Raw genomic sequence first — 72,089 nt, 5'->3', positions numbered from 1 at the left:
GGGTGTGATGGGAAGGGTGTGATGAGAAGGGTGTGGGGAGGGTGCGATGGGAAGGGTGTGGGGAGGGTGTGATGGGAAGGGTGTGGGGAGGGTGTGGGGAGGGTGCGATGGGAAGGGTGTGATGGGAAGGGTGTGGGGAGGGTGTGGGGAGGGTGCGATGGGAAGGGTGTGATGGGAAGGGTGTGGGGAGGGTGCGATGGGAAGGGTGTGGGGAGGGTGTGATGGGAAAGGTGTGGGGAGGGTGTGATGGGAAAGGTGTGGGGAGGGTGTGGGGAGGGTGCGATGGGAAGGGTGTGATGGGAAGGGTGTGGGGAGGGTGCGATGGGAAGGGTGTGGGGAGGGTGTGATGGGAAGGGTGTGGGGAGGGTGTGGGGAAGGTGCGATGGGAAGGGTGTGGGGAGGGTGTGATGGGAAGGGTGTGGGGAGGGTGTGGGGAGGGTGCGATGGGAAGGGTGTGATGAGAAGGGGGTGTGGGAAGGGTGTGGGGAGGGTGTGATGGGAAAGGTGTGGGGAGGGTGTGATGGGAAAGGTGTGGGGAGGGTGTGATGGGAAGGGTGTGATGAGAAGGGGGTGTGGGGAGGGTGTGGGGAGGGTGTGATGGGAAAGGGGTGTGGGGAGGGTGTGATAAGAAGGGGGTGTGGGGAGGGTGTGATGAGAAGGGGGTGTCTTGAGGGTGTGATGAGAAAGGGGTGTGGGGAGGGTGTGATAAGAAGGGGGTGTGGGGAGGGTGTGATGAGAAGGGGGTGTCTTGAGGGTGTGATGAGAAAGGGGTGTGGGGAGCGTGTGATGAGAAGGGGTGTGGGGAGGGTGTGATGAGAAGGGGGTGTCTTGAGGGTGTGATGAGAAAGGGGTGTGGGGAGCGTGTGATGAGAAGGGGTGTGGGGAGGGTGTGATGAGAAGGGGGTGTCTTGAGGGTGTGATGAGAAAGGGGTGTGGGGAGCGTGTGATGAGAAGGGGGTGTGGGGAGGGTGTGATGAGAAGGGGGTGTGGGGAGGGTGTGATGGGAAAGGGGTGTGGGGAGGGTGTGATGGGAAAGGGGTGTGGGGAGGGTGTGATAGGAAAGGGGTGTGGGGAGGGTGTGATAGAAAAGGGGTGTCTTGAGGGTGTGATGGGAAAGGGGTGTCTTGAGGGTGTGATGAGAAAGGGGTGTGGGGAGCTTGTGATGAGAAGGGGGTGTGGGGAGGGTGTGATGAGAAAGGGGTAATGGGAAGGGGGTGTGGGGAGGGTGCGATGGGAAGGGTGTGGGGAGGGTGTGATGGGAAAGGGTGTGGGGAGGGTGCGATGGGAAAGGTGTGGGGAGGGTGTGATCGGAAAGGGTGTGGGGAGGGTGCGATGGGAAGGGTGTGGGGAGGGTGTGGGGAGGGTGTGATGGGAAAGGTGTGATGAGAAGGAGGTGTGGGGAGGGTGTGATGAGAAGGGGGTGTGGGGAGGGTACGATGGGAAAGGGGGTGTGGGGAGGGTGTGATGGGAAAGGTGTGATGAGAAGGGGGTGTGGGGAGGGTGTGGGGAGGGTGTGATGGGAAAGGGTGTGGGGAGGGTGCGATGGGAAGGGTGTGGGGAGGGTGTGATGGGAAAGGTGTGGGGAGGGTGCGATGGGAAGGGTGTCGGGAGGGTGTGAGGAGGGTGTGATGGGAAGGGTGTGGGGAGGGTGTGATGGGAAGGGTGTGGGGAGGGTGTGATGGGAAGGGTGTGGGGAGGGTGTGATCGGAAAGGGTGTGGGGAGGGTGTGATGGGAAGGGTGTGGGGAGGGTGTGATGGGAAGGGTATGATGAGAAGGGGTGTGGGGAGGGTGTGATGGGAAAGGTGTGATGAGAAGGGGGTGTGGGGAGGGTGTGGGGAGGGTGTGATGGGAAAGGGTGTGGGGAGGGTGTGATGGGAAGGGTGTGATGGGAAGGGTGTGGGGAGGGTGTGATCGGAAAGGGTGTGGGGAGGGTGTGATCGGAAAGGGTGTGGGGAGGGTGCGATGGGAAGGGTGTGGGGAGGGTGTGATGGGAAAGGTGTGGGGAGGGTGTGATCGGAAAGGGTGTGGGGAGGGTGCGATGGGAAGGGTGTGGGGAGGGTGTGATGGGAAGGGTGTGATGAGAAGGGGGTGTGGGGAGGGTGTGGGGAGGGTGTGATGGGAAAGGGTGTGGGGAGGGTGCGATGGGAAGGGTTTGGGGAGGGTGCGATGGGAAGGGTGTGGGGAGGGTGTGATGGGAAAGGTGTGGGGAGGGTGTGATCGGAAAGGGTGTGGGGAGGGTGCGATGGGAAGGGTGTGGGGAGGGTGTGATGGGAAGGGTGTGATGAGAAGGGGGTGTGGGGAGGGTGTGGGGAGGGTGTGATGGGAAAGGTGTGATGAGAAGGGGGTGTGGGGAGGGTGTGATGGGAAAGGGTGTGGGGAGGGTGCGATGGGAAGGGTGTGGCGAGGGTGTGATGGGAAGGGTGTGGGGAGGGTGTGATCGGAAAGGGTGTGGGGAGGGTGTGATGGGAAGGGTGTGGGGAGGGTGTGATGGGAAGGGTGTGGGGAGGGTGTGATGGGAAGGGTGTGGGGAGGGTGTGGGGAGGGTGTGATGGGAAGGGTGTGGGGAGGGTGTGATGGGAAGGTTGTGATGGGAAGGGTGTGGGGAGGGTGTGGGGAGGGTGTAATGGGAAGGGTGTGGGGAGGGCGTGATGAGAAGGGGGTGTGGGGAGGGTGCGATGGGAAAGGGGGTGTGGGGAGGGTGTGATGAGAAGGGTGTGATGGGAAGGGTGTGATGAGAAGGGGGTGTGGGGAGGGTGTGATGGGAATGGGGCGTTTGGAGGGTGTGATGGGAATGGGGTGTGGGGAGGGTGTGATGAGAAGGGGGTGTGGGGAGGGTGTGATGGGAATGGGGCGTGTGGAGGGTGTGATGGGAATGGGGTGTGGGGAGGGTGTTTGTTTTTTAACTTGGTAATGCTAAAAGAAACTTACAAAACTATTTTGCTCTATATAATTTTTACAATAGCAAATAATAACTTAAAGTTGTATTTATAAATAAGCTGTCAACCTAAGGTGCAGGAATTTGAAATGGATGTAAAGTTAAGCAACGAATTATCTCCCATTTGAAAAATCCAAACACTAAAATTTTTTTCCAGGGAAATAACTTTCTCAAGAATAGTTAAATAACCAAGTGCAACTAAGACATGCTTAAAATTCCCAATAAAACGATCTAAATTTCATTCCTTAGCAATTATATAAAAAAATTTATATTAGCTATGTAACTTTTTGAAAACAATATAATGTACTTATTGAATACTTAACTGTGGGTTTTGTTTGAAAGTTTAAAAACGGTAGCTTTATTACAAAATACTTCCATTCAATTACTATGACATTCTTTGAAATTCGTTGGAAGTGTCGCTGTCGTCTCGTTGTTTATGAATTTTTAAAGTTTTGGATCCCTTAAATTCATATAATCAAACACGGGTAACTGTTTTAGACGTTGCTAGGATTATTGATTAATTTAAACTTAAATAAACCGGAAGTGATCTCCCCTAAACATTCTCGAATATTCTTATATAACTTGGAATGTAGACATGATTTTTAATTACTTAAACTTTTAAAAATAGAATAGAATCTCATAGAAAAAAGAATTGCGCACCAAGCGAACGCCAAAACAAAATGTGCATAATAGTATTAGTATTAGTACTTTATAAATTTACATGCGTTTTTGAGAAATCGGAAATAGCGTAAATTAGTACTTCCGTTCAACGGAAATTACTCAAAATTTGACAGAAGGTAGAGAAATTAGATCTTTTACTTACATGTGAAATTTCATTTATCTATCTGAAATAGTACTCAAATTATAGGCTTTTGAAAAATTCAAAGTAGGAAAAGTACCACTTCCGGTTATCGGAAATCGCTCAAAAGTTGATACGGATCTACGATTTTGATAAAATACTTATATATGAAATAACAAAGTTTACGGTTAGTTATAAATTCCATTCTATTTAATTTTTTATATTAATACTTAAAGAGTGGTAATATAGATTCGTAAAAAACTAAAGTTTAATTAAATAACCGTTTGAAATGTTCGAAATTTAAATAACGAACTTATTTAATCGTTTTCTACATTAATTGTGTGACACCAAATTAAAAAGGCAGTGATTGGTAAAAAGCGCCCCGACCTTTCCAAATTAGGGATGTGGGGTTGCATTTTCACCATCGCGAATAAATATAGGCCTATATAGACCTAATTTTGGGGTGGGAGTGCAAAATTGAAAGTTCGTCCTGGGTTCTACCAATAGATCGCTAGGCCTACTCCTTTATAAAAGTTATTAGTTATTAGGTACTTTTTGATAATAGCAATTAAACCTTTTGCGCCCCTTTAGGGATGGCGCCCTAGGCGACCGCCTAGTTCGCCATTTAGGTAGCGCCGGCCCTGCACACACACACACACACACACACATACATACATATATATATATATATATATATATATATATATATATATATATATATATATATATATATATATATATATATATATATATATATATATATATATATATATATACTTTGTTTCCTTGGGGGGGAGGGTAACACCACGAAGTGCCGCACCAGGTGACACCCTACCTAGCGACGCCACTGGGGGAGGGTTTGATGGGAAGGGGGTGTGGGGAGTAACTTATTGTTTATCCATTTGGATTTTTTAATTATAGTTTTTGTTTAAATTAGACAGACGTCACCAGTGCCTCAACGATATTAAAATCGGCCACAACCAATTAATTTGTATGGAGGTTAGCGTTGATACCCAGTACTAAACGCACGTTCTTGTTAGAGAAAGGGGGGGGAGGGGGTAGATATGACATGTGTAAAGGAATTTAATTGCAGGTGATTCAAATAAATGCAATATGTACAAGATATGAACACATACTCCGAGGAGATTTTTTCTTCAAGCAGAAGCGTAGTTGTGGTTGTTTGAGAGGGGAGCAGTAGTCTACAGGAGCGGCACTTTTTTTATATAGAGGGGTGGGGATTGGGGGAGGGGGAATGGTGTGGGAAAAAAATATTTCTTTTTGGACATCAACATTGGGTTAGAGTTTTAGAGTCTAAGTAAAAGTTATAATTCAATTGTAACTGGAAAAAATACCATAATTTTGTTTAAAATTGATTTGAATGTTGTTTAGAACTAAGTTTTTTTTTCTGTAATAGAAACATATTGCAATGTATTCTAGATTAATTTTTTGGTATGGTCTTAGGTATATGTACAAAAGAGCTAAAACAAATCGTGCCTTGTGTATTTAACTATCGCCAAAAGGTTAATATTCTCATCCGTTTCGTTAATTCCTAAAATGTTAACATTAACAGCACCTGAGTATACTAAAACAACTCCCCATTAGTCGGGCCAACATTATTAGATTACCATCTGAAGCATCTGCTTTATACATTTTTTACTCTTCGTATCTGTACAATTATTACCGGGCGGGCAGAGGCGTAGCGACCCTTCCCGGCGCCCGGGGACAAACTTTTCGATTTGCACCTCTCCTCCCTCAAACTTTCGATTTGCACCCCCCCCCCCTCAAACTTTCGATTTGCACCCCCCACAACCTTTCATTTTATTTTTCCAACCCATTTTGGCGCCCCCTAGGGTCGGCGCCCGGGGACATATGTCGTCCCCCCTCGCTACGCTACTGCGGGCGGGAAAGATGTATACATTTTCTCAGTTTGTCGGGTAAAGTATGCTGTAAAATTTAATTACCATTTTCATGTCATATTTTAATACAGCAACAATTAACCCTGGCTAATTAATTCACGAGCGTGAAAGGTAAATTCACTAATGATTTAGTGACGCGGGATGAAGGAAGACATGGAAGAGTGCATTATACCAGAGGGGTGGCAGGTTGGTGGACATGGCGTCGAGAATTTTGTTAGGTGTTGAAGGGTTGGATAGGGAGGATGTTTTGCCATAACAATATCAAGACTGATGGCTAAAATGTGGGTTTTATAAGCCAGTAACCCCGGCACGTTCTCTAGCTTAACTAATAATTCAAACCTGAATTCTTCACTACATTTTATACGCTGTACCATATGTGCTGTTTTAGTCGATGACATAATCATACTGTTTAATAACTGCCCTGACCTACGATTAAGGGGTGATATACAAAAGGCAAATTTCCTACACTAATAACAATCTAGCATAGACAATGACCTACAATAGAACATTATTTTTTTTTAATAGAAAACTTTCACATTGATTTGGACGAAGGAATACATTAGATAAAACGTAGTTGTTCATGTTGGTTAAACATTGTCATTTAATCGCTGGTTTTATCAGAACGAAAAAAAAAAAATCTTTTATAAGCGCTTTGCTTTGAATGAAAAAATTTACTTATAAATTATTCTTTTTAAATTAATTTATATTTCTATAATTCAATTATAAGCGTTAATGGAATATTATGTTTTAACCTCAACTAGCAATGGGAAAGTGTAATAACTTCTCTTAACACATGCGATTACGTCCCTTAATTCACGTGATTACTTCCCTTCTCATGACGATAATAATTTTTTATGTTACAAATGTTCCATTCGATTTACCAAAAAAAAAAGTACAATCCTCTCGTGATGTAAGGATAAAGTGGTAGTAACAAGCAGTAAAGGAACACGGAGAATTGTGTATGGGACAATAGGCTTAAAAGTCTATGTAATCATACTAAATCTTTATAAAATCTTTGTAAAAATATGGCAAGTGATAAAATTATAGCTACATTTTTAAAAATTAAAGCTTTTTAGTAACCATCGATTACACGCATTTTCATATTTTGTATTGAATATAAGTACTTGAAAAGCCGTTTAGAATTTATTTATCAATTCAAATACTTAAAAAAAAAGAAAACCCTCAAGCCCAAATTGAACTGAACTGGACTGGCCAGGAAAAGTTAAACAACGAAAGCCACAATAAATGTTTTACATAATAAAATACACAATAGCCGTCAATGGGGTATAACCTTAAAGTTTATTTACATTAAATAACATAACACCCCCTATCACCACAACACACTGACTCTACTAATACAAATTACAAGTTAAATTACTGGTAATTATTTGTTTGAATATTTCTAGCCTTAATAAAACAGGAAGTCATTTTGTACTTATTTTACAAAATTTATAAAATATTCAACTTTGGTTGAAAAATATGCTTTCTGGCAACAACCATTTGGAATAATTTAGAACCAGCTTTTCAAGCCTATTGAGGCTGAAAGAAGATTTGATGAAATTTTTAACAGAATTTAACATGTAGGGCTTATAATTTTGACTGGTATTATGAGAGATAGGAGGAGGGGGAGGGCATCCATATGTACTACAAAAGACTCAATATACTGATAATAGTTATAAAGACGATACATAAAATGTATCCTGATCCTGATGCTACTTTTGATAAAACTGGTGATAATAATTTTAATGATCATAAAGATAAAGATAACGATAAATATGATTTTGTTAAACATGATGATGACAAGGTGGTGTTTTTTTTAACCAAAAAAAAAAAAACGTTTAAATGATAAAAGCTGTTTCACGTTTTAAAAAACCTACGAAACATCTGAACAAAACAACTTAACCACGCATTACAAATCAGGCCTCCCGTTCGCCACAATAGACGTTTAAATAGTCACCGAAAGAAACAACCGCTGTCAAGTGTTTCAGCAGGCCAGACCTACAGAGCTGCGTAAAAAGGTTGTGGTAAGTAGATATGAGCCTAAATAACAAAACAAAAAAAAAATAGAACGAAGGGGCTCTGGGCTGTAGATGTGAACCGCTTGAGCGATCATACAAAACGTGATGATGTATGTTAACTTCACATCCAACACATAGGTAGGGGGGGGGGGGGGGGGGGGTAGGGGGGGGGGCGTCATGCAAGAGCTAAGGAATGTTGGTGTAGCTGTATGCAGTGAACCCACTCTTTATCTGTCATAGCCATAAGCAAGTGGTAAAAATAGTTTTAAATAATAATAACAAGATGACGTTGTGGGTATTTTAGTAAAATATCGATGCATACTTACATGTCCATACGCGTGTTTACATACATATATATATATATATATATACATATATATATATATATATATATATATATATATATATATATATATATATATATATATATATATATATATATATATATACATACATATATACATATATGCATATATACATATATACATATATACATATATACATATATACATATATACATATATACATATATACATATGTACATATATACATATATACATATATACATATGTACATATGTACATATATACATATATACATATATACATATATACATATATACATATATACATATATACATATATACATATATACATATATACATATATACATATATACATATATACATATATACATATATACATATATACATATATACATATATACATATATACATATATACATATATACATATATACATATATACATATATACATATATACATATATACATATATACATATATACATATATACATATATACATATATACATATATACATATATACATATATACATATATACATATATACATATATACATATATACATATATACATATATACATATATACATATATACATATATACATATATACATATATACATATATACATATATACATATATACATATATACATATATACATATATACATATATACATATATACATATATACATATATACATATATACATATATACATATATACATATATACATATATACATATATACATATATACATATATACATATATACATATATACATATATACATATATACATATATACATATATACATATATACATATATACATATATACATATATACATATATACATATATACATATATACATATATACATATATACATATATACATATATACATATATACATATATACATATATACATATATACATATATACATATATACATATATACATTTATACATATATACATATATACATATATACATATATACATATATTCATATATACATATATACATATATACATATATACATATATACATATATACATATATACATATATACATATATACATATATACATATATACATATATACATATATACATATATACACGTTACATATATACACTAAACACACCACGTATTATGGACGTGAAGTGTTTTGCATATTAGTGCCATCCTCTGTTGACTCGCGAGAAGGTTCTGTTGGAGCAGGGAAAACAGAAAATTGTTCCGAACCAGCATTTATAAAAAAAAAGTCAATCAAACGAATCGTTTCGTCCCATCGATTGATCGAAGATCGATACCCCATGAAGAATTAATCCCCAATCAGCTTATTTTCGTCGCAAGTACTCCAGCCCTTTGACGACCCCCCCCCCCCCACATATCCCCCACCCCTACCTCTGCCCCTAACCATTGCCAGAGTATAGGCCAGCGACTACACCCAACACGTTAATCTGTGTTTGGTTAGTGGTGTGTGTCGCTTACATAACCGAAGTATTTTGCACGGCTAGTGCACCCGCCCCCTTCTAGTGGTTAATGGTGTAGAGATGTAGTATTTTAGTTAGTGATATCTCACTTCCTCTCATACTTTCTGCATATATATATATATATATATATATATATATATATATATATATATATATATATATATATATATATATATACATATATATATATATATATATATATATATATATATATATATATATATATATATATATATATATATATATGTATATATATATATATGGATATAATGTTCATATATATATATATATATATATATATATATATATATATATATATATATATATATATATATATATATATATATATATATATATATATATATATATATATATGTATGTATTGGCCTATATTTTATATAATCTATAAATATTATAGACTTATATAAAAAATAAATGTATTTGATATGCATATATATATATATATATATATATATATATATATATATATATATATATATATATATATATATATATATATATTTCTTATGCTTGCGCTAGAATCCTCTAATATGTCCGTGGTTTCGACGACCCCCTGTGGCATGTTCTAATGGGGACATGAATGAGATTAAATACCCCTGTAGTTGACAACTGATAAGGGAGGGAGGAGCTGAAGTTGACTTAATGGGGATTTGACGGGAGGGTTAGTCCTAGGAGATAGGACACGGCTGTCTTTTGAGTATGACATCGTTTTTGGAAAACATTCGACGGAGATAGAATGGAGAAGTATTTTGCAGATTTTTTTTGTAAAAGTTACATATATTTTTTTTTCACAAACCGATGTAGCCTATATTTCGAAACGTGCATAAAACAATTCAAACTAATGAGTATTTTTATATTTACATTTCCTTATTGATACAGGCGGGAAATAAAATCAACAAAATATTGTCAGCGAAAAATGTAAAAATCGAAACCCGGCCTGAACCATCATGCACATGTCACACAATCTCTTGTTGACATTTTCGACTGTGTAATGCAGTTCAAAATAAGCTTTTTATTTTATTTTTCTTCCCCGTTTGCCGCCTTCCTACGGTCAGTGCCCGGGGCGGCCACCCCACCAGCTCTACCCTAGTTACGCCTCTATACTACATTGTTAAGGGCGATAATAAAATTTGAAATAGCTTACATAGACTCGGCCAATAATTATGTTGATGATAAGTTGGTTGAGTGTAAAGTAGTGAGAACGATATAGATGGTGATACATAAACTATGATAACAGACGACAAATACCTGACAGAAAAAAATAAAGAGCGATATAACAAGGTGAAGATTAGTTCTTTAAGTGTTAACTATCAATTACACCCCATTAACTATCATTAATTAATTAACGCTCTGGTATCCATTTATTCTAAGTTAACCCAATTTCAAGGCCATTTTAAGGTAACCAAACAATTTTGAATTATATTTTCTTACTCGTATTCATATATGCATAATAATGGTGTAAAAATATTAACATCATAAGTTTATAAATAAAGAATTTCACTTTTCGGGTGATGCCTATCCTTAAAGGACATCATGTTCATGCTAATGGCCTTTAGGTAGCAAGGTCGGAATCGGAATCCTGACAGGAGGTCGTCCCTGACCGAACTGACCCTCATGTCCAAACCAGGTGGTGAGGTGAATTGGGGTGAGTAGTAAAAACCCGTCGGAAACTCACGAGTCAAGCGGCTGGTAACATGGGGGGATATCGTATATATAGAGAGAGAGAAGGTTAGGATAGGTTTGCCTATCGCCCCTCCTGGTACATAGGCCGTTGACAGGAGCTTTCCGGGCATCTCTGTCCTGGGCTAGTCTCTCCAACTATCGAGAGAGAGAAGCCATAATATAATTTATTGTGCTGAGACCCAACGACCACATTACCCTATGTAGGGTTTCAAGTCTAGCTAGTTGTGTTTTTTTTATCTTGATAGATAACTATCAGTAGAGATTACCGTAAGCCTGCTTAATCTTATTCCCGTTTGGATTATAGAAGTCACTTGTGACGTCCAATACTATCTGACAACAACAGCAGCGATTCTTAAGTTGTGAGACACATAAACCTATGTAAAATATTGTGGGGACAGACCTACTATGTAAGAGGTTGGGGGACAGACACACAACACTATGTAAGAGTTTGTGAAACACATACCAATATGTAAGAGGTTGGGACATACACCCCTATGTAAGAGGTTGTGGGACATACACCCCTATGTAAGAGGTTGTGGCACACACACACACCCCTATGTAAGAGGTTGTGGGGGAAGGACACACCCCTATATAAGAGGTTGTGAGACACACACCATTGTGTAAGAGATTGTGAGACACACACCCCTATGTAAGAGGTTGTGGGACATACACCCCTATGTAAGAGGTTGTGGCACACACACACACCCCTATGTAAGAGGTTGTGGGGGAAGGACACACCCCTATATAAGAGGTTGTGAGACACACACCATTGTGTAAGAGATTGTGAGACACACACCCCTATGTAAGAGGTTGTGGGACACACACCCCTATGTAAGAGGTTGTGGCACACACACACACCCCTATGTAAGAGGTTGTGGCACACACACACCCCTATGTAAGAGGTTGTGGGGGAAGGACACACCCCTATGTAAGAGGTTGTGAGACACACACCATTGTGTAAGAGATTGTGAGACACACACCCCTATGTAAGAGTTTTTGGGGGACACAACCCTATGTTAGAGGTTGTGGCACACACACACCCCTATGTAAGAGGTTGTGGGACACATACCCTTATGAAAGAGGTTGTGTGACACCCACCCCTGTGTAAGAGGCAAATGTACCAGGGGGGGGGGGGATGGGTAAAATTACAAGAGAGAAAAGACGACGATACAAAGATGACCAATACGAGAGTAGCCCACATTACCCACAATATTTAGTGATGGTGCTCATCATTTGTCTAGCTAACAAAAAATGACAGAGTTGATATTGATCGAACTTTAGCCTATTGATTAGGTGTGGTCTAACTTATCGATAACTTGTCTGGTTGGTTCTGTGGTATTCGTCTATCCCGTGTAGCTTAGGTTCTAGCCTAGTTTGTGTTATATTATGTGTATCATACATATGTATATCATAACATAATATTTGAATCTTAGTGTAAAAAGAGAGAGATATTCGCACGGACCTAACGGTCAATGTGGCAGGTGAAGTAGAATTCACATGTATCCGTGAGCTCGGCACATGAAGGGATAGTGTGGCCAGCATGAGTCAGATACACATAAAAGCTGGATGAGTTCTACAGACTCGAACGCGGGATCCGAACCCACGACTTCTGGGTTAGGTTAGAAGTCCGCGCTCTATCAAAGAAAACGCCGGTCCGTACATCTTAGTGTGTTGGAAAGTATCGCCTCTGTGTCTCGGTAATTTGAAAAATCAATAAGTTTTAAATTCTAAAACATGAATGGTTTTTTCATCTATTATTCAATGAGGTAAGAAAAATTATTAGAATGCTGTGTAGAATGCTATTGTTGATCTCATAAGGAAACAAAAGACGAACTTTCAGCTTGACTAGAGAAGACAGAATGTGTGTTGGTTGGTTGGTCGGGTGTGGCTACAGGACATTACCCCCTAGACATTTCCCCCCTTATTTACCCCCCCCCCCACCCCGAGCAATTACCCCTGTCAATTACCCCTCCCCCGGGGAATTACCCCCCCCCCCTTCAAGTTAGAATCCTAACTCTAACTCAAACTATATACCTATAAATTATATTCCCTTAATCTTAACCTTAAGAAAAAGACCAAAACCTAAGCATTCCATCAGCCTAAAACTTAACACAAAACCAAAACCAACTCTATACATTGGCTTAATCTTAACCTTGACCATAACACTAACCCTAATCCTAGCCTTGACCCTAACTCTAACCCTAGCTGTGGGGGGGGGGGGGGGTAATTACTCCGGGGGGGGGGGGGGGGGTTAGTTGACGGGGAGAGGGGTAATGCCCTGTTTCCGTCGGGAATCAGTCGAGTATCTGGTTGGTGGGTCGGCGTGGTCAGGTGGTAACGCTTAAGACTGCGTAACCGAAAAGTGCCGAGTTCGAACTCCCGGACAGATGAGACTCGAAAGCTGTGGGATAGCATCCAAATCTTGTAGATAAAACGGTTGGCTTGGTGTTTGTCCTCGGTTGGACAAAAGCGATGGAATCTTATCCAGAAAGAAAAGGGGGCTGAAAAGGAGACAACGGCTTATATGGCCCATAAAAATTTGACACGCAATAATTTATTGTGTTGGACTGGAAATCCCTTCCAACATTACCTAAAAGAATGATGAAGAAGAAGAAATAGTAGTGGTTCAACAAACGAGCTTAAACAACCGGTGACGTAAATGCTTATAGTGGTTTTGGGTTTTTGTTACCAATGATGTTACGTTTTGTTACTGGCTTGTTCAGCGAGCGAACTTAGACTAAGATTAAAGTCAATCAATTTTATAGTAGCTCTACTGGTATATGGTTGACTTCCTTAAGCTGACAGTACGGTTGATTTGGATTATCGTCATTTGGTGGTCAGATATAAGTGTAGTGGTCATTCATTAGAATCAGGAGCTATGGTCATATAGGCAGGGTCAAACAGGTGTCAGATTTGGACGAGTCACTCAGGTGTGTCGGGGGGGGGGTAGTGCCAGACAGTCCGTTAGTTGAACGCATTCAATGATGTGTTAAAACTATTGTAGCAGTACACGTCGGGTAGTGAAGTGTATTGGCAACACTAAAGTGCCATGTTCGCAATCATGGGCGGATGAGGCTCTCAAGTACGCGTATATATATATATATATATATATATATATATATATATATATATATATATATATGTTGTGTGTGTGCGTGCGTGTTTGTTTATGTGTGTGTGTGTTTAGTTATTCCTTACATTTAAAACATGATACGTTTTCTCTTCGCGTCAGATACCAAACACTCTGGTAACTTTATTGTTACGACACACTGTATGCAAAACGTTATTTATGTGTAAAGCAACACTGTGATGGATAAATTTAGCTTAAGTGACTTCCCCTGCTGGGCTTGTTGACAACGTCATGTCAAGCTATTTTTAGCGAGAGTTATGGGCCCTTTAGGCAAGTGTCTGACACAAGAATACGAGAGTTATGGGTCTTGGTTGACCGCTCCATGATTTCGTACTTACATTGGATTAGTCTAAGACACAATTCCATGACAGATACGCATGGGTGATGATTACTAGAAGGTCAGGGTGAACTCAGTGGATTATTGAAAAACTGTGACGGGAAATCAATTGAGACAAGTGGGTGTCAACAATAGCGTCGTGTGTTGTCAGTGAGTTCATTGACACGAGTGGGCTATTGTTTTGTGTGCTGTTGTCTTTTGTGCTGTTGTCTTGTGTCCGTGAGTTCAATGACACGATTGTGCTATTTTTTTTTATTTTTTTTTTTTGTGCTGAGGTTTCAAGCACCGTGTGTTGCATCTTTCATGGGGGGGGGGGGGGGGGGGGGATGGAAGAGGGAGTGATAATGGGGGTGTGGTGGTGATGGGAGCAGGGGAGTATTAAACGTATGTGTGCATGCTCGACGGATTGACCCAGTTGTGTAAATCAGAAAGACATAATTGTGTACACCAGAAAACCCGATTATGTACATCAGAAAAAAAAAACAGAAAGACATCCGAAAGACTCACTCCCGTCGCACCAATCGGAACGACTGGATTGTTTACATCGGCAAGAATAAACTGTATACAACAGATAGACTTGCAATGTGTACAAACGACAGATTCCACGTGTATACAACAACGAATTGACAGACAAGCCATTTACCATTGCACCAGAGGCGTAGCGACCTATTCCGGAGCCCGGGGCGAACTATCAGTTGTTGTTTTTACTCCCCAACCCCCGTTTATAAATAAAAAGCGCCCCCACTCAACAGTTTTTATTTTAGTGTCACACAATAGATGCAGAAAACGGTTATATAAGTAAGTAAAGCCAAGTGCAGTCTATTGTTTTTAAAACTTGGACTGTAATGCTGCCAGAATGAGCTTTTCCTTTTTTTTCTACCTCGTTTGGCGCCCCCCCCCCCCTACGATCGACGCCCGAGCCGCCCTCCCTTAGCTACGCCTCTGCATTGTTCATCATTTGTTTCAGACACATACAACTTGGCCATTAAGTGAATTATTGTGCAAATGATAGATGAAAGATTTTATAGAATTTAGTTTTAATTTTTAAACACACAATACTTCAAATAAAATTCAGATGTTTGGGTTGTTTTTATGTACGTCTCTACTCACTAAGATAAAAGTACCATAACCCCTCCCTATTTTCTATCCCACGATACCAGGACAGATAAGTTATAAATAGGGTAAGGCTGTAGCCGAATTCTTCACTGACAGCAAGAGTGAGGTAAAGATTTACAAGCGAAACTTGAGCTTGGGTAAAGGTTATAAAGTTTAAATATCCCGACAAGTGGTAGGTCAATCATCTAGCCCCGTCATCAAGTTTATCATCACTTGTTGCTGGCAGTGTAATCAGTGGTTCTAAAACTTGTCAGAGGTGTGATCAGTGGTTCTAAAACTTGACAGAGATGTGATCAGTGGTTCTAAAACTTGACAGAGATGTGATCAGTGGTTCTAAAACTTGACAGAGGTGTGATCAGTGGTTCTAAAACTTGACAGAGGAGTGATCAGTGGTTGTAAAACTTGTCAGAGGTGTGATCAGTGGTTCTAAAACTTGACAGAGGTGTGATCAATGGATCTATAACTTGACAGAGGTGTGATCAGTGGTTCTAAAACTTGTCAGAGGTGTGATCAGTGGTTCTAAAACTTGACAGAGGTGTGATCAGTGGTTCTAAAACTTGACAGAGGTGTGATCAGTGGTTCTAAAACTTGACAGAGGTGTGATCAGTGGTTCTAAAACTTGTCAGAGGTGTAGAGGTGTGATCAATGGTTCTAAAACTTGTCAGAGGTGTGATCAGTGGTTCTAAAACTTCTCAGAGGTGTGATCAGTGGTTCTATAACTTGACAGAGGTGTGATCAGTGGTTCTAAAACTTGACAGAGGTGTGATCAGTGGTTCTAAAACTTGACAGAGGTGTGATCAGTGGTTCTAAAACTTGTCAGAGGTGTAGAGGTGTGATCAATGGTTCTAAAACTTGTCAGAGGTGTGATCAGTGGTTCTAAAACTTCTCAGAGGTGTGATCAGTGGTTCTAAAACTTGTCAGAGGTGTAGAGGTGTGATCAGTGGTTCTAAACCTTGACAGAGGTGTGATCAGTGGTTCTAAAACTTGTCAGAGGTGTAGAGGTGTGATCAGTGGTTCTAAAACTTGACAGAGGTGTGATCAGTGGTTCTAAAACTTGACAGAGGTGTGATCAGTGGTTCTAAAACTTCTCAGAGGTGTGATCAGTGGTTCTAAAACTTGTCAGAGGTGTAGAGGTGTGATCAGTGGTTCTAAAACTTGACAGAGGTGTGATCAGTGGTTCTAAAACTTGTCAGAGGTGTAGAGGTGTGATCAGTGGTTCTAAAACTTGACAGAGGTGTGATCAGTGGTTCTAAAACTTGACAGAGGTGTGATCAGTGGTTCTAAAACTTGACAGAGGTGTGATCAGTGGTTCTAAAACTTCTCAGAGGTGTGATCAGTGGTTCTAAAACTTGACAGAGGTGTGATCAGTGGTTCTAAAACTTCTCAGAGATGTGATCAGTGGTTCTAAAACTTCTCAAAGGTGTGATCAATGGTTCTAAAACTTGTCAGAGGTGTAGAGGTGTGATCAGTGGTTCTAAAACTTGACAGAGGTGTGATCAGTGGTTCTAAAACTTGACAGAGGTGTGATCAGTGTTTCTAAAACTTCTCAGAGGTGTGATCAGTGGTTCTAAAACTTGTCAGAGGTGTGATCGGTGGTTCTAAAACTTGTCAGAGGTGCGATCAGTGGTTCTAAAACTTGTCAGAGGTGTGATCAGTGGTTCTAAAACTTGTCAGAGGTGTGATCAGTGGTTCTAAAACTTGACAGAGGTGTGATCAGTGGTTCTAAAACACTTAATTTTGGGGAATTTTGTGGCAGTAAAACTAGTGTTTTGAACGGACACAAATTTTGAAAATTCATAATAAATTATTTTGAAGATAAGCACTTAAATTTTTTAGCTGAGTGCCCCAAAATATGGAAGAAGATTGTGAATTCATTATTTATTGGGCTAAAAATATAATATTTTATGGATGGTGGAAAACCTACGAAGGGGTTATTTTTTCAAGATGGCCGCCGTTGTCATAGTTACCAAGATTTTTCCACGAATTTTTTTAGTGGAAATGCATATGCGGATGTATCTTAATAAAGCTGTAAAGAAATAACTGTTTTCTAAAGAGTATTAAAAAGGTTTTTTTACCAGAGCCTTCCCCCGTAAAGAATGGCTGAATGGCTTTTCCTTACAAGACGGATGATTAATAACAATAAATTACGGATACCACGTCATTTAAGGGAAAATATGGTGTTCATTAGAACTTGAAATTTAAAAATAAATGATGTGTCCGGTTAGCCAGTAGTGTCAATGTAGTGATTCAAAAACGAACCAATCAGAAATCTTTGGTAAAACATAATTTTAAAATAAATAAAAGACAACGTGTCAGGCCTATCTAACATTGCTCTATAGATTACCACACCTACCTCGCGTAGCACAATTTCGCAGATGATAAACATTCCCAAATCCACTTGATATCATATATTATGAACGTGATCCCTAATGACTGAGAATTTTAGCCTAACACTATGATTACCCCTTTCGCCACCCCCCCCCCCCCCCACACCTGCACCTACCACACACACACACACACACACACACCAACAACAAAAAGCGAAAGTAAAGCCATGCCAATCTCTTTTAAGTATTGCTATAACATTACACACAAGTGTAATTAAAACGATGAATTTGTTAGAGTATTAAAATGTGGAATTCAAGCTTATAAAATAAAAAACATTAAAAAAAACTTTTAATCGCAGCTTAAGAAATTTACAACCCATCCCCGACCCTACCCCTTATCTCCCCCCTCCCTCCCCCCGGCCATAAGAAGTGAGATCGTAAAGCCCGTGTATTTACCTGAGTGTGCCAACCATCGCGGTATTGAAATCAAATATTCAAACATCCAGACCATCTCCCGTCTTGTCGAGAAGCGTATGTGCTCTGCTGGTTTAACCAACCATCCGTGAAGGCCCCCCCCCCTCCCCTCAACAACCCCCCACTCCCCTCTCCTCTAACGACACAGACCCCATACAAAAGACACCATTTTTTTTATAATTCACCCCTAAAGCTGAATGTCGGCCTTCTTTACTTAAGCCTTATATATGTCAACGAAATGTTAAACAGTTTTATACAACTAGAATAGAAAGATGGAGATTTTAGCAAGGGTTTGTTTGAAATAAGTATGCATATATATATATATATATATATATATATATATATATATATATATATATATATATATATATATATATATATATATATATATATATATATATATATATAAACGAGTAGACCAATAATACATTAATTGTTTTGTGTTTGCTCCCTGTTTACGTTAATTTATAATTAAGAAGTTAATTTCAATATTTCGCCTCAAATCTGAGCCCAAATTATGCTGTCCCATCTACGTGACCGTCCATACAGAGTTGTTGAACTTGACATGCATTAGTTACGGTTCCTGGAAACTTTGTACGTCGTTCTTTAGTAAAGACATCCATACTGGGTCAGTCATTGATGTAGATCTGGCTAGCTATGTTGATTGGAGGCTAGCTTAGAGGATATTTTTAAACATTTGCGAGTTACGTTAGGGGTCTATAAACTTTAACATTGCCTATGTTATGATATGTGTTTTGTGGTATTAAAGGTGAAGACCTCACTAAGAGGCTCTAGAGTCTGCATCTCACACAGGCTACATAAGTCTTTTTGAGTCTTTATATTATGTAGTGATACTGCTTTTATGCTATGATATCATGTTGCTATGGTCATGAAAAAAACAAACACATAGAGGTGTCAAGCTTGTGAAGAGTTCCATATTAAGCCAGGGTGAAGTTACACCTCCCGACCTTGTCAGCCGAAACAAAGGTCATCTTCCATCACTCCTCAGAGCTGTAGCTACGATAGGTCATGCGCCTGCTGGTGTGGTGGAATCACACCACATTCGGCATGCGGAGGTCACATAGGTCAATATGACAGTTAGGTCGTCTAGAAGAGTGGTTCCAGAGTTATAACAATGTCACTCGTGTATGTGTGTGTGTGTGTTTGTGTGTGTGGGGGGGGGGGTTGTCAGTTTTTGTCACTGTGTATCGGTGACGTCATCCCTATAGTCGATTCTTGTAGCACGCGTGATAGGCATTAAATTTCTCTCACAAAAGTTCCGACTCCATACTGTCTATGTGTGTATGGTAAAGGACTATGTCCATGTACGCGTGTAATGAGTTCGCGAAGCTCACAGGAGGGTTTTCGATCCTATAATCAACATGCACGTGACTGACACGAAGACCTAAACCCAACTACTCATCTGACGGTAGTTTAAACATAAATTGTCCTACCCCCCCTACCCCACCCCGGCAAATCCAGCAGACGACAACATTACGGCAGTGGACTGGTCTTCCAAATAGCCATATGACCTCAGTGTTAATTTGTTAATTTTATGTACAGTAAATGTCTTAAATGGCATATACCTTACATACACAGATGTCATGTCTTAATTGCCGCATACCCTCAGTGTTGAGTGCTCAAATGTGTACATAAAGTAAATGTCATATCTTAAATGACATATACCTTAAATGCACAGTGTCTTAATGATATGTACCTTAAATGCCATATTCCCTAAATACCCATGTTCGTAGATAGCATGCGCCTTAAATGCCATTTTCCCTAAATGTCACGTGCCCTAAATGCCATGTGACTTTAAAACAGCCCAGGACGTAAGTGAGTTGTCATAGACGTCCATTAAAATACTGGCGAGGGTGTCACGTTTATTTCTACAACTCAACTGGCACCATCGACCACAGAGATCCACTCAGATGGCACAACTGATCACTCATCATCCACTCATCATTCACCCATCATCCACTCATCATTCACTCATCATCTACTCATCATTCACCCATCATTCACCCATCATTCACCCATCATTCACCCATCATCCACTCATCATTCACTCATCATTCCCTCATCATTCACCCACCATTCACCCATCATTCACCCATCATTCACTCATCATTCACCCATCATTCACCCATCATTCACCCATCATTCACTTATCATTCACTCATCATCTACTCATCATTCACTCTTCATTCAACTATCATTCACCCATCATCCACTCATCATTCACCCATCATTCACTCATCATTTACTCATCATTCACTCATCATCAACTCATCATTCACTCATCATTCACTCATCATTCACCCATCATTCACCCATCATTCACCCACCATTCACTCATCATTCACTCATCATTCACTCATCATCTACTCATCATTCACTCATCATTCACCCATCATTCACCCATCATTCACCCATCATCCACTCATCATTCACTCATCATTCACCCATCATTCACTCATCATCAACTCATCATTCACTCATCATTCACCCATCATTCACCCATCATTCACCCATCATTCACTCATCATTCACTCATCATCAACTCACCATTCACTCATCATTCACCCATCATTCACTCATCATTCACTCATCATTCACTTATCATTCACTCATCATTCGCTCATCATTCACCCTTCATTCACTCATCATTCACCCATCATTCACCCATCATTCACTCATCATTCACTCATCATTCACTCATCAAACAGGAAACACTTGCTAGTGAGCATCACATTCTATCAGAGTAAACCTCTTATATTAAAAACCCGATTTCAACACATCTCAACCCACATTCAATAAATAGTTACCATAACGTAATAATGAATTACCAATTATAAATTTGCTTCAAGTTTAACTAAAATTAAAATCTAGTTGTTAATTTGTATTAGCTAAGATATAAAAAAAAATGTCAAGTCTCCATATTACAACCAGCTTCGCTAACATATAACCCAATCACTGATGTATTAGCTAAATATTTGACTTGATGTATAAGAAATAACTATACATGGTAGGTCCTATTAATCAAAGAACCTTTACATCAACTAGTTATACTAAACTTATAGTCTAAACAACTTTTACTTCATTTAGTTCTACTAAACTTATAGCCTCATAAACCACTTTTACTTTAACTAGTTATACTAAACTTACAGCCTAATTAGCCACTTATACATCAACTGGTTAACCTTAAAGGAGACACTACGTACCGCTTCTACAATATATAAGTGTATAAGATACTTTTAACATGCTACCTACCAAACCATGTTTACATTAACCGGTTAAACTTAGCCTACTACCTACTAAACTACTTTTAACAAAAACCGGTTAAATTAATCTTAAAACCTCTACACATCAAACACTTTTAAATTAACCAGTTTAAAAAAAAAACGCAACCTACTAACCACCAAAGCGTTACACTTAACCAGTTACACTAAACATACTTTAACATAGCCCACAACCCACCAAACCACTTTTTACATCAAGTCCACATACAGAATTTACTACTGAACTTATGTGGATTCAAGATTCTAGATCCTGTTACAGCTCCTAATTAATTAATTACACGCACGTTACCCTTTAAACTGTTAAGATTCAACATTAAAACTGTAAAAATACTTAAATCACCTACTCACCAAACGATTTAACCAATCCATGTTGAAATATTCGATCCCTCTCGAATCGTATCAATAAATCGATCACTCCTCGTCAGTCCCACGCTATTTTCAGCTGTCGTCTGAACCGGTTGTTTTAAGCGAGGGGACACGACTCCCAACTATTCGTCAACAAGGTGTGATAGAGATCACAGGTCACGTGACTGGCCAGTCGTCCCCCTTTGGTCACTTGTGTCAACACGGAATTTATCCACCTTGATTGAACTCCTGACGCGACACTGGGAGAGAACTGCGCCAAGTTACAAAGAGTTACCTCGCCCCGCGTGCGAGATAAAATTACCTCCCCTTTTAAAAATCAACTGCAGCGAAAAAAAAAGAAAAAAAAAATATTTTCTATTTTTTGTCATCAAGGAATATTACGCTTCAACCCAATAGCTCCCCAAACCAGTTGTACCAATACTAGCCCTCTTTTCCAGCCCATTCATAACCCAATTATGTTTCCCCCCTTCAATAAATGGACCGTTCGACTCATACTTCATGCGATAGTTAGAGTTTGGCGTCTGCTGCGCTTGTAAAACGGGAATGGGGAGGGGAGATATTTCTTCAATCAGCATTGTAGATAATTCGCGTGTGAACAGTCACGGCACTCCTTTATTTCTGGAATGGGGGGGGGGGGGGGATTTATTGAGAAATTTTCGTAGATTTAATTGAATTTGTTGCATTATACGTCGCAGCTAAAATGTAAAGAAATTAAGTATAATAAACGAGCGAACTCGGGTTTCATTCAAGATTCCATTCATTTGTACAGTGGATATGTGTACACCTTTATATATGACTCAGTTATATGACATTCTTGTAAAATACCATATGTATGTTGAACACACATGGTTTTATATATATATATATATATATATATATATATATATATATATATATATATATATATATATATATATATATATATATATATATATATATATATATATATATATGTGTGTGATCGATTGATCTATATAATGCGGCGTGTGCTGTTGGCCTTATTTTCTATGAGCCCAGCTCATATGCCAATATTTACATCCTAGATATTTTGTTGGGCAGCTACCACTTGTATTTGTTATTGAGTGCCACATCTCCACCATCGCATAACTTCCTTGTCATAGTTTTTTGTGGTTCCTGTTAAGCTGAAGTACAGGGTGAAGGAGTGGGGGGGGGGGCCAGGGCCTATTGCGTAACAAGTGACGTATTTTTTTTCCACCAAGCACAAGATACCATCACCACATACCTACTTCACCCAGCCAGAGGTTTAGTGACATTACCCCCCCCCCTCCCTCCCCCAAACATTTTTTTTCTCTCTTTCATCAAGGGACCGTGTCTGTTTTCAAATTTTTTAATATTCCAGTTTGGCCAGGCGAGACCGTCTTCACTACTAACCGAGTGTTGAAATAGGTCTTCTTGATTCAACATAATTTACATTGCATTCATTATACACCCCTCGACCAGGGGCGGATTAAGCTTGGGCGGGGCCCCGAGCTGAAACTTTTTGGGGGCCCCTGATATATATATGTGTATATATATATATATATATATATATATATATATATATATATATATATATATATATATATATATATATATATATATATATATATATATATATATATTATAACCTGATAACGATATACAAAACAATATAACATCTAGCTGTATTTATAACGACTATAAATGAACATCGTTAGTATTATCTGTGGACAGTTTAAAGTTATCACCGGGTGGGGGACACCAACTAAACGTTTCAAAAATTGCTTTAGAAAAAGGTTTTCTTGAGAATTGTAATAAATGACCCGTCAATTTTGGGGTGGGGGGTTGAATCCAAATTTAATAATTTACTACAAATACTATGATTTTTCCACTTGAATTAATACCTGAGATTTATGCTCATAAATGCTTTTTCTATGTGGATTAATAATATAATGATTTCACAAATTGACGACTTTCGACAAAAAGTTTGGGGGGTGACACCAAAGACACAGCCCATTTAAATGAATTAGGGTGACACCACAATGGACATTTTCAAATATGCATATAATTTAATTAAGCAATTATTATTCAATAGCTTATGTGTGTCTGTGCATGTAAGTGTAAGCGTGTGGAAGAAGATGGCTGACACCAGTAGAACAATAGTTGTACATCTGATTGTGCTTAAGTAGTTGATTTGTTTTCTATGATGTGTGATATGTTTAATGACATAATTGCCCATTGAGTTGGGTTAAAATAACACAAGCACTGCCTTATACGTTTTTTTTATTGTTTATGCAGTTTTATTTTTGTTGTAAACAATAAAGATTTTGATTGTGATGTCCTCCCCCACACCCTTTCCATACACCGTCAACACACATCCACAATTGTCAAAAGTGCTAGTTCCATAAATTGATGATTTGTTGAATTCTCAAGATAAATCTATCTTAGTCGCCAAAAGTCTTCATAGAAATTACAAGCTAGTTAATTAGGCCAAACGGTTTGTGGCTTATTGTGATTTTTTTAAAATTACGAGTTTGCAATAGGTGGTAGAACACACAACTACTACCCCAAAAGTCCCGAGCTCTGATCCCAAGCTCAAAACCGAGAACATCCAACTCAGATGGGTACCTATCTCATATTTTTAAACTAAAGGCGGCTAGGAGTAGATCTAGAACCTATTCAGAATGTCTCCTCCTTTGCAGAGAAAAACTAAATATTATGTGAACTCTATTTTATATTTCCTATGATCACCAGGCCCGAATGGGCAGCTAAGAAATGCATCTAGGAAGTTTTAATCTAAAATAACTAGATCTAGATACCCTATACCTAAAAAACGACTATCCGAAACCTCACCTCCAATAACAAAAATGTAAGGCATCTTTCATACCGTTCTTAATAGCGTAGCGGGTAAGCAAAGACGGTCAGGCATTTTTTTTAATTGATTGCTAGGTTTTGTCCATATTGTTGCTTGTCTGGATGCTTGCGAGATGAGCTAATTCAAAATGTAGACCCTATCTGATGGAATAAATGTCAATTGCTGTGCATTTTTCAAGAGGCGTCTATCATAAACTCATTTGTCAGAATTCGCTTGATGTAGGCCTAAGTGTTTTTTAACTTTAAAATCAACCAATTTTATTGTCATAAGTGAACGCTGTCCACAATATGTCTGGGGAGGAGGTGATGACAGATGGTATCAATACTAACGTGTTTGATGTTTGAAAAAAAAAATGAAATAAGCTTGTGATTCAAATATTAAAATATTGGTTTCCATAGTAAAATAAAACCCAACAATTTTTTTGGGGGCCCCTAAAAATCGGGGGCCCCTGGCTGCAGCCCCCTCAGCACCCCCCTTAATCCGCCACTGCCCTCGACCCCCAACCACTTGTAACCAACCCACCGTGTTATGTAAAGTCAGTAGAAAAGAATAAAAGCACACCAAGAAAGCTGACAGTGCGCACTAGTGTGCACCCTTCAAATTGTTTGATAAGATTTCAGTGAATAGAAGACGTCAGTGTACGTCTGTTTTAATTGAGTTGATATTAAAAAAACGTGGATTTGGGTTAGGGGCGTGGGTTTATCTAATTGACATGTATAATAAAGACGGTATAGATTGAGTGTTTGAAGAGGGAAGGAAGGGGGTGGGGAGAAGTACAAACTAAACTAAATTAATGAAGGTAAATGCAAGGACGTGTATGCTACTTATATAAACTAAACAGGAAAATTTACTAATTTAATGTTGAGTCATAAATTTAACAAAACATAATATTACGTCATTTGTATGTAACCTTTTGACTGTGACGTAGTACACGCGTCAACTCGTCAAGGCTAGTAGGTGACACAATCCATCAAATTACTTCATAGTTCAAAAAAAATTGTTGCGAAACAGCTACATTCTTTTATTTCTTTAAATGCTATGTCCGTAATTTTAAACCACATTTTTTTTCTTCTTATCCAGCTTTTATTGGCTCAGGGGAAAAAGCTAACAAACCGGTTTTCGACCTACGATACTTGTGTCTATCTGAAGGTATTTTTTGATGATCGTGTTGTGTCGTCTGCGGCCTACTACTTAGGCGCGATCTTGTCGGTGAGGTTTGCGGGCAGGATCATAGACAAAACTTGGCTTTTGGGTGAGATGTCAAAGGTCGAGGTTATGTCAGGATTGTGTTGTAGGGGAGGTATGTGGTGTGTAGGTATAGTGTATGTAAGTGGCAGGTGTGTGTATGGTGCAGACACATGGCCGTGTCAAACGTGTATAATGTAGACAGTAGTGGTATGGTGTAGATGTGTATGGTGTCAGGGCCTATAATGCATGGGTGATATGTATGGTGCACGAAGGCGTGAAAGGGTTTATACACTGGGAACACAGGCATCTCTCAAGCTTGACTTGAAAACGCTCTACATATCAATTTTTTTTTAAAATAAAGAGGGGTGAATTACTACAATCTCGACCAGAGTTTCTTCCAGGCATCTCTTCGAAAAAATGTTACCGCCCCCCCCCCCCCCCCTGAACGAAATGAAATTTATATAGAAAGTATACTTTTAACAGTGTCCACCCCGCCCCCTCCCTGAAGAAAGTCTACCGCCCCACCCCCCCCCCCCCCCCCCCCCCGAAAAAAGTCTGGAAGAAACACTGACTGGGAAAGATGACCGCGCTGGTGCATGCAGTGAGTGAAGATGGTTCTTGGTGTTAGCCAAACTCACTTGATAATGGTCTAAAGGCAATATACCAGTAGTGTTAATAACTCACCTTTATGGCTTTAAGACAATATACCTGTAGTGTTAATTAATCAACCAGTTGCACTAATCCCTTTATAAAACATCAAAAACGAATTGTTATATAAACAAGTATTTTTTTATATTAATCATTTTTATTACAAAAAAATGTTCATCAAAAAGTTTATATTTAGACCAAAAAAAAAAAAGAATTAGGGGATAAGTAAATATGGCCGTCAGCAAGTGTATAAAATAAAATGTTAGATCTACAGTCACAAGATACAAAAGATATTGCAAGTTTTGTTAAATTAATTCCATCACAAACTGAGCACATTTGTTTTACACTTGGTCAACATGTTGCTGGGACATCTATAGCATGTAGCACCTCATGTAACAACAACATACAGATGACCACTGGTCAAGCTCACACTAGAACCACACAGATTACCACTGGCCAATCTCACACTACAATCATAAGCAGATGACCACTGGCCAACCTCACACTAGAACCACACAGATGACCAATGGTCAAGCTCACACTACAACCATCTACAAGTGTCTACTGGTCAACCACACACTACAACCATACAGATGACCACTTTGTTAACCATACACTATAACCATACAGATGACCACTGGTCAACCTCACACTACAACCATAAACATATGACCACTGATCAACCACAAATTGCAACTATCTACAGGTGTCTACAGGTCATCCATACACTACAACCATACAGATGACCACTGGTCAACCTCACACTAGAACCATACAGGTGACCACTGGTCAACCTCACACTTCAACAATCTACAGGTGTCCACTGGTTAACCATACACTATAACCATAAATAGATGACCACAGGTCAACCTCACACTACAAACATAAACAGATGACCACTGGTCAACCTCACACCAAGAATCCTACAGATAACCAGTGTTTAACCTCACACCATAACCATAAACAGATGACCACTGGTCAACCATACCTACAGAGATGACCACTGATAAAACATCACAAACATACAAATAACTTCAAGATTTGTGTACGTGGGCCCAGTAAGATTACAAAACAACAATTACCAAAAAAAAATTTCTTTCTACAAGATAGTAATGAATAATTTTTTAGAGAAATTCGAACCCAGTAAAAAATAAATGCTCCTGTAACTGATAGTTTCTTCCTCAGATAAAATAAATCAGTGTTTGATCCACCCCTCAGCATCAGGTTTACAAACAAAAAAATGGTCAGTATGTTACAATGTCAGTATGTTACAATTAAAACAATGACAAGTATCCTAAACTTACAACAGTAGAAAAATAAATGAAAAAGCAAGCAAAAAACTGAAAGTATATCAGCATAGCTGTAGTTAAATATAGTACCCTGCACCTCTATCTTGACTAGGCAAAAACAGAAAATATACCTTGAGAAAAATGACCAGTTTCTTCAAGAGAGTAAACATTTAACCACTCCACCTTCATGATTCAATTACGCAATAATGTATTTAATAATGTTCCCACAAAACAATTCTATATTTTCTAAATATTTGTATGCACAATACATGTTTTCTTGCAAATGATTAATCTTCATCACACAACAATTAACACCCACACAGCTGATAATGTCTGGCAGTACAGAGAGAAAGACAATAAGTTAAGGCAGGGAGGGTGGGACGAGGCAAGAGAGAAATCGTTTTACGTTTGTTAAATCAGCGTTGAGTCTGATACAGAAATGTAAATGTTTTCTTGTCATGATTAAGTAAATAATTTTTAAAATTTTATTGTTTGTCACAGTAAAGTAACAAATTGTGAATATTTTTTTGTCATAGTAAAGTAAAGAATTGTTTATGTTTTCTTGCCATAGAAGTAAAGGAGTGTGAATCTTTTATTTTCAGAGTAAAATAAAGAATTTTATTTTATTGTTTGTCACAGTAATGAAATGTGAATATTTTCTTATCATGGTAAAGTAAAGAATTGTGAATGCTTTCTTGTTTGTCTTACATATAACGGTTAATTGCATTAATTCATTAATGGAGTGCTCTGAATTACAACAGACTACTATCCTAAGTTTTTTTAATTAGATTTGTGTCCTATCTGTTTGACATGTGTCTGTGTCCTATCTGTTTGGAATGTGTCCATGTCCTATCTGTTTGGAATGTGTCCATGTCCTATCTGTTTCCCATGTGTCCATGTCCTACTGTTTATCAGACTTGTGTCCTGTCCTGTGTCTTGATCTCCAGCCTAGAGCCTTACTATCTGATACATCAGAGCTGTCTTTATGCAGATGAGAGAAAATACCCGAACTGCATCTGTTTTTGATTGGCTTAGGTGGCGGGTAAATAGGGCCATTTGGATCCTAATAAAAAAATATTTTTAACTTTTTAAGCAAAAACTACATCCAGTGTTTTAATTTTAAAAAGCAAAATTTTGTTAGTTTAAAAAATCTGCCATAACTTCTGATCATTTAATCTGGCAGATTTCCTAAATAAACATAACACACACAAAAACTATTTTATTTCAAATTTTTTTTAAAAAAGGGAGATAATAACAAGAAAAAAAGGTTGCCGTTAGAAAAGATTACACTACAATTTTTTTTAAGAAAAAAATAACATTGTATAAAGACTTTTGACTAATAATTTTGTAAATTAAAAAATTATTAACTAAATGTGGTTTCGTCAATTTGTAACATGTTCATCTAATTAATATAGTTTGATAAAAAAAAAACAATATTTTCAAACATTGACAAAACATAAATAAACAAAAAACCCTGGCTGACTTACATCTGTCTAAACAAAAAATTTTGGAGTAAAAACTAAGGGTACATACCAAAGGAAAATACAGTACAGTCCCTTGAGATTTCCTCTGGAAAAAAAATGGGTGAGAAACTACTTCAGGAATCAAATAACACTGCAAGGACTCACTCCCTATAGCACAGTACTGCACTGGACAAAGTTTCATACACTTGTCTGAGTGCAATAGTTCAAGGGTCAAAGGGTCAGATAAGTTAATAAAACTTATGGTTGGCACATACATCTGTATAGGGCTAAAGGTTTAAAGATTGTTCCAGATAAAATAAAATACAACTAAGCTGTCTGTATCAGTAAAAAGGTCAAATGGTTAAAACCTTTTAATAAGATAATAATAAATATATTTAGTGTATGCCATTAGTATAAAACAAAGGGATTTTTTTTAGAATAAACCTTAAGAGCGAAAAAGGAAATTGACCTGTTTTGTAGAGCTGCCCATGTTTTCACTTTCGTTTGATTTCAGGGGAGTTTTTCTTTTTAACGTTTTCATTTCGAGCTCTTCAGTTTTTGTTTTTACATGCTTGGGCTGGTTCAATGGACCAGCAGCAGACAGCTGGGAGGAAAAAATGGGAATTTAGTTAGGGCACGGACAAATTTTAAAGAAAATTATTTAAAATATTCAACATTTTATTTTCAATTTTTAAAATATGTGTAATAAAATAAATATATACTAAAGGTAAAGAGTATTAATTGATTCATTTTGCTTCATTCGAAACAAGCATTAAAACTTTTAAAATAAATACTTTATGAAAGATTTTAAACTGTCAAAGTGAAAAAAAATAATTCTTTATAACAAACATTGCAATTTTAAAATTGATGAATTAAAATAATAAATGAATAGGTGAGTAGTCTGAAAAAGTTTTTCTAGATACTGTTTCAGAAATTTTTCACAAATTCATTACAAAAACCTATCTTGCAGATGTAAAAAGAATGAAAGTAGCATTCCATAATTTAAAAATAAAATAAAAAATAAAAGTATAACAAAAGGAGTTAGTAATAAGTCTACCTGACAATCATTTTCCATATTAAATTTCATGTGGCTTAGTCTGTCCCATTGGTATCCTGGGCTGTCTGGCTCACTAGCACAAGACAGAGCATTAGGCAGCACACCAGCTGCAAAGACATGAGATAATCAGACAATATTGGCTGTTGGGTAAGCACAAGATACGTGTACATGCACAGTACTAAAATTTATTTTATAATTTAGCAGGATCACAAAGTCTCAACTAAAAACTGTGGTTATGTATAGAATTTTGTTTTCAGATCAAAGAGGACTAATATTTAGCACAATCAGGACTAATATTCGACTCAATGAAGATTAGAAAAAAAACAAAAAATAATAATAATTCAATACTTGTAAGGAGAAAATGTATCAAACGTACGCAATAGTTCTTTAACAGAGAAGATAGATTGTAGAGAAGTTCTGGATCCTTGGCTAGCACTTCCTTTTGTCAGAGTTGTCTGTGCTTGTGGGACTTGAGTTTTACATGTGGAATTTACTCTGGTTATCCTGAATGAAAGAGACAATACTTTTAAAAAATTACTACTTTGATACTTTTCAACAGTGTAGTTTTGTGTTGATGCAAATTATTCCAATTATAAACTTTGGGTTGTTGATTGCATAAAATTCCTAACCAATATCTACATGATTGTGTATACCACTGGACTACTCACTGAGTAAATGTAGTTGACTTATCTCTGGGTATTGCTCCCCTTGGGCTGGGTGTGCTACTGTCATAACCTGAAAAAAATATTTCATTATTGTATCTATTTTAAGAAAACTGTTATTTTAAAGTTAACTCATACAAAAAAAGGTATTACCTGGAGATTAAATTTAGCTTAATTTTTACATCAAGATGATAAGCATAAAAGCAAATGGACAAAAGTGAAGAAAATGTAAATCTTTAAGACGTACTACCAAGAAAAGATGAAAGAAATAGATAAAACGTGCATTTCAGTAAATAAACAGTCAGACTGAGTCTACTGTCTTAACTGAAGACAGTCTATGTGTCTTACCTTAAGACATTCAACATGTCTTACCTTAAGACAGTCTACATGTCTTACCTAAAGACAGCCTACATGTCTTACCTGAAGACAGCCTGGGTTTGAGAGCCTGACTAGTTTGGGTTGCACAAGAATCTTGGCTGCTGACTGAGACATCTCTGGCTGTTGAAAACAAAATATTCAATCTTTGAAACCAAATTTGTTATTTTGTAAACACTAGTCATTATACCCTACCATCATGGGGTTCTTGACTAATCACTGACACTTTCAAAACAATATTAGCAATTAATTTAACCTCACTAATTACATTTCTAATAAATCTTATCCCATGTCACATTACTGGACTTACCTAAAAACAAATCTTATCCCATGTTATAGAAGTGTTACACTCTGATTACTTCACTTACCTAAAGTTGTTGATTTCTTCTGTCTCACAGTATCACAATAGCATTCATGACTAGCCGTCTCTTTCTGTTTTTGCACCAGTTCTCTAAGGGCTGTTTTGAGTCTTGTCACTTCTGATGCTTTTGTTTGAACAAGGAGATCACTTAAGACGTGTTACAAGATCCAACAACAAACTATATGATAAGACTCGTTAAGTAATTATTTAAAGGTGATCTTGAGTGACATAGTTGTCACAGCAGTCCAAATACATAGAGAAATATTTTAAAACTATTTTAAATGACAGCAGGCATTTGAACACTTACCATTACTCCTGCTCTCTTTCTCCAGTGCTTCGTACTTGACGCTGATGTCCTTGTGTTTAGCAATATAGGTGTCCATTCGCTTTTTCATCTTCAGGTTTGTGTCTCTCTCAATCTTTAATGCCTCAGCTAAACTGGAGTTTGTCATTTTCAGTGTTTCGCTGCTATGTTCTTGTTTTGCTAACTGCTCCTTAAGATGTTCTACTTCAGACTTTATTTTTTCCAGCTGTTGAAAGTAAATTGACAATAATTTATGTACTTGCAAATAATGCATAAAATTATAAAACTTATTTTCTAAATTAATAAGATTTAAAAAAATTTTTACCTTTTCCAATAGTTGCTCTTTTTCCTGCCTAGTCTCATCAAGTTGACAGCGTAATTCTCCCACCTGTATATCAAGTACTACGTCCATTGTCTCCCCTTCACCTGTTCATATAAATAGCAGAGTTTTATTTAAGTTAATATAGGTTGCAAAATGCATTAAAATTAAAGTAAACAGTAGAAAGTGGTAAGTTACTTTATGTTAGCTTTAAAAATGCAGTGTCCTTTTTATAGTTTAAAATGAAGGTAATTCATACATAAATTGTGGAACCTTTTTCTCCAAGCCTATTGTTATAATACATTAAAAAATCTAATTGTTATAATGAATAACAAGCGACTAATTAAATGATGGCAAAAACTACATCTATACTGTACATAAATATTGCATACTTTCATGTTTTAACTTTACAGCCTATCTTCAAGTTCTACTATATCTAATAACTTGTAGTATTCTGTACCGTCATATTTTAAATCTAGAATTGGTCTAAGTTCTTTATTATATTTGCTCTTAACACCCTACCAAGTTTTCCCAACTCAACTTAAAATATTCTGTACCTTCATGTTTTAACTGTAGCTCCTCTAGAGTTTGTCTCAGTTCTTCATTTTTCCCTCTCGCCACCTCCAAGTTAACTAGCAAACACTTCTTTTCTTCATCCCACTTAGACCTGGCATCAGACAGTTTATTGAAGGCTTCAATTTCCTGAGCTTTTAATCTCTCATGCAGTGTATCTGTTGTGGTTAGTTTTTTCATTTCACCAATTTCATTTTCAAGACCGGCAATCTATAAAACAAAATAAGGCTATGTACATAGAAGTAATATACTTGATTTACACATAAAATTTTATAAAAATGATATTAATATAAACAAAATATTATAGCAGTTTTAAATACCAATTAAGCTTTCCAATACTAAAATCTTACTCTTAGCCTTACTTTAAGCTTCAGGCTAGAAATTTCTTCTGTACTTTTTACATAATCTGTTTCAAGTTGCTCACATAGTTCTTTGTATCTCAGTATGGACAACTCCTGTTCTTTTAATCTGAGTTAAAAGATCATTATTTACATTTCAGTAAAGTACATAACATTATCAATCTAACAACATATTAAATTGTGAATACTGATAGATCCATGGCTATCAAGGATACACTTAGTTGTAGATATATTTAATACATTTAATTGACAATGTGTTATTTAAAAGTAATTTAAATAATGTGTTTTATAATGACAGAACCAGCTAAATAATTCTTTTATCAAAGCCCATAATGATAACTTACAAATCACATTTCATTTCTTTTCCTGTTTCTTTCTTATCTTGAACATCGGAAGCAGAGTTTAACATCATCTTTAATTCAGCCAGGTTCTCACGTAGGTGGCTGATTTCTACATCTAAAAATGTTAAAGGGACATTTGAACACATAGTGCAATATTTCACAGTGAAAACTAAATGCTTTAAATGATTTACCTTAAACAAAACAATCTTTTACAGATACTATTATCATCAAAACATAACTCACCTTTAGATTGCAGCTCCTGTAATTTATCCTGAAGTGCAAATTGTGTTTCTTCCTTTAATAAAATCTCCGCATTCAATTTCTCTCTCAGTTTTCTTAAATCCAAATCCTTTTTCTTCAAAAGAGCCTGGAATAAAAAATCAGAAACAAAAGTAGATACAGCATTGCATTGCTTCAACTATATCTAGTTCATTTACTAAATATATCCTTCCATTCATCAGGCAAAAAAAAAATTGTTACTTATTAAAAAATACTGCATTTGAGATCTTACATTAGTAATAACTTAAATGCAACCTATATAAAACTAATATACTATTTATACTCAAGCACAAAAATATTTTAATAATTTAATAATTTAACATACTAACCTTTTGAATAAACTGTGGGGATTTTGTAAAGTTAATGAGGGATGAAGGGGTTGAAGGAGACTTGATATCAAGTGCTTTAAAAGGACTTGAAAGATCATTAAATTGCCTATGGAATCCAGATATTCTTTGTTTGTTTGGTGTATTATCTCTGTCACATAGATAAGCTGGTGAGAATGATTTCTCATCATTTTCGTAAACTTCATTGCAATATACATTATTGTCAGGAACTGAAATGAAAAAAAAAAAAATTACGCTCTGAATGCCTAAAAGCTCACGTCACTGATCTCTCTTGTTTTTTGCAATTAAACATTTTATTACCTTAAACATGACATGGTTACAAATTTATCTCAAGAATAAATTTTTTAAAAATGTTAACACTGAATAATATTCCTTCATTTAAGCAATCTAAAAAAGATGATGAACATCCCTACCATGAGATGCTTTCAACACCTCTTCTATTTTATCTGTCAACATAACTTCAGTAGAATCAGGTGTCAGGACACTCTGTATCAGGGCAAGCACATCTTCCTGTTGCTCATTAGGAAGCTTCAGAGCAGATTCCATTAACAGCTTGCCATTCAAACTTAGCACGCCAATTCCAAGCAAAACTACCCCTATCTTAAAAAAATGTAATTCATTATTTGATTGCAAAACTTATAAAATTATTTTAAACTGAAATTAATGTTACTAACTGAAGTAAAATAAAACCAGCAAGTTGTAAATCAAAGCTAATGTATGAGCAAAATATTTAAGTCTTACTTTGGCCAGTTCTATCTTCCTCTGATCTTCTGTAACCTCAGTCTCACCAAGCAGTGACGCAAAGTTCAAGTACTTGGTGATGTCAACATTCTCACCATAAAATTCTTATCAATCAAATTTAAGTGAAAGAGAGCATTATTTAATGAATATACTACTGATGTACACATGTTTGCAATCAAAACTTCTAAATATTTCTTATGGTAGCAGAAACTAATTATTTTGATAATTTTGCAGTGAAATTAGTTGGGCATATTATTTACAATAATAATATTGTAGAAAAATCTTTTTATAAAAATAAATGTTGGAAATTAAAGACCTTGCAAATAGTTCTTTACATATTGAAGTCTGTCATCATATGAATCAACATGAGCTAAATCAGCCTTAGGTTCCCTATAATAAAAAAAAAGTTTAGATAAACAATAGGCCTAGTAGGCTTAAGTTAAACTAATGAAAAGAAGCACTTAGAAAAAAACTGACATAAAGGTGAGAATAGTTAGGCCTATAGTCTAGTTATACTTGCAAATAATTTTTTTTACAAACTTACAACATTTTTAGAACATGCATGTAAAAAAAGCCATCACTCAAATCAAGGATCGAGTTGACATCCTTTTCCCATACTGAGCTTATCTGGTTACAAAAAAAAAAGAAAATAATATTTAAAAGATTAACATGTGTCATGTAGGGCAATAAATTTGAATAATAATAGATTTTTTGATAGACGTGTATACTTAGTATACACTATAGTCTATAGTACTATACTGAGTACCACAGAAACAGCTTTACAATCTATATGATTCTATTGAATCGAACATAAACTTAAGGCCGATTCTAGCCGGAAAAAGATATGCATGAGCAATGGAGAGAAACTATGATGTTTTCAATATTACTGCGCATGCATGTGTTTACAAACCCAGAACCCTAGCCCTATCCCTAACCCTAGCCGGGAGCCGGACATAGCCATAACCGCATAGTGCATAACCCTATCAGCCCTATCTCAGCTATTAGGCCCCTAATTATTATAATTAAGGTCACTGCGCATGCACAGAACTATCTTTGCCGACCAAGTGGAGACGCTGGGGCGAAAAATCTTTTTTCGAGTAGCCTAGTCTCTTCATAAACTTAAACATTCATTTTCAAACTTCATCTTCTGACGCAATCCCTGCCCTCTGATTGATTTGATTTTTTTGAAAATGAAAACTTGAAATTTGAATACACAACAGTGACAACAAGTCAACAACACAATAATTCACAATATCATTATCACAGACAATCAAATTTAATATCATGTTTTGTACTCACAAATTTTAAAACTGCCAATTCCTTTCTAAAATCCATTATTTATCACAGTAGGAAAAAACTGAAAAAAAAAATCAGTAGGCCTAAGTCCCCTAAGTTAAATACTGGATCTAGATTCTAGATCTAGATCTAGATTCTAGACCTAAATTAATGTTTACGAATAAAATTGAAGTTTACCACCATTGTTTATTAAAAATATTAACTTTTAAAAAGTGCTACTTATCCCTAACAGAACAAATCACACGACTTAAAAATATTCAGAAGATGAAAAATAATATTCTAGATCTATCTAGATCTAAATTAGATTCTAATTCTAATCTAATTAGTTCAATAATTAGTCTAGCAGGGTAATTTTTGTCTTACATTTAGATCTAGATTCTAGATCTAGATTTAGATCAAGATATGTAATTTTTTAAAATTTGATCTAGATCTAAGTACCGCCATCACAACTAAACTTTGGCAAATATTAAATTCTTGTGGTAAAAAATTATGTCACGCTCCTGAGGGAAGAGGCTTTGTAATTTTGTGATGATGAGTGATGCGGAAAGGCGGGGGGGGGGGGAGGGGTCATATAATGTTTTTTTTTGTCAATAATTTAGAAAGAAATCAAAGTTTATAAAAAAAATTAAACTGCACATTAGGGGGGGGGGGGGGATTGCAGGCTGAAGTGTGATGTCATTTTAGAGGTGGGAGGGGTGTCTGGCTTTTTGTGTCGATGACGTGAAAGGGGGGGGGGGGGAAAGCTGGTTGACGTAATTTATGGAAGACCCCTAAAAGCTATTGTTCAATAATTGAAGATATGTGGTATTCATTGTCTGTACACGTGAGACTTTAGCTATTGCTATTTAGTCGTCTCAGAAATAACAGAAATTTGAGCTTAGACACACCCATCCTCTTGAACCCTTGATGGTCATACCGATAGATGTACGAAAGAAACAATGAGACCGATCTCTTTAAATAGTGTAGGTCCACATCGGGTGGTTGTGGTGTGTGTGTGGGGGGGGGGGGGCGGGGTGGGTTTGTCCGAACGTGTAAACAAGGGAAAGGTGGTCTAAAATTCATTTTTTTAAAGTTTTCATAAATGGATGAAAACTTAGCTTAATAAATTTAAATAAAATAATACCAGTCAAATTTTGCCAATATAAATAAAATGTCAATTTTATTCCTTTTCGGTTAATATTTTATCTATTTATAAAACCATAGTAATATTACATAATACTTTCTGATAGGACTAAAGGCATATAATATTGAAGCCATACAAAATAAGAATAAGTGTTGATTTAGTAGACAATTGATAAAATCATTATTAAATAAACCGGTAGTGATCTCCCCTAAACTTTCTCGAATATTCTTATATAAAACAACAGGGGATGGTAACTGGGGATATAGTTATGATCTTTAATCCATTTTAAATACTGAAACTTTTAAAAATAGAATAGAATCTCAGTAAAAAACAATTGCGAACCAAGCGAACGCCTAATAAAGGTGTGTATAATAGTGCGCAATAGTATTAGTACTTTATAAATTTACATTAGTTTTTTGAGAAATCGGAAGTAGCGTAAAGTACTACTTCCGGTCAACGGAAATTACTCAAAATTTAACAGAAGGTAGAGAATTAGATCTTTTACTTACATGTGAAATTTCATTTATCTATCTGAAATAGTACTCAAGTTATAGGCTTTTGAAAAATTCAAAGTAGAAAAAGTACCACTTCCGGTTATCCGAAATCGCTCAAAAGTTGATACGGATCTACGATTTTGATATAATACTTGTATATGAAATTTCATCAACCTAGCTGTAACGGTACTCAAGTTATCGTGTTTACACACGGACACACACACACACACACACACACACACACGGACACACAGACATACGGACAAGATTGCAAAATTATGTTTTTCCGTATCAGTGAGATGTAAAACGTCGAGATTTGTAAAAATCTCGATTTTTTTTTTTTGCACGATTACAAGACTTTCTCTATACTTCGTATATACGAGAAAGTAAAAAGGGATATTATTTCTCTGTCATTTTACGTTGTGGCAGACATTTAGAGTTTACAATATCGTCATAGTTACAGCGTCATGGCGTCTACTTCTCGGATGAGGTTGGTGAGTTTTTTATTATTGCTTATTAAATGAAATTAAGTAAGCTTGATCGTTATATTTATAAGACTACAACACGGTTCACTTCAGTTGATATTAAAACCTACATTTGTAGTTTAAAAGTCCTTGTAGCCCTAATTTCAGGATTATTTTTTATTTATTTAGGCCTATTTGGCATTACTATTTAGTATTTACTATTTAGTTTAGTATTTAGCCAAATTTTAACAATTTTATTTTTATTTTTAGCATCATTCTATTTATTTTTCTAGACACAAAATGAAAAATTGAAATATAAACTAAGTTAAGTAGATCTAGTTCTAAATCTAGTAATAAGTAGGCTAGATAAATAATAAAATAGTAATATGCTATAATATAGGCTAGGCAGCAGGCCTAATATTAATAATACATAGTAACTTTATAAGTAACTATATAGTATTACTATTACATAGGCCTATCTAGACTTTTAATATAATTGAATTGATTTAACTTAGTTAAATCAATAATATAAAATATTATAAAAAGCAAGTTAAATTTTAACCATCACTATGCTATTGAGTATTAACTCTGGTATTGAGTCCACTGCTTGTAGATCTACTACACTTTTAAAATTACAAATTACATCTCTGTTGAAAATAAAAATTATTGGCATCGCCTTTCAGATGTATTTATAGTTAATAAATAATATTTATAAATAGGCCTATAGTTCATTTTAAATCTTTTACATTTATGAAGCATAGATAGATTAATATGAAAAACATTTGTTTCGATGTCATTTGTTACTTCAAACTTAGTGTATATTTTATCTGATCACTGGCTGGTCAAGGCTGAATCCTTTTTCTTTCAGAATCCTATTCAAATGCCTGTCTTTCTTTGTTCTTTAGACCTTTTCATCATCATCATTATTCCTTAACTTTTATTGTGGTCGTTGGGGCACCACAGTTGATCTTATAATTCCCCAACCATCCTCTTCTGCTGTGATCAGTTCTGAGATTAGCTGCCCCATCTAATCTTTGATGTCATCCTTCCAGTGTCATCTTTGCCATCCCCATTTTTCTCCCTCCTGGCATATAGTGCCTTGCAATATTGTTTTGGATAGGCAGTTTGATATTGATATTGTGATATGCCCAGACCAACTCAGGATTTTTACTATGCTAAGAAGACTCTCAAAGGGACCAATAGTATTAGTGATTCTTTGGACCATTTTAGCTATTCATTTTCTTTTTCCAGCATATTAGATCATTCTAGTGATTTTAGCGTACATGATTTTTATCTTTTGATCCATACACTAAGTTCCATTCGAAAGCACTTATAAGCTTATACATTAATGCTCAGAATCTTATGGCTGAGATTTCTATTTGAAAAAATGGCAACCACATAGCAAATTTCACAAGTGTCTGTTGATGATGTCAGTTGTTTCTCTGTGAATTCTTGAACTTTAAAAAAAGTATTTCAAAATAAGTTGTTCTTTTATTTCAGTGTAGCTGTACAAGATGCAAATGCACAGAAGAAACCAAAGTTAACAGAGATAATCCCCCCTCTTGATTTTTCATTTCTTCATTTAGGAAGTTTAGAAGGTGACTATTTTATTTACATACTAGCTTAGGATTAAGGAAACTTGTTGTTCATTTTAAAGTGTTGTTTTCATTTAATATGCATGTAAACTAGAAAATAATGCATCTGCCAAACGGCAGGTAATTTACTAAAACTGGAGTCAACTTCCACTTCTGCATGAGATACTGTTAAAATATCAGTTTAATTGTGTACCATCAGCTATTCCTAGATACCAAATCTGTAATTTTCAAATTAGAACTGGAGTTATTTGGATGGTAACAATGTCTGTAAGACTGATCACATTTGTAACACTGATCACCTTCCTCAAGGGGTGTTCGTAGATTGCTAGTGTGAGCTACCAGTTACAGCAGGGGCATTGAGTGCAGCCACAGGTTCATTTTAGTCATTGTCTATAGTAGCTTAGTGTAGGGCGCTCTTTAAAACAAATGTAAGTATTAATAGAATTAATAGGACGCTTCAGGTCACATGACCCCCATGCACCATTGAGGACATGCATGGTGTAGTTTGACCATTGATGTTAGTAGTACCTCTGCCGTCAGGGCTAAACGCCCATCAGCAAATAAACTTGTGGTGCCCAACTGCACACTAAAACTTGGGCAACACAACTCAAATATTCTTTTTAAATTTATGCCAGAAACCTTAACAGGAGTGTGTTTAACTTCCATAAGTATCTTAGAAATTGGTTGAATGATGTAGTATAAAAAGTATAAATAATAAAAGACAAACACATTTAATTACAATCACATATAAATATATATAGGCCATATATATATATATATATATATATATATATATATATATATATATATATATATATATATATATATATATATATATATATATATATATATATATATATATATATATATATTATATAATGTATTACTTAGATGTTATGAAAGAAAACACTGTAAATCTTCTAGGGGTAATTTTAATTTAGTTTTTTAACTATTGCAGAATGTGAAAAAGAAGAGCCCAGAGATTTATCTCCTCACAAAGCTCTAGTTAAGAAAAAGTCAACTACACAGACAAAAGAAAAGTCTCAGAGCTTGGGTTTAAAATTAAACAACAATACCCTAAAAGAAATCAGCAATCTTGTACCCCTAGCCACCAGCTTGTTTGATAATGTGGCTAACATAAGTTGGATTGATCTTTCCTGTAATTTTCTATCTATTATAGATCCTGTAAGTTTTTTTTTCCTTTCATATGTTTTTCTAATGAGTTTTTGTAAGATTGAAAAGTTAAGAAATAAATCTATTTCATAATTAGCTGTTCAAAATTGAGGCAATCCAAGTAAATGAAGATATAAGAAATCTCAAGATATAAACAGCTGTTTTAGTCTTCAAAACTTTATCAAAAGAGGCCATACTTAAAAGGGGCTACAAAATAAATAATAATATAAAAGTAATTTGGAGTTATTTGCCAGTTTTTTTAAAAATATTGTTAGGTGTAAGCCTAAATATTAAAATAAAAGTAAATAAGGCTTCATTATATTGGGGAGTTCATTAATAAACATTAGCTTCTGTTTTGTTTCTGAATGTTTCTAGAAAAGCAATTTTACACTAATTAATAATGAAATTATGTGTATTTTTTTTAAATATTAAATAAAGAATTGCATATTGTTTATATCATCCATACACTTCTATTTATTCTGGTGTAGACAAAAAAAATAAGATTAATTATTGCTAGTTACCTCCCTTTCAGGTACTCACCCAGTTTGAAAATCTGAAGATACTTTACCTTCATGGGAACAGTATAGCTGAAATGAAGGAAGTCAACAAACTTTCTTCTCTTCAAAAGCTGTGGAAACTAACATTGCATGGGAATGAAATTGAAAACATTAAGGTAACCATAGGCTATGATAAAAAGATAATCTGTTGTTTTTCTTCCTGTCACTGTTTTTTTTTTTTTGATGTAGTTAAACAGTGTTTCTTCCAGGCATCTCTCGGGAGAGAAGAGCCCCCTAAAAATATCAAGTGCGCCCCCCCCCCCCTCCCTTCCTTCGGAGAAAAGTCTGGAAGAAACACCAGTTAAATACAATTATTTAATGTTATTTAATGATAAAATAACATTTTATTCTGCAGGGTTACAGATTTTTTGTGTTGGCTGCACTTCCCAATCTAGTCAGCTTTGATTTTAGCACGGTAACCAAGGGCGACAGGGTCACTGCAGCGACTTTCAAAAGCTTCTACGGATCAGACAAAAAGAAACAAATAAAGAGAGAAAGTTGAGGGAAAGAAAGAAATCATTTTCAGAAGGAGGACAATGTTTACTAGAAAATCACCATCATCCTTGTTTAACTTGAAATTTAGCTGTCTCAAAAATTTAGATGGCCTGTTACATCAGATATTGACAGCAAATTAATAAATTGAGCCTCAGTTGTTTGTTTTTAGAGTTACAATACAACAGTAAACATCAGGTAAAATAAGCTATATTCTGTTTTTATAAGTCTGTACACCATTGTTTTACTTGTGTTTCAAGACCTTATGAGTAGTTGTGAGAAGCAAATTGTTTGGTGAACTCATGTAAATAGGTTATTGTTATTTAACATGAAGCTGTTAACTGTGTAAATAGAGCCACTATATATATCTTATGCTGTCATAAATAGTTTTTTTTTTTAATTGTATTCATCCAAAACATAAAAAGTAACCTTTCACATTGTTTAGTACTAATATAAAATGTGTATAATAGGGAAAATGAGGATTATAACCTCTTTTTTAAAAGTTCAGGGGTTACAATTGGAAAACTAAATGAAAAAAAATATTGAAGGAGACTTCAAAAAATTGTAAAACATTTAAGTGTTTGATTGCAATAAAAAAATTATTATACCTAATTGTCAGTTATATTTTGGTTACTTTTGATTTCATTGCTGATCACTACACCTCCCTTTCCCTTTGGAGGAATGTTTTAGTATTTTGTTAATAAGGTGAGGATGGGTTTTTTTTTAAATTTACAAATAAAGCTTTAGTGAACTGGACAATGCTTATTGTTCATATTTAAGAGTTTGAATTGTTTTGGATTAGACATTAATCAAATCGATTTGAATAACATGCCAACTTAATAAGTTAATCAAAGCAGGATGCTCTATGAAGTACTTCAGCAGAGGTCTGAAAGAAACTCTGATGTTAAGTCATCTATCCTGCCCTATAATAAAACCATCCATGTATATAATTATTTTAAAAAATTAGACAAGAACTTCACAAGTAAATTACAGAATTTATTTATTTAAACTACCATCAAAAGTAGTTCTTTCTCTAGATACAATACAGATGAATAAAAGTGAATTGAAAAGTATAGCCAACACAGGCGCTACCTCTCAGCAGCCCACCTACATTACTTATAACACTTATACTAGCAATTACATGTTGAGACAGCACTACACACTAAAAAAAAATATGCTTGTATTACAATGACCAGTACCTGGAACAAGCACACAGTTCCCATACATTCCCTGTATTTGGATTGCAATCAACACAACAAACTGCGCTTCTAACACTGACTCAATGTTCAACACTCACTTCATACTTCTCCAACATTGGTTGAGACACAGTTTATTAAAATATAGTGGTTAGAATAAAGTACATATATTGGAAAGTTCCTATTGACAATTTAAAGGAAGTAAAAAAAATACTTAATATCATCACATCATATATAAATATATGCATACACACATATACATACAACAAACTTTTCTGAATAAGTTCATAAATACACAGGTTCATATTTGAAAATGTATGATTTTACTCCCAAAATCAAAGGAATTGGATGAATCCTTGTCAACAAGTGCTAATAGCTAGAGATCAAATCTAGAGGGTCCTTGGCTTGAATGGTATCCAAATGTATGACAGATGTCAATGTTTCTAAAAACCAATACTGGAAAAGACATATGCAACATTTCTAGAAACTTATAACAACTGACATCTAATATTATCAAAAAGACAACTGTCTAATTATTTTACCCATTAATTTTACCAATTATAACAATTTTACCTATTAAAATAATGAAACGTTTTCTGTATCATCATTGAAACAGATTAAATCAAATCATGTGAATGTGCTATTCAAATTAAAGTACCTCCATTAATTTAAAGATATTGTAACAATTTAAATTTATTACAATTAAATCTTCTATTGTTTCATTCAGCTTATAAGATACAGCCACTGTGAATGGAGTTATAGTTATATGTTCACAATCGGCTTAAGGATATAAAACTTCAAAGTTGCATTTTGACTGACAAAAATCTTATTGATTGCCACCAAGTTTAAGTCAAAGACCCTCTTTTTTTTTTAATTAGAAACATAACAAATTACTGAGCAAATCTGCTAGGGTATAATGTTAAAAATAAATATAGATCACTGATTATTCTGACAACAAAGTATAATAACTTATATGGCTTATAAAAGATAAACACTTTAGACATCATTACAAATATATTCAAACTTTAATGATAATACATATTATTATATTTCAGAGCATCTCTATTATCATTTCTGAAATAATTTCTCATCAAATTGGTTTTAAACTTCATATTGGTAGATAATGGAAAGTTGTTTTTACTATCATGACATCATCCTAACAGCAATTGTATTTTAACTGATTTAATTAAAATGAAAGTAATACACCTTACTTAATTAAAATAAATGCACTACACCTTTCTTAATTAAAATAAAAATGATATTCCTTTCTACAAACTGATCAGCTTTGTTCAGTAGGCTCTACTTCAGGACAGCAAGAAAGAAATAAAACGGTGCAGGACTTTGGGGAAATAGTTGACTATCAAAGATTTTAAAAATTGAAAGAAAATAATTACAAGGACTCAACTTTTTAAAAATTGATGAACTGCAAAAAATAAATAAAAAAGCTTTTAAAACGTTGGCAATTTAAGATCATTATTCTAAAAATAAGACTAAAGATATTGACTCCAAGATTTTAGGTACTAACACCATTCAAATACTAGTTATGGCATTGGTGATATAATTATAATGGAATACATTTTTTATAATAATGGATTATTTCCATAGGACCCAGAGATGATGAAGTTGTACGAAATAATTGATAAACACTTTTTTAAAAAACATCAAGAAGGTTTAATATTAGTAAGTTTCATTTGGGTGAAGGTAAATATTGTTCAAGCTCAGCTACTTACTTCAAGCTTGATTGCGTGTTAAATATAATTTAAAATCAGGTGATAACTATAGTCTCTTTGCAAAGTAAAGGTTATTGATACAAATTCTTCATAATTTTTAAATCACACAGCAGGAAAGTATTTCACAAATTTTAAAATAATAAATTTATATGATAAATCCCACTTTTCATAAGCTCAACATCTTACACACCAACAGTTACATAATAATATGCATAGTTTTAAAAGATGATTCAAAACTAACTGCAAAAAATTTGTTCCAAATATTTCAAGTAAACATTTAACATACACGCTTATACATTTTGTGATGTTAATTAGTAATGCTACATTTTTTAATGTGAGATGACATCAATAAGAATCTCTAGGCATGATGACCAGAATTATACAAAAAGCTAGTTGTTGAGCTAAATATTTAAACCAAAAATTAAAGCCATAAAATAATAGCAATTATTAGTAAGAAATAAAATGCAGCCTGCTAAGTCTCTATTAGTATATATTAAGTGACCACGGTCTGATGTTTGGGTATTATGAAAAAGAGGGAATAAAATGGATATGTGTTGATAAAGCCTATTGAAATGCTCAAAGGGAAATCCCTCTTATATCGAAGCCACTCTCCAAAGAGAAAATAATTATGCCCAAATATAATGATGACAGATTTTTTATATATATTATAACAGCTACCAAAATGGGTTTTCTTTCAGTGCTCCTTAAAATTATGTACATTAGTTTTTAAGAGAGAAAAAACTAAGTGAGAAACTTGAATTATTTAAAAGCCTCAACAGAGGTATAAGTTTGTATAAGGATCAATGTTCATGTGACTGAACCACAATGTTAGTTTGTTATAGATTTACAAAAGGCATGACAAAACCAGTTGTTTTAAAAAAATAATCAACATGACCACGACAAATATTTGAAAAAGTATTAGTTTTCTTCCAATGGCTTAAACATAATTCAGTAAAACATAAAAAATTGTGATTTAATTTTAAAATAAAGCTAAAATCTATAGGCATAAAAGGTGTGTCTACTATATTTACCAAATAAACATAAAACTACAAAGAAGCAATACTAAACATTGTTAACGGGAACAACTGCAAATATAAATCAGAAACACAAATCAGGTTTAAAAAAATTAAGTGAAAGAATGGACTATGATGAGAACATCAGACATGATCATCATATACTTGTCCTTCATCCACATTGCCATAGTCAAATTAAATTATAACACTTAAACCCTAAACCTAACCCACTGCCTTAAACCCTAGCTTTAATATACCCTTAACAACAATACTTATGATCTGATTATGGTCGTATGGCAAAAGGACAAGTAACCCCATTCAAACCTGGAAGCTCTATCTAATGAACAAGGAATGGCTGACATTTTGAGAATAGGTAGGCATTCTGGCTAAAAATAAGCCATCGCTTCGGTCATTTTTTTTTACAACTGTTAAAAATTTAAAGTAAACTTTTTATACCATAATCAATCGTATTGCTTTTATACTCTTTGTTCATCAAGAAAATAAATGAAACAAAATAACTGATAAAAAAACACAATCATTTAAATGAGTACAACCCTTGACAATCAAATAAACACAAAACAGTCGAAGTCCTTTCCATATCTTTTAAAATTTAATTTGGTAGCGGCCTTTCCGAAACCTTTCTTGAGATACCAGTCCCAAAGTTGACTACATTATTGCACAAGACAAGGCTAAATGTGATGTTGTTTGGTCTGTTGTCTCCAACAACCATTTGTAAGTTTCATCAGCTCAGTTGTAAGAAATGGATTTTAAAAAAAAAAGTTTCATCACTCTGATGTGGTCTTGTATCACAAGGTTACCTCCCCTTATTATAAAAAAAAAGCACCACTGATCTATCACTCAAGCCCCAGGCCCCAGTTGATGACCTGCACGATGCCAATGATCACTGGTTGCCAAGCAACTAAATATCTGATCCAGTCTAACAGATTGCCATACATAACATGAGGCCGCTCCCATCTGGAGTGTTGTGTTAAGAAAAGTTTCAATGTTTGCAGAAAAAACAAAGTGTAGAAAATGTCATGTTCTATAGGCAAAACAAAAATTAGGGTTAATTTTTTTCATTAGTATCAATTTACTTTATCATAAAAGTCACATTTATCAATCAAGTATAGTTGGGATATGTTTTGCTTTAAGATGATTTACATAAGAAATTAATTGCAAGTCCACTGGTAAGAATATGTCTGGTTCGTTAAATTATGATCTAGAATTATAAATAGATTAAATATTATTTTTAAAGGAAATAGAGCCTAAATTTTTTTTAGATTAAAATGTGAAACTAAATTAAGGAGCTATCAACTAACAAACACCTTGTTTTTTTAAACTGCTAATGAGTTGGAAAAATAATACATTCCATTAGCAGTAGCTTAAGGTCAGTTTACCTTCTCGTGAAATAGCAAACAAAAATGAATTCTTATAGAAACGACAGTAAAATAATTTTAATAGTCAAGGATACGGCCCAGGAAACATGCGCTTGAGGTCGACCTTCTCCTTGCAGTATGGACAAGTCTGTTTTTTTCCTACAATGCACCAACCACGTATACAAAATTCATGAAATCTTAATATGCCAGTCAAGGAAATTTACAACAGATTTCTGAAAGACTGCCTAAAGGATAAATTAAAAGTTGTTATAATTAATAATTTTTAAATGATCCAAAACTTAAAATCTTTACCTAACTCTAAATTTGTAATATAATTTAATTAATAAACAAAATCTATTGTTGATACTATATTTCTAAAGAATACAGTATCTAGGCATACTGTTTTAGCTTCACATATATTTTGGCAGAGATGCTTGAACCCTAACCTAGTCTTACAAATGCAGATTTAATCTACATGTTTGCATTTACCCTCAGATAGACTGTAAGTTGGCTAAGAAATGTACCACATTTAGGATTCTTTTTTATCTTATAAGAAAACTGTCAGAATAAAATAATCCTCAACTAGTGTTTGGCTGTTGTCAATTGTGAAGCTTAGGGCCACATGAAACTGTGCAGTAATTGCAATTATAAATAATAGCCTCCATAATACAAAGCAAGGAGCTGCCATATTTTAGAAAGCTTACAATGATGATTGGCTAGGCTTAGATCAACTGATGATTAAATTCATCAAAAAAAGATACACATGGCCACAATTCAGTTTGATGGATTTTTCAATAACGGCGTTATCGTTACTGATCATGAAGATTTCATTGCCACATACAGCACACATGTTGGAGTCCAGATGTTTGGCTGGCAAACCAGTGCTGGAGTAATACTGCAATGGGAAACAGTTTTAAGCAAAAATGTAAACAAACAATTTTTCATTTCTGAAAGGTAGCAAAATATTCTCTGAATGAATAGTTTCTTTATCAAACACACAAAGATTATTAATTACAATATTAGTAACTAACAATAAAATAATTCTAAAACAAATTGTATCAATTATGTAGCAATTTCGTTTCCTTGTAATTGTAATTGGTCAATAATAGAGCACCTGACAGCAAACCCACCAGTATGAGTTTCAGATCCTATAGTCAAGTCTGTAGAATGTCCCTGAGTAAACACAGGTCTGACCGGTAAAAAAAAGCAAAAGCTGCTGGGCATAGTAGTGACAACAAATATTCTTCAAATAATGAAGTCACAGAAACAAGTGAACTCTACTTCATCTAGCTAATTCACTTTCAGGTCTGAAAGCGTCATTGTTTTTTTTATAAACCTAATAATAATAACTGGGATTACCCAGTCAAAAGACGGGCTTTTCTTTAGTTCAATGTTTCACTAACTGATAAAGTATACATTAATTTGAGTAAAACCTGATGGATAAATTAGGTTCACTTATAATTTAGACCATTCCATGATAGAATGTTTCTAGTTTGACTTAAATAAAATTCAAGAAAATGTTACCCCAATGTGAGCTGCCATGGTATCAGCACAGACTTCAGCAAAATCCCTGGACACCACCCCAAAATACAGCCCATAAAACAAGAGCAGCAGCCCAAAGTCCATGGCCGTCTGAGGCTTGACCAACACCAGCATGTTCAGGCCAAAGATGGTGAACATGATGACCAGGTAGCCAGCAATCCCTGAGGCATAGCTCAGCTTGTACAGAAGTAGGAACCACTTGTACACCCATCTAGACAAGTTTTACAAGAAAATTTTTTATATAATTTGAGCAGCCCAGTGAAAAATGGCTTGACAATAAAAAAAGCAGACAAAAATATCTGACCCTGCAAATACTAAATCCCCCACTCAGAACCTTCTTTAAGGGTGATGTGATTTTACCTGGGGGTGGAGCCTGATAGAGGTTTCCGTGATGCTTTAAATGTCACAAATCCTGTGATGATTGAGAACAGCATCCAGAACCCACAGAAGCGCCACCAGGCAAACTTGGCACAGATGATGACAGGTATCAACCACATTCCCAGGAGTGTGGCCCTCTGAAACATTTGTTGCAGAACATTTGTTAGGGGTAGAAACATTTGTTGCAGAACATTGTTGGGGGATAGAAACATTGGTTACAGAACATATGTTGCAGAAGATTTGTTACATTGGTTACAGAACATATGTTGCAGAAGATTTGTTACATTGGTTACAGAACATATGTTGCAGAACATTTGTTGAGTGGATGTGAAAACATTGGTTACGGAACATTTGTTGGGGAATAGAAACATGTACACACCCTTGAGAGGATGCTTCTTCTCTGGGGCCACATTTATAAAGGAACTTATTTTCTATATATTTTCTATAGCATTTTGCAGGTGCAACTCCTACCTGGTATGATTTAAAATGTCTTGTTTTCCATTGAACTAGCACAATCTGAGCCACAATAAGGGTAACCAATAGGATAAGGGCCATCTCCGCATGCATTGATTCGTGCCCTTTGTGTTTCTCGTGAAGCATTTGATGTTCCACCCTAAATTTTTAACACAAAAAACATAACTATATTTAGTAATGTTTTCAGTTAAAAAATGTGAATAATCATATGAATAATAACTCAAGTCAGTTTAGATAACATTGATACATCACCAAATTTAAATGTTGTTCAAAATATTTGTAGCTTTCTAAAATGTTAAAAAAATATCATAAAATAGCTAAAATCAAAACCATAAGAATTATTTAGAAAAGTTACCTCCATCTTTCTTTTTCTGACAACTTCGACAAGTCTATACCAGACTACGGAAAGTAAAACAAAAATATTGCAAATTTTTTTAAAAAGTGATTAAACAATTTAATTTTTTGGACAAAACATATAAAAATTGAAAGGTAAAGATTTCAGCAAGATAGGGTTCTTTTTGTTTCAGTCACTAATCCCAGAATCTAGCAGACTTAAATGCAAAATGAAATAAAATTATTGTACCAAAAGTACAAATAGGAGTCAACTTTTCTTTTTAAAAAAACTGTAATGCTTGTTATATTTTTAATTATTTTTAAAATTGCAATTATTTATCAGATTGTAACAAAATGTATATTTAAATGTATTATTAAAATAATAGATATTTTGTTATTGTTTTGTTTGGACAAACTTTGTTCATAAACCAAAAGTATCATTAAATTCCCTAGGATGAATTAAATCTCCATGCTAATACCAAGTTAGCATTGTGTCACCTAATTAATGGCCAATCAAAAAGTATAGCACAAGGGTGGATCTAACTAGAAAATTCTTGTACTTTAAAAAGCACAAACATAAATTAGGATATTTAAAAACAACCCACACCCACAAGCAAGGCAGATCAAGCAGTACAACAATCAAATTAAAAAATCAAATTATCTAACAAACTGTTCTATTGTCACTTGATTTATAAGTAAGCTGATTCTATAAAACTAGGCATGCTGCCCAGCTTCGCTTAGGCTTTCGAAAACATTGAGGATTTGAATGCTTAATTAATTCGCCCGAGGGTCGGTCTACGACCTCAGGAGTTATGAAGAGGTTCCTCCGTGGACATTTTTTTTCGATTTATAGCTCATATAAGGCGCCGGTCACTCGAGGTCAGTTTTGACCCCCTCATCGTAGACTTTTCGGCCAACCGGCCCCCGTGTTCTGTCGTCCCAAGGCAAGATCCTGCCAAATTTGAAGCGCCTGCGGCGCCGGAAAGTGCCCTATCGGACACCCGACAACTTTGCTTTATATATTATAGAGATTAGCAAATTGCATAGATAAACAAAGATTTAAATAAAGTAATTAAGGCCTGAAATACTTTAGTATAGAAATGTAATGTTTGGATATATTCTGGATCTAGGTAGTGTCTACATCTGTGTAAGTCTAGTTTTTCCGTAGATCTAGATCTAGAATCCAAATAGAATTTTTTTTTTTAAGTTTAGCCCGAGCAAAATAAAAAAAATAGATTAACCAAGTTGACTTGGTGTGTCTCGAACCCGCACCATTTAAACGCGGAGAATGAAAGACGTATTTTAAAATCTTAACTTACGCGAATATGCCTATTCTTTCAAATTGATTTTTTTTATCCCAAATTAGCCAGTTCCAAACAAAGATTTTTTATAAAATAATTAAGTCCTGGAATAGATTCTAGAGAAGTTAGAGTCTAAATCTAGATCTTATCGTCTACGTCTAGTTATTGCGTAGATTTAGATCTAGTCTAGGTTTAGAATCTCTGGATCTAGAATCCAATTGAATAACATAAACTTTATGAGTTTAGGCCGGAAAAATTGTATTGTATACATTTCATAGTGTACGAAGATCTAAATCAAATTTGAATGAGGAAAAATTGTATTGTATACATTTCATAGTGTACGTAGATCTAAATCAAATTTGAATGAAATAGTTCATTTCTTTTTATTCTAAACACGGCAGATGACGTCATTAGTTAATGTATAAACATTAGTGACGTCACAGTTTTAAGCGTTCTTTTTCACATCTATAAATGCTTTTCCTGTTGCATAAATAAAATTGTTTTTCTACATTTGAATACGCCTTTATTTTATATTTTTCTTCTTTAAATAAAATTGTGGTTATACATTTAAAACATCTAACATATTATTTTCAACAAAAGTCCTTATAAAGTTCTCCATATATCGCTGCCGTTTCTGACGTGATGTCCGGCAAAAATATTTTGCGGACAGACAGAGAGAGAGAGAGAGAAAAAAGCGCACGTGGCCTTTTATATATTAGGATGTTTAAAAAGCAAGTGCACCTGAAAAAATATCTACAGTAAAAAGGTATGTATGGTATATACAGAAGCAAAGTAAAAGATAAATAAGTTGTTATAGTTTACTGTGCAAAACAAAGACCAGCAAATAATGAAGATAAAGCTCTAGAAAAAATATGCTTCAGTGTATCTTTTAATGCAAAGAAAGGATATATCAAAAGAAAGTTAACATATTTTTATCTGAAATTAATTTCTCCACACTGGATAGATCATTTAAAAATAGCACACACACATTTACAATGTGATTCAGTGGTAATTTAATCATGAAAGAAAACAACTGCATAATCCAAATTTAACTGTCAAGGTACCCCAAAAGTTTTGTTTAAACTAAGTGAAAAAAATAAATAACAAAGCATAGTTCTAGTTTTAAGCACTTTAAATTTAACTTAGCTAGTATGTGTGTAATGGAAATCACTTTACGTACTAATGCGGGCAAATAAAACCAAGCTGACCAAATAAAGAGGTAGACATTTTTCAGCATCAGGTAACTATTCAAAGGAAAAATGGTCACACCTGGTAGGCAAAATGATCTCTGGGGTACCTTGGAAAGCTGAGTCTAAATTTCATCATTTTCTGTTATAACTGATCACTCAATGCATCAAGCCAACAGCAAAGTTTATATTGCCAAATTCAATACAACACAGAAACTATGGTCAATTCTCCTAGAGAAGTTGCAATAAAAATCCACAATAGAAAACAGATGAACTGAGTAAAATATACAAAATAATTCCTAAAACTGGAATTAAGCAAGAGCAGAAATGAAAGAAAAGTCTAAATACACTACACTAAATGATGGTAAAGATGAATGCAAACATATTTTTTTTTTAAACAGGGTCTGTATGTCAAGAATAGAAAACATCTGTATTTGATTGGTTTTACAAACATCCAAATATTATCCAAAACCAAAACATTCAATTTATTGCTGTAATAGATTGAGTTAATTGTGAGGTCAAGGGAACTCACTCTCTGTATTAGTATTATATTTATATTGTTATCTTGAGTGATGTCCCTTACATGTTGTTATCTATAAATAGTTCTCTCTCGCCATTTCTCTCTCTCTCTTTGCATGATGGCGTCTGTACATAATAAAGACTGTTAACAACCAACGCGGCTTCTCGTCAGTCATTACAATCCACTTCATTTGGCGACGAAGGATAAACATCTACTAGAAAGAGCACCTACTTACGCAAAAAAGAGGTTTGCTAGAGCTTATTAGCTAATTATTTCTAGAATTATGGCGCTGTATGGCCAAATAAAACAATTTGATGCGAATGATGAAATCATTCAAGATTACCTAGAGAGGTTAAGCTTTTACCTAGAAGCTAACGACGTGACGATAGAAGCCAAAAAGAGAGCTGTTTTGTTAACAGTCATAGGGCCTCAACAATTTAGGCTACTAAAAGACTTATGCGCACCAGCCAGTCTAACTACCAAGAGCTTTAACGAGCTGAGCAAATTGCTAACAGACCACCATGCGCCTACCCCATCAAAGTTTCTATGTAGAGCTAGATTTGACAGTAGGACTCGTCAACCAAACGAGTCAATAACAGAATATGTTGCTGCTTTACGTCATTTAAGTGAATTTTGTGAATTCGGCGATACGCTGTCTGACAGACTATGTGAAAAGTTTGTGACAGGTGTAAACAGCCCTGATATTCAAAGAAGGTTGCTGCTCGAGTCAGATCTAAAATTAGAAAAAGCAATACAACTTGCAACTTCATTCCAGCAGTCATCAGATGCGGTGAGATCTTTAGCACCTTCAGAGATCCATGCAGTAAACAGCAGGTTAGTCAATAAACATCAACCCCATCAGAGCATTCCAACTTATGCTAAACAGCCTGCTCGTTCAAATCCTAGATCTAAATCTAGTAATAATTATCAAAAATGTCATCGATGCAAAGGTCCCCATGCATCTCATCGGTGCAAGTTCAAGTCTGCAACTTGTTATAAGTGCAGTAAGCAAGGTCACATTGCCAAGGCCTGCTTTGCAAAGTCTTCGTCTGTTGCTAAATCTAGCCAGTCAAGACAGTACCGCAACCAAAGGCAGCACTATGTTAACTCTCACCAAGACTACCTAACCCAACCAATGAACCACTCTACCTGTGAAAATGCTCAAACTGATTCGCAGCCGGATTTCAACCTGTTCTCTGTGAAATCAATAAGTCATGCTCCCATCAATGTACAAGTTAATATCAACGGTAAGAGCATCAGCTTCCAACTTGACACTGGAGCATCACTAACAGTCATCACAAAGAAAGATTTTGACGCTGTCACAGGAGGATCAGTGTCTCTACAGCCGTGTCACAAGTGTCTAACAACATACACTGGTGACAATGTTCCGGTAATAGGAGAGTGTATGGTTCATGTAAGTTATAATGGTCAAAGTGTTAAACTTCCTCTTCTTGTGGTTGAAGGAAATGGACCGCCATTACTAGGTAGGAACTGGTTAAGTGATCTTAAGTTAAATTGGGAGAGTATTTGTTCATTGAAGAATGTAAAAGAATCTAGTCTTACTTCACTAGATAAAGTTATATCTGAAAATAAATGTGTTTTTGGTAACTCTGGATTACTAAATGATAGAACAGTGAAGTTAAGCATTAAAGATACAAATCCAAGATACTGCAAAGCTAGAGTTCCACCTTATGCAATGAGGAATAAAATTGAAAATGAGCTAAGCAGATTAGAATCTAATGGCATTATAAAGAAGGTAGACTATTCTGATTGGGCAACGCCCATTGTGCCAGTGTTAAAGAAGGATGGTTCTATAAGAATTTGTGGAGATTATAAAACCACACTGAATAAGCAAATAGAGCTAAATAGGTACCCTATACCTAACATTGAGGAAATTTCTTTGAATTTGGCAGGAGGAGACAAATTCACTGAATTAGACTTTAGTCATGCTTACACTCAACTAGAACTGCATCCAGATTCAAAAGTCTATACGACAATAAACACACATAAAGGACTCTACCAATATGAAAGACTATGTTTTGGCATATCATCCAGCCCTGGAATTTTCCAAGCTGTCATGGACAGTATTTTTAAGGATATTCCAAATGTTTGTGTGTACTTTGACAATGTGTACATAACTGGTAAGAATGACACTGAACATCTTAAAACACTAGATAAAGTATTGAAAATTGTTGGTGAAAAAGGTTTAAAGATAAACAAAGATAAATGTCAATTCATGCTGACAGAAATTAGTTTTCTTGGTTATATATTAAACAAGCAAGGCATCAGACCTCAACCTGAGAAAACAAAAGCCATTAAAGAAGCACCCAAACCTGAAAATACCCAACAACTAAGAGCTTTTTTGGGCTTGATAAATTACTATGCAAAGTTCATAGGAAATCTGTCTGGTAAACTATCACCACTGTACAAGCTGCTACAGAAAAATGCAACTTGGCACTGGGGTAAACAACAAGAAGCTGCTTTTAATACAGCAAAAGAGGCTTTGTCTGCTGACACCTTACTAACTCACTATGACCCAGGGAAAAGACTTATATTAACATGTGATGCTTCACCAGATGGTGTAGGAGCAGTCTTGTCCCACATGGATGAGAAGGGTGACAGACCCATTGCTTTTGCCAGTAGATCTTTGAACCAGGCTGAGAAAAATTATTCTCAGTTAGATAGGGAAGGCTTAGGCATCATTTTTGGTGTTAAGAAATTTCATAAGTTTCTGTTTGGTAGGAAGTTCACCATCTTTACAGATCATAAACCATTGCTAGGTTTATTTGGAGAAAACAAAACCCTACCTGAGCATGCCTCACCAAGAATTCAAAGATGGGCTATCACACTAACTGCATACAATTATGAATTGAAATACAAACCTGGATCTGAGAATTGTGCAGATAGTCTTAGTAGATTACCTTTAAAAAACCAAAGCCTGAGCTATGTACCAGAAGATGTATTTGTTCTCTTCACTATCATGGATAACTCCAATATAAATGTGAATGATATTAAAAGAGAAACACAAAAAGATGAGTGCTTAATAAAAGTATATGAGTACTGTAAGAATGGTTGGCCTGAAGAGTCTGTGAATGATGACTTAAGGCCATATTAAATAAGAAATAAAAACCTTTGTGAAGATAATATAAAAGATGGAGAAGATGCAGTCCATTATCAGTCAGAGCTACCTAAACAAAGTATTTGTAACTTAATAAATGATTATGGTGATATGGCAATTTCAAATGCTTTAAGTAAGAAGGAATGTGATCATCAAACAACTTTGCTAACATCATTAGCACTTACAGAAACTAAAAGGGTAACATCAAAAGAAAAGAGAAAAAGATTTTTGCCATTTAATACTTTCAGATGCCAATTCAAAAAGTCAATCATGACAGAACACCCATTGAAAGAGAATTTGGTATTAATGATAATGTGTATCTAAGAAATTATGGGAGAAAGGAAAAATGGATACCAGGTCAAATTGTTCAATGTACAGGACCTGTGTCTTATAAAGTAAAAATAACTTGTGCAGATAATAAGTGTGAATCTATCAATCCCACCAAATCTGAACAGTTCACACCAACTCAGTTTGTTCCACAACCAAGTTCTGTTGATATGAGTGAACCAAGTTGTCTGGAGTCAGAAAATGTAAATTCTGGAGTTAATGATTTAAATCCTAGACCTCCTGAGATAGAGAATCCAGATGGTCAGAATCTTGAGTCACCAAATCAAAAGCCACTGAGAAGGTCAAGCAGGACAATCAAAGTCCCAAATAAGTTAGACCTATGATTTTAAAGGTCAAAAAGGACTTTGACATTATTGTTTTGTATTTTGATTATGTTGTAGCATATTGTGCATTGTTTGTAAGGATGTAATCTACCATAGTGTTCATGTTACAATATAATTGGTGATTTTAGGATACTATCAATTGTTCTATTGAGAGATGTGTTATTGTGTTCTAAGGGTAAAGGGATGTAATAGATTGAGTTAATTGTGAGGTCAAGGGAACTCACTCTCTGTATTAGTATTATATTTATATTGTTATCTTGAGTGATGTCCCTTACATGTTGTTATCTATAAATAGTTCTCTCTCGCCATTTCTCTCTCTCTCTTTGCATGATGGCGTCTGTACATAATAAAGACTGTTAACAACCAACGCGGCTTCTCGTCAGTCATTACAATCCACTTCAATTGCCATGAAAACTTTGCACCTCAAATCTGATTTTGAAGTGGGGGAGGGGGGGGGGGGGGGGGAAAGAGGGGGGGAAGCTGTGTTGTGTGCTGTCTGGAGAAAGAGGTGGTGAGTTAGTAAAAGACTGGGTAAAATTGAGATGGGGCAATTATTTTAGAGAATCAGTTTTAACAAAAAAAAATTTCTTCTTTTTGGTTCAACCTAAAATTATGTTCATGGGAGGGGGATGTATAAAAGTGGTAATGCTTTGGGGTGGTGTGATGTAGTTGGACAGGATTTAGCCCCAAATATGTAGCTTATATAACTGTTGTCTGGCCCATATTATTATTAATGTTAGTAGTCTTAAGTGTGAGACAACCCAACCATCTCCCCTTTAGATATTGTATGTAGCTTTCTTTAACATCTAATTATACTGAAAATATATATGATAGTGTTGTCAGTGGAAATGAATTTATTGGGTTAGTTTAGACAAAACTGCAGCATTAGAAGTGGGTCAGGTGTTGAATACCAGATTTGACTAAAAAAATGTAAAAATAAATATTGCTATGTTATAAACAGTGATTAAAGAATGAAAAGGTTTTTTAATTGTTCTAAATATTTAAAACTTATTATTAATTAATAGATAAATTTTTATCATCAAGATGAGTTTTTTGCAGTTTCAGTCACTAAAAACCTACCTACATAAAGACATACAAAATTTTTTCAAAAGCAGCTCATTACTGAAATTGGGTCAAACACTTTCATTTATATTTAATGTATCTAATCAACTATTATTAGTATTTTAAAGACGAAGCTATTGTTTACCTTGGTTAATGACTTCATTGGTTGGTCTATAATTTATATGCTTAAAAACTATTGTAAAAATTGGTTAATTGGTACATTTTACTGCTAATAATTTAAAGATCCAAATTGTTTACACAAGTTAAGATTTTAAACATTTCTCAATTTTATAAAAACTCAGCTATTCATTAGAATATTTTGAAATATTTGACTTAACTCTATGTTACTATATGATTTGGTGAAGCCATGTTGTGAGATTATATTGTTGATATTATGGGTTATTTGACTTCACTTCATTGAGAAGTGAATTTTTGTAACTTGAACTAGTGTGATTGTCCTACGGCTACATTTTTAAAAATTCAATTATCATTTATTATTAACCAATTATCAGTTATTATATAACAGGATTAACTTGTCTTATATAACTAGATTAAGATAGGCATAGACTGTTGCCAATATTTGTTACTTTGGAAATTGATGAAAAAATTGAATGTTGGCAGCAGGATCTGTTTTATACCATATCTAGAACTAAAAAGTCCAAGTCAAAAATTATTAAATAAACATTCTTAACAATAAAATGAAAACAATTTTGATCAAAAATTCAAAGCTTAGAATTTACCAATTTACTTTTTGGCATCATGAATCATCATGGCATCATACTATCCTTAATTCATATGATTAGTTCATATTTATTAGGCCTATGTAGTATTCTTAGTATTTATTTAGCTAATAAGTAGATTTACGTATTACACAGTAGCGTACGCAGGGGGGGAGCAGGGGGAGCGGCCGCTCCCCCTCTGGCCATTTTCAGCAAAGTGGCGCCTTTTTGGAAACTTTTTAAAATCAAAGTTTTAAACAATGATATTTGTTAAAAAAAATATTTTTGGTCGGCACAGCTATGTAAATCACAAGATTTCTTTTCATGCAGCAATTAAGCATTATTGTACTAGTCTAGTAGTGTCTACGTTTACAACACGTATTAACAGCTGCGTCAGTTTGCCATTCTAAAAATAACCATTACGATGCATTGCAATGTTTAATAAACCTCTACGGGTAGTACCACTTGGCAAGAGGGGTGTTAAGTTTAAGGCAACTGTATAATGTATTTGCTTACGAATAATTGAATTGGAAAATGTTATACATAAAACTTCACACTTGATTACTTTATATATACAGTTTGAATCGTGTGTTTAACTTTTTTTTAAAATTACAATACAGAAACAAATACAACGGATGTGGCACCTCTAATTTAAATTTACTTATGAGCAAACTGCGTAGTGGTGGGGACATTTTGAGAAGGTCAACAACCTCATCACGATGAAGTAGTAGTATTCTTACAGTTTGGGCGATAGTGATTACGATTACAAATTATATGAAACAGTTACAACCCCCCTCCTCCATGTAAAAACAAATATTGTCATTATACCACTGCTACTTATTTAAATCTATTTCTGTAATATTTATTTGTGTAATATACATTTGTGTAATATATAATATGTATGTTTAGAACAGTCATCTAAATACTGACGCTATGTTCACTCTGAGTTGGTTATCTCTCCCCCCCCCCCCCCCCACACACACCTCACCACCACAATTGTGTAGAGCGACATTAATGTCACACCTAGGTATACATTGGGTTGGATAATTGACCTAAAGTGACCGCACAGTGGTGAATGAAGTTGAACCCACCCCCTCCCCCCCCCCCCAACACACCCTGAACTGATCTGTTAAGTGCATGTAGAAAAACGCGTAATGATGTACCAACGTTTATGCTGCCAGAAAATTAGCTTTTTAAACGTAAAACTCTGTGAATATTGTTTTTGCAATTACCAGTAAAAAGGTGTGTGATCAATACTTTCAATTTATTTTACATCATAGCGAAGTAATGACATACAGCTAGTACTTATATATATATATATATATATATATATATATATATATATATATATATATATATATATATATATATATAATACACGTATATAGTACGTGTTAAAAATTCGGCGCCTTTTTTGCTCTTTTCGCTCCCCCTTCAACGAAAACCTGGATACGCCTCTGGTATTACACTATATGCCGCCCTATATACTACTATGGCTATTAGCCATAATAGTATTAGGGTAATATAGGCCTATTATAGTATTATAGGTTCTAGCCCTAGATCTTTTATTTATAATAATTTAGATCTAGTTATTAATAATAGTGACAGTAATGTGATATGAATAGGCCTAATCTGCAATTAATTTGACTTTCTAAACTTTCTTATTGAAGTCTTAGTCTTATTCTAATAATTTTAATTCTTAACCAGAAATGTCTGAACTGAATACTTTGAGTCAGCCTGTCAGGTGTCTAGACTCTAGAAATATCTAGACTCTTGATCTAATAATTAATAATTCTATTTATTTAGATCTACTACTTTTATCTATTCTCAAATCTCAACTAGTCTAGATCTAATCTAGATCTAGATCTATTCTGAGTCTGGAAGTAAGTCGGGAGAAGTTTAAATCTAGAATCTAGATCTAGATCTGAAAAATGAAGTGGAATCGATTCTAATATATTAGTAATTAACCGACTCAAACAAAAGTACTAGATTTTTTCTAGATTCTAGATCTAGATCTAAATCTAGATTCTAGATCTAGACTTATCACTCATGTCATAAATAAGTGATCCAAAATCAAAGTTCAAAGCCAAGTCTAAGCAGATTCGAATTTAATTACAATTAAATATGACTGATAATCAAGGTGGAATGTGGGGGTTTACGTTTATTTGAAAATTAAGACATGGATTTCTGAGAATGTTACAAAAGCAAATATTAAATGCAATGATTACTAGATTGATTGGTTTTTCGCCGTGCCAACCGTCTACGTGGTCGTGGTGATGGTTAGCCATATTGACGCTGTTGTTACTTTGTTGTCAGAGTAGCCTCTCTTTGATCACTTTCGGTTTATTTTTTAACGAAATAAACTAACTGTAAATAATACCTGAACTCGAGATCTAGATTTGCACAAATTTATGAATATGCAAACAGTGTTTTGTAAATGTGCCTACCTGTTCAAAAATTAAAAAGAAGGTAGCAGAGATGCAACCGCTACATGGGAGGTGTAGACTTGTTGGGTGTAGTCATGGCAAGACACAAACTTGTGCTCAAAAGCAAAAAGCTGCATATGAGTATGAGTCTAATATGACTGAAATAAGGCTTTGGTCAGCTCCTATATTTTGTTAAAAATAATAGCATGACAGAAGCAAACTATTGAAAATAAAATGAAAATTGATTTCCAGAAACCTATCAAACGTGGGCGGCCAAGCCAGGATTCACTTGAGGATCTGATTAAAAGTAAAAAAAAAAAAAATGTAGAATGCACATCATGCACCACTACGAAGTCTCCTGAACCAGAGTGGATACTGGATTTCAGTGGCGTAGCCAGGATCGTCTCAAGGGGGGGGGGGGGTCCAATTTTTACCCGGGGACAAACTTTCGAATTGCATCCCCCATCATACTTATATATATATATATATATATATATATATATATATATATATATATATATATATATATATATATACCGAGGGGTCTATGGACCACGCCGACCCCTTAACAAGCAGTGTTTCTTCCAGACTTTTTTCTCCGGGGGGGGGGGGGCACTTGATAAAAGTAAAAGTATATTTTTACTATATGAATTCCATCTCGTTCGGTTCGGGGGGGGGGGGGGGGGGGTTGTAGACTTTCTTTGGGGTAGGGGTGGGGGGGGGGGGGTGGCGGAGCACTCCCGAAGAGATGCCTGAAAGAAACTCTGTTGACAAGTGCAACGTACATCTTTGTTGTAACAGCTGTCTTAAAAAGTATAACCTCATGATGTTGCTGACATGCAAAAATTAGTTTTTTAAATAAAAGTACATGTGTAAATTAAAAATTGATTTTTTTTTCTTCACAGTATTCTGCATATACCCAACAAAACAATTATAAGTACGTTTTTTTCATTGGTCACTAAGTTAAGATTCGTGTTTGGTATAGTTGTTCAATGGCTTAAGTGGTCACTTATGTGAGGTTCTGGTGTGGTCACTGACTCGGTGTCTCTGTTAACCACTATGGCTCTACCGGCCACCACCATGAGACCTAGTCTGACCAATCACAAAATGCCTCTAATGGATACTGACTTTAGGGAGTCACTGCCTCTAGAACTTTGGACTGATGACTGGCTAAACTATCCTGGTACTGTCACTAGCTTTAAAAATGTGGTCTTGAAACTATCTCAAAGACTAATTAGGCCTGGACATTGACATAAAGACTGGCTTTATAAAATAAGTCATAGGTGTTGCTTGAATGCACGTATAACTTTTAATTTCAACATTTTTTCCAAATCACAAACGCATTAAGTGTGTACTCTAAACCAGGGATTCCCAACCTTTTTTTTACTCTAGAGCACATTCTAAAATATCGGTAGGGTGGCGGGCACCACCTATTTTAAATCGACAAATTCGTTCCAGAGGCGTAGCGACCCTTCCCGTCACCCGGGGACAAAACTTTCGATTTGCACCCCCCCCCCCCCCCTCAAACTTTCGATTTGCAACCCTCCCCCTCAAACTTTCGATTTCCATCCCCTTCAACCTTTCAATAATGTTTATGAAAAAAATTCTGTCTCTGTCGAATAGTGAGAGGCGGGCACATAGGAATCGTTCGGCGGGCGCCGTGGCGCCCGCGGGCACGGGGTTGGGAACCCCTGCTCTAAACTGTTCTCTAGTTTGTTTTCTTCGTAAGCCGAGACCCAAAATGACGTAATACAAATAGATACAGCGACATAATTCTTTATTTTAGCAACACATTTTAGCAAGTTTTTTTCACCCCCCCCCCCCACATGAAGAAAGTTTACCGGCACCCATTCCCCCCTCCCCCCCCCCCCCCTCGAACGAAATGGAATTTTATATAAAAAACATACTTTTACTAGTGTCCGCCCCCCACCCCCCGGAGAAAAAAGTTTGGAAGAAACAATACATTCCAGTCATGGGAATATTTGTGAATGGATCTTGGTCAGTCGTTTATGTAAACGTCTGAACATCATCGTTGTGTTGCTGTATTTGAGGTGGATTGGAGTGGTTCTATTATAACACACTGACGAGAAGCCATGCTGTTTGTATATAGATTTTATTGGGCCTTCGGCTACATGATGGAAGACCGGAACAGGAAGTAACAATAGATAAATACAAGGGACATCACTCAATAACAACATTATAAATATAACTAATACAAGAAGAGTGAGTTCCCCTGACCTCACAAATCCCAATATATTACATCCCTTTACCCTTAGTAAACACAACACATCTCTCAATAGAACAATTGACAGCATCTTAAAATCACCAATTATATTGTAACATGAACATTATGGTAGATTACATCCTTACAAACAATGCACAATATGCCACAACATAATCAAGATACAAAACAATGATGTCAAAGTCCTTTTGACCTTTAAAATCATAGGTCTAACTTATCTGGGACTTTGATTGTCCTGTTTGACCTTCTCAGTGGCTTTTGATTTGGTGACTCAAGATTCTGACCATATGGATTCTCTATCTCAGGAGGTCTAGGATTTAAATCATTAACTCCAGAATTTACATTTTCTGACTCCAGACAACTTGGTTCACTCATATCAACAGAACTTGGTTGTGGAACAAACTGAGTTGGTGTGAACTGATCAGATTTGGTGGGATTGATAGATTCACACTTATTATCTGCACAAGTTATTTTTAACTGGTCTGCATGTCTACGGACAATAAGTCCATCATTTGTTTTTACTTTATAAGACACAGGTCCTGTACATTGAACCATTTGACCTGGTATCCATTTTTCCTTTCTCCCATAATTTCTTAGATACACATTATCATTAACACCAAATTCTCTTTCAATGCATGTTTTGTCATGATTTAATGGAACTATTTTTGAATTGGCATCTGGAAGTATTATGCTATTATTCAGATCCTTGACTGACATAGATTTCTTTGATTGATCAATTTTCTCAGGTAATCTGATAGTGCTTTTTAGTAACCAAAAATACTGTTTAAAAGTAATATCCTGGACCATATCACTTTGCAACTGTGATCCAGTATTTGAAGTGGGTGTATTAAATGGCAAAAATCTTTTTTTTTTCTTTTGATGTTACCCTTTTAGTTTCTGTAAGTGCTAATGATGTTAGCAAAGTTGTTTGATGATCACATTCCTTCTTATTAATGTATTCTCTTTAAAAGCATTTGAAATTGCCATATCACCATAATCATTTATTAAGTTACAAATACTTTGTTTAGGTAACTCTGACTAATAATGGACTGCATCTTCTCCATCTTTTAAACTTAATTCCATTTTTCTTATTTTACATGGCCTTAAGTCATCATTCACTGACTCTTCAGGCCAACCATTCTTACAGTACTCATATACTTTTATTAAGCACTCATCTTTTTGTGTTTCTCTTTTAATATCATTCACATTTATATTGGAGTTATCCACGATAGTGAAGAGAACAAATACATCTTCTGGTACATAACTAAGGCTTTGGTTTTTTAAAGGTAATCTACTAAGACTATCTGCACTATTCTCAGATCCAGGTTTGTATTTCAATTCATAATTGTATGCAGTTAGTGTGATAGCCCATCTTTGAATTCTTGGTGAGGCATGCTCAGGTAGGGTTTTGTTTTCTCCAAACAAGCCCAGCAATGGCTTATGATCTGTAAAGATGGTGAACTTCCTACCAAACAGAAACTTATGAAATTTCTTAACACCAAAAATGATGCCTAAGCCTTCCCTATCTAACTGAGAATAATTTTTCTCAGCCTGGTTCAAAGATCTACTGGCAAAAGCAATGGGTCTGTCACCCTTTTCATCCATGTGGGACAAGACTGCACCTACACCATCTGGTGAAGCATCACATGTTAATATAAGTCTTTTCCCTGGGTCATAGTGAATTAGTAAGGTGTCAGAAGACAAAGCTTCTTTTGCTGTATTAAAAGCAGCTTCTTGTTGTTTACCCCAGTGCCAAGTTGCATTTTTCTGCAGCAGCTTGTACAGTGGTGATAGTTTACCAGACAGATTTCCTATGAACTTTGCATAGTAATTTATCAAGCCCAAAAAAGCTCTTAGTTGTTGGGTATTTTCAGGTTTGGGTGCTTCTTTAATGGCTTTTGTTTTCTCAGGTTGAGGTCTGATGCCTTGCTTGCTTAATATATAACCAAGAAAACTAATTTCTGTCAGCATGAATTGACATTTATCTTTGTTTATCTTTAAACCTTTTTCACCAACTATTTTCAAGACTTTATCAAGTGTTTTAAGATGTTCAGTGTCATTCTTACCAGTTATGTACACATTGTCAAAGTACACACAAACATTTGGAATATCCTTAAAAATACTGTCAATGACAGCTTGGAAAATTCCAGGGCTGGATGATATACCAAAACATAGTCTTTCATATTGGTAGAGTCCTTTATGTGTGTTTATTGTCGTATAGACTTTTGAATCTGGATGCAGTTCTAGTTGAGTGTAAGCATGACTAAAGTCTAATTCAGTGAATTTGTCTCCTCCTGCCAAATTCAAAGAAATTTCCTCAATGTTAGGAATAGGGTACCTATTTAGCTCTATTTGCTTATTCAGTGTAGCTTTATAGTCTCCACAAATTCTTACAGAACCATCCTTCTTTAACACTGGCACAATGGGCGTTGCCCAATCGGAATAGTCTACCTTCTTTATGATGCCATTAGATTCCAATCTACTTAGCTCATTTTCAATTTTATTCCTCATTGCATAAGGTGGAACTCTAGCTTTGCAGTATCTTGGATTTGTGTCTTTAATGCTTAACTTCACTGTTCTATCATTTAGTAATCCAGGATTACCAAAAACACATTTATTTTCAGATATAACTTTATCTATTGAAGTAAGACTAGATTCTCTTGCATTGTTCAATGAACATATACTCTCCCAATTTAACTTAAGATCAACTAACCAGTTCCTACCTAGGATTGGTGGTCCATTTCCTTCAACCACAAGAAGAGGAAGTTTAACACTTTGACCATTATAACTTACATGAACCATACACTCTCCTATTACCGGAACATTGTCACCAGTGTATGTTGTTAGACACTTGTGACATGGTTGTAGAGGCACTGATCCTCCTGTGACAGCGTCAAAGTCCTTCTTTGTGATGACTGTTAGAGATGCTCCAGTGTCAAGTTGGAAGCTGATGCTCTTACCGTTGATATTAACTGGTACATTGATGGGAGCATGACTTATTGATTTCACAGAGAACAGGTTGAAATCCGGCTGCAAATCAGTTTGAGCATTTTCACAGGTAGAGTGGTTCATTGGTTGGGTTAGGTAGTCTTGGTGAGAGTTAACATAGTGCTGCCTTTGGTTGCGGTACTGTCTTGACTGGCTAGATTTAGCAACAGACGAAGACTTTGCAAAGCAGGCCTTGGCAATGTGACCTTGATTACTGCACTTATAACAAGTTGCAGACTTGAACTTGCATCGATGAGATGCATGGGGACCTTTGCATCGATGACATTTTTGATAATTATTACTAGATTTAGATCTAGGCTTTGAACGCGCAGGCTGTTTAGCATAAGTTGGAATGCTCTGATGGGGTTGGTGTTTGTTGACTAACCTGCTGTTTACTGCATGGATCTCTGAAGGTGCTAGAGATCTCGCCGCATCGGATGACTGCTGGAATGAAGTTGCAAGTTGTATTGCTTTTTCTAATGTTAGATTTGACTCGAGCAGCAACTTTCTTTGAACATCAGGGCTGTTTACACCTGTCACAAACTTTTCACATAGTCTGTCAGACAGCGTGTCTCCGAATTCACAGAATCTACTTAAATGACGTAAAGCAGCAACATATTCTGATATTGACTCGTTTGGTTGACGAGTCCTACCGTCAAATCTAGCTCTACATAGAAACTTTGATGGGGTAGGCGCATGGTGGTCTGTTAGCAATTTGCTCAGCTCGTTAAAGCTCTTGGTAGTTAGACTAGCTGGTGCGCATAAGTCCTTTAGTAGCCTAAATTGTTGAGGCCCTATGACTGTTAACAAAACAGCTCTCTTTTTGGCTTCTATCGTCACGTCGTTTGCTTCAAGGTAAAAGCTTAACCTATCTAGATAATCATGAATGATTTCATCATTCGAATCAAATTCTTTTATTTGGCCATACAGCGCCATTATTCTAGAAATACTTAGCCAATATGCTCTAGCAAACCTCTTTTTCAGTAAGTAGGTGCTCTTTCTAGTGGATTATTTATCCTCGTCGCCAATTGAGGTGGATTGGAGTGGTTCTATTATAACACACTGACGAGAAGCCATGCTGTTTGTATATAGATTTTATTGGGCCTTCGGCTACATGATGGAAGACCGGAACAGGAAGTAACAATAGATAAATACAAGGGACATCACTCAATAACAACATTATAAATATAACTAATACAAGAAGAGTGAGTTCCCCTAACCTCACAAATCCCAATATATTACAGTATTGGATGTGACATTTGTTGTGGTGTTGTCGTGGTCGTAGTGGGGGTAATAAGTCGTGTTACGTTCAGCTGTTCATTCGTAATGCGGGAACCTGCAAAGTGTTGTTAAGGGTCAATTTTAAGATCTCGATATGGTTAATGTAATTACCAGGTAGTAGATAATTTCCCCAAAGTGTAGTGTCATTTTTTTATTTAACACAATCTATTAGTTATTGTGAACAATATTATAAACTTTTATTTAATTCACAATATATTTTTGTTTGTTTGCTTTTGTGGGTTTGTAAGAATTCTTGTAATTTCATGTAACCAATTTTTAATGCAGATAATTCGTTCAATCTTCCCAGACACAATCATCTCCTACGACAGTGCAAGAATAGGTCATTTCCAATCAGTGTTTCTTCCAGACTTTTTTCTCCGGGGGGGGGGGGGCACTTGAAATTTTCGGGGGGCGGTAAACTTTCTTCGGGGGGGGGCGGACACTGTTAAAAGTATATATTTTCTATATAAATTATATAAATTTCATTCCGTTCGGGGGGGGGGGGGGGCGGTAAAAAAATTTCGGGGGGGGGGGGGGGGGGGTTCGCCCCCCCCCCCCCCCCCCCCCCAAGAGATGCATGGAAGAAACTCTGTTTCAAATCTAATTAAACATCAGACCAGTCATAAAATTTATTAAATGAGAGTCGACCGCAAGCAATTGATCAGGTTTTGCAGTAAATATGTTTAGTCGTAGGTGTTGTTGACTTCATCATGAACAAATTACTAAAAAGTAGAAAATAAAATAAATAAAAAATTATTATAACAATAAGCTTTTAAAAGCACTGAAAAAAAAGAGACGAAAATGCATGCATCGGTTTCTCTTGAAATATCTTAAACATTTTAGCAACAATAGCTTTTATTAAAGAAAGCAAGTTTATTTTCACATACTTATTTTTATTGCATTGAATTTTAAAAGCTTATTATTCTACATGTTCTTTTTATATTTGTTTTATATTTGTTTTATATTTGTTTTATATTTGTTTTATATTTGTTTTATATTTGTTTTATATTTGTTTTATATTTGTTTTATATTTGTTTTATATTTGTTTTATATTTGTTTTATATTTGTTTTATATTTGTTTTATATTTGTTTTATATTTGTTTTATATTTGTTTTATATTTGTTTTATATTTGTTTTATATTTGTTTTATATTTGTTTTATATTTGTTTTATATTTGTTTTATATTTGTTTTATATTTGTTTTATATTTGTTTTATATTTGTTTTATATTTGTTTTATATTTGTTTTATATTTGTTTTATATTTATTTTATATTTGTTTTATATTTGTTTTATATTTGTTTTATATTTGTTTTATATTTGTTTTATATTTGTTTTATATTTGTTTTATATTTGTTTTATATTTGTTTTATATTTGTTTTATATGTGTTCTATATTTGTTTTATTTTTAATTTAGTGTTGCGGCGTGGGTGTCAAGAGTGTGTACATAATTTTATGGTCCTCCCTGTCGTGGTATGGTGTTTTGCAAGCGGCAAGCACAGACACCTCTATTGTTAACATATTTGACAGTTCGTGGAGGGCACTTGTAATTTGCACATGGGTCGTTTGCTGAAGATGTTGTCGATGTGGTGTTCGGTGCGGCGGCTGATGGTGTCGCCTGCGCGTTTGTAACAACTTGCTGTAGCGAGGGGATGCTGCCGCCGGCGTTGATGTACATTCTGTCAGTAACGTCACACCTGTTTATCGAACAGCAAATTTAAATTAGTTGGCGCATTAAAAAAATATCAAACAGAAAACACGAAAACAAATCGGGGCTAAATCATTGCCCCATACCCCTTAAAAATTAAATTAACACTGCCTCTCCCCAATCAGTTATCCCCATGTCAACTAGCCCCTGTCAGTTACAACTTGGAGTAATCTAAACTCTAAAGCTAACACTATCACTATAATCATCCCTATCGCAATCGTTATTGCTATTCTTATCTCTACATCTAACCGTAGTCAAAACAACAACCATAACCATAATGATTACAATTAACATAACGATAGCTATCACTATAATTGGAACCATAAAAAAACAACATAAAATAATAGAAACAATAACCATAACAATAATATTTACCACAACAATAATGATTGTTGTCTGAGGCGTAGTGAGGAGGGGGGGGGGGGAGAAGGGGGGAGGGAGGGGGGTGCGAACCGCACCGGGTGACACCATTTAGGGGGTGACACCAATGGCAAAAAAATAGCAATATATATATATATATATATATATATATATATATATATATATATATATATATATATATATATATATATATATATATATATATATATATATATATATATATAAAATGATAATTCCACTTAGTTAAGTATTTAATTAGAGTGTTAAATAGTGTTTTAAGAGCAAATTTGACAAATCCCGACAATGGTGGATGTGAGGGAGGTGGGGGGCGGGGGGGGGGGGGCACCATGACTTAAATCCTTTTAATGATAGAGAAAAGATATTACATCAAGCTCTATATATATATATATATATATATATATATATATATATATATATATATATATATATATATATATACAATTTTTTACGGGGGGGGGGGGGTGACACCATTAAGTCCGCACCGGGTAACACCCGACCTCGCTACGCCACTGATTACCATAACAATAATCATCACCATAACCGTAACCCCATAACCGTAACCATACACATGCATATGTACATGTACATACGAATACACATAGGTACCTTTGTCTTTTCCTACTACTATTGTTATTTATATTTCTATCCCTATCACAAACACGAACCCTAAGCCTAAGCCTATTCCACACACTTTCCATATATCCTAATAAACGAGGAGTGTATTCGGCTAAGAGGTGTGGGGGGGGGGGGGGGGTAATGTATACGGGTGATTTACAAGGTGTAATGACAGGACCTGTGGCAAATTTTAAAACAACAGCTGATAGAGAAAGATATTAAGGCCCGTAAATGGGGATGGATCGGACACACGTTAAGAAAAGAAAAAGAAAACATCGCAAAACATGCATTGGACTGGAATCCCCAGGGGAAAAGGAGGGTGGGCCGGCCAAGGAAAACATGGAAGAGAACGGTTGAGGAGGAGGCGAAAACAGCTGGGCTCTCATGGGCACAGATTAGAGGAGCAGCCCAAAACCGAGTCCGCTGGAGATGTGTGGTTGCAACCCTTTGCTCCCCAGGGGCCATAAAGGAGTGATGATGATGATGATGATGAATGACAGGAGGAGGGTAATGATCGGGATAAAAGATGGTGGGTTAATGTCCTGTTCCCCTAAAATCTACAGCTAAATAGTACTACATAAATGTGTGTTTTTAATACAATGACAACTCACTGGCATGTGTTGTTATTCAGAACCAGACGACAGGGTGTGGCCTGACCCGCTGGGCAGCAGTTGACTGGACCACAATTACAGCTGCAATTCTCCGGGTCAAAAACCAATGGTGGCAGACATCTGCGGACCTCCAAGCAGTCGCAGCTGCAGCTTCTTGCGTTAAACGACTTGCCGGGGCCGCACTTTTCCGCGTCCAGCATACACTGGACTCTGCAGGTCAGGTGACGCTCGATGACGATATTGATGTACCCTGGGTTGATTAACTGACCACTGCCATCCGTTGGGTATTCCCCGCTCAACGCCTTAGAAAGGGATGAAGATTACATACACGAAATTGATTATTCTTAGATTTGAAAGCAATTTTTATTGGATCCTTTTAACCAATTAGGCTGTCAAACTAACCAAGGCAAGTCTGTGTGTGTGTGTGTGTGTGTGTGTGTGTGTGTGTGTGTGTGTGTGTGTGTGTGTGTGTGTGTGTGTGTGTGTGTGTGTGTGTGTGTGTGTGTTAGAATTTAGGCAGTTGTTCCAAGACGACTTGTTTTAAAAAGTTACATTTTAGATATTGAACACAACCTTAAACTGAAATTATATTATTGATGTGCAT

The 72,089-nt window shown here is 35.6% G+C and overlaps 4 protein-coding genes across 5 annotated transcripts in view; 1 reads left to right on the top strand and 3 right to left on the bottom strand.

Annotated features, from left to right (window-relative positions):
* Positions 1-28,798: 28,798 nt before the first annotated feature.
* LOC131950054 (spindle assembly abnormal protein 7-like) lies at positions 28,799-37,119 on the bottom strand. Of its 2 annotated transcripts, XM_059312087.1 has the most exons (21): positions 37,061-37,119; positions 36,701-36,758; positions 35,946-36,028; positions 35,718-35,791; positions 35,402-35,505; positions 35,074-35,260; positions 34,643-34,869; positions 34,278-34,401; positions 34,038-34,149; positions 33,697-33,802; positions 33,319-33,544; positions 32,768-32,868; positions 32,446-32,668; positions 32,146-32,262; positions 31,823-31,900; positions 31,409-31,475; positions 31,117-31,244; positions 30,741-30,847; positions 30,153-30,287; positions 29,754-29,789; positions 28,799-29,283 (listed from the first exon to the last, which is right to left on the bottom strand). In XM_059312087.1, the coding sequence occupies exons 2-21, from the start codon at positions 36,734-36,736 to the stop codon at positions 29,122-29,124; spliced, it is 2,433 nt and encodes an 810-aa protein (XP_059168070.1). In that variant the 5' UTR covers positions 36,737-36,758; positions 37,061-37,119; the 3' UTR covers positions 28,799-29,121. The 2 variants fall into 2 exon arrangements, with proteins under 2 accessions (XP_059168070.1, XP_059168071.1); XM_059312088.1 differs by lacking the exon at positions 37,061-37,119 and having other exon boundaries at positions 36,701-36,785.
* Positions 37,120-38,758: 1,639 nt separating this feature from the next.
* On the top strand, positions 38,759-43,202 carry LOC131950052 (leucine-rich repeat-containing protein 51). The gene is made up of 5 exons (XM_059312084.1): positions 38,759-38,804; positions 40,279-40,376; positions 41,332-41,558; positions 42,079-42,219; positions 42,459-43,202. Exons 1-5 carry the CDS (start codon positions 38,782-38,784, stop codon positions 42,603-42,605), a joined length of 636 nt encoding a protein of 211 aa, XP_059168067.1. The 5' UTR covers positions 38,759-38,781; the 3' UTR covers positions 42,606-43,202.
* Positions 43,203-43,576: 374 nt separating this feature from the next.
* On the bottom strand, positions 43,577-61,521 carry LOC131950060 (E3 ubiquitin ligase Rnf121-like). The gene is made up of 8 exons (XM_059312092.1): positions 61,444-61,521; positions 50,660-50,703; positions 50,302-50,443; positions 49,813-49,967; positions 49,435-49,663; positions 48,672-48,805; positions 48,006-48,107; positions 43,577-47,509 (listed from the first exon to the last, which is right to left on the bottom strand). Exons 1-8 carry the CDS (start codon positions 61,501-61,503, stop codon positions 47,389-47,391), a joined length of 987 nt encoding a protein of 328 aa, XP_059168075.1. The 5' UTR covers positions 61,504-61,521; the 3' UTR covers positions 43,577-47,388.
* Positions 61,522-69,424: 7,903 nt separating this feature from the next.
* LOC131950053 (uncharacterized) overlaps positions 69,425-72,089 on the bottom strand; it is an 8,241-nt gene continuing 5,576 nt past the window's right edge. Inside the window, exons 5-6 of the mRNA XM_059312086.1 lie at positions 71,486-71,787; positions 69,425-69,846 (exon numbers count right to left, since the gene is read on the bottom strand). Of these exons, the coding sequence (XP_059168069.1) occupies positions 69,603-69,846; positions 71,486-71,787 (546 nt within the window). The 3' untranslated portion in view covers positions 69,425-69,602. The remainder of the gene's footprint in view (positions 69,847-71,485; positions 71,788-72,089) is intronic.

This window comes from Physella acuta, unplaced genomic scaffold (genome assembly GCF_028476545.2).
Source record: "Physella acuta isolate Inbredline_101_S28 unplaced genomic scaffold, ASM2847654v3 ptg000731l, whole genome shotgun sequence".
Taxonomy (NCBI): domain Eukaryota; kingdom Metazoa; phylum Mollusca; class Gastropoda; family Physidae; genus Physella; species Physella acuta.
This window is presented reverse-complemented; position numbering and strand designations above follow the sequence as displayed.

What these genes read in the sequence shown, in the direction of transcription:
- LOC131950060 (XM_059312092.1), bottom strand. Translation starts at nt 61,503, where the DNA reads ATGGCTAACCATCACCACGACCACGTAGACGGTTGGCACGGCGAAAAA. An exon ending in GACATTTTAAATCATACCAG is followed by an intron (nt 49,968 to 50,301) that starts GTAGGAGTTGCA and finishes CAAATGTTTCAG; the next exon opens with AGGGCCACACTCCTGGGAAT. An exon ending in CCATGGCAGCTCACATTGGG is followed by an intron (nt 48,806 to 49,434) that starts GTAACATTTTCT and finishes TTCCCATTGCAG; the next exon opens with TATTACTCCAGCACTGGTTT.
- LOC131950052 (XM_059312084.1), top strand. Translation starts at nt 38,782, where the DNA reads ATGGCGTCTACTTCTCGGATGAG. An exon ending in GCGTCTACTTCTCGGATGAG is followed by an intron (nt 38,805 to 40,278) that starts GTTGGTGAGTTT and finishes CTTTTATTTCAG; the next exon opens with TGTAGCTGTACAAGATGCAA. An exon ending in TCATTTAGGAAGTTTAGAAG is followed by an intron (nt 40,377 to 41,331) that starts GTGACTATTTTA and finishes TAACTATTGCAG; the next exon opens with AATGTGAAAAAGAAGAGCCC.
- LOC131950054 (XM_059312087.1), bottom strand. Translation starts at nt 36,736, where the DNA reads ATGGATTTTAGAAAGGAATTGGCAGTTTTAAAATTT. An exon ending in AATTGGCAGTTTTAAAATTT is followed by an intron (nt 36,029 to 36,700) that starts GTGAGTACAAAA and finishes TTTTGTAACCAG; the next exon opens with ATAAGCTCAGTATGGGAAAA. An exon ending in AAAGAAATGAAATGTGATTT is followed by an intron (nt 33,803 to 34,037) that starts GTAAGTTATCAT and finishes CTTTTAACTCAG; the next exon opens with ATTAAAAGAACAGGAGTTGT.